Source organism: Arachis hypogaea, chromosome 7 (genome assembly GCF_003086295.3).
Source record: "Arachis hypogaea cultivar Tifrunner chromosome 7, arahy.Tifrunner.gnm2.J5K5, whole genome shotgun sequence".
Lineage (NCBI taxonomy): Eukaryota > Viridiplantae > Streptophyta > Magnoliopsida > Fabales > Fabaceae > Arachis > Arachis hypogaea.
Window position 1 is genome coordinate 50,399,542 of NC_092042.1, and position 72,089 is coordinate 50,471,630.

The 72,089-nt window shown below is 37.2% G+C and overlaps 1 protein-coding gene and 1 long non-coding RNA gene across 3 annotated transcripts; one reads left to right on the forward strand and one right to left on the reverse strand.

The window, feature by feature from the left end:
• Positions 1 to 19,663: 19,663 nt before the first annotated feature.
• Positions 19,664 to 20,926, forward strand: LOC140174229 (uncharacterized). Its single transcript, XR_011863484.1, has 3 exons — positions 19,664 to 20,391; positions 20,483 to 20,537; positions 20,626 to 20,926. It is a non-coding gene; the product is annotated as an uncharacterized lncRNA (long non-coding RNA).
• Positions 20,927 to 35,289: 14,363 nt separating this feature from the next.
• LOC112703039 (uncharacterized) lies at positions 35,290 to 39,642 on the reverse strand. Of its 2 annotated transcripts, none has more exons than XM_025754340.3 (6): positions 39,361 to 39,642; positions 38,980 to 39,216; positions 38,439 to 38,573; positions 38,305 to 38,342; positions 38,117 to 38,183; positions 35,290 to 35,812 (listed from the first exon to the last, which is right to left on the reverse strand). In XM_025754340.3, exons 2-6 carry the CDS (start codon positions 39,175 to 39,177, stop codon positions 35,387 to 35,389), a joined length of 864 nt encoding a protein of 287 aa, XP_025610125.1. In that variant the 5' UTR covers positions 39,178 to 39,216; positions 39,361 to 39,642; the 3' UTR covers positions 35,290 to 35,386. The 2 variants fall into 2 exon arrangements, with proteins under 2 accessions (XP_025610125.1, XP_025610126.1); XM_025754341.3 differs by having other exon boundaries at positions 35,290 to 37,119.
• Positions 39,643 to 72,089: the final 32,447 nt, after the last annotated feature.

The window sequence follows — 72,089 nt, forward strand, 5'->3', positions numbered from 1 at the left end:
TTATTCATGTTAATTTTTGCAACGTTAAAAATTAGGAATAGAACTAGGAAAGATTTTGAAATTGCATCCATTACAACATACATACATACATATATAGGAAATAACTTTGGTGAAAAACAACAAAAGAATTTTCAAGAATTTTGTTTCAAGGGCATTCTATTGAATTGATTTGGATAATTGTTTTTAAAACTTGCTTGAACGATTTTTTATGGAACATAGAAGAGAGATAGAACAAAGCAACCTTGTGAGTTGTTGAGCCTTAATGAGTGGTTACACATTTTAACCACTATTTTTGTTCATTGTGTGCTATGCTCCTTCTATGATTGTAATCTTGGTTTTGCTTGATTCTTTATTTCCAAAGTTTGATGTTTTGAATGCATTTAGCATGATTGAGGCCATCTTTGTATTAAACTCACTCACCCATATGGACTTACCCTTGCATCTACCTTTGTTAACCCCTTTTGAGCCTCTTAATCCCATTTGTTCTAATTGTTAGCACATCACAACCCTAAGCAAAAAACCATGAATTACCTTGAATTGCATCTTTGATTAGCTTAGGTTGAACAGTGTGTTTCATTAAAGTGTGGGGGAACTTTTGGGAAACATTGGTAGTGAATGAAGAAGATTGTATTGGGTATGTATTGAAAAAGAAAAAAAATTGGAAAATGAGTGCACATTCATGTATCATCAATTTGCTTTAACCATATGCATTTGTCTTAAATAACATTTTCATCACTTTATAGTCTTACTTGTTTATATTGCATATATAGTTCTTTTATTCCTTTATTAGTTTATTAATTGCAATTTTGCCTTGTTCTTTAATTCCTTTATTGCTTACTTCTTCATTGAAAACACCCATTGCTTTCCACAACCAAAATTGTATGCACTTGTTGTCACAAGTTCCTAGGGAGAATGACCCGAGAGTCGAAATACTCTTAGTTTACATTTGGTTTGAATTGTGACTTCTTTAGGATTATAATTTGATTGATAATCAATGGTTGGATTTGGACTATACTTGCAACGTCAACCCTATTTTTAGTGTGAAAATCCAAACCTATGCTCTTGGTCATTGTCAGTAAGTTGTGGCCACCTTATGGACAATTCCATGTTTCTTTAGTAGACCTGCAATCTCCTGTTACAGAAGTGAGTGCCTTGATCACTCACGATTGCTCGTGGTAATCCAAAGCGACAGATAATATTATATTGAACAAAGGAGACAAATGTGTTAGCATCATCAGTACGGGTAGGAATTGCTTCCACCTATTTAGAAACATAATCTACAGCTAACAATACATATAAGAAACCATTAGGGTTTGGAAATTGACCCACGAAGTCAATCCCCCAGACATAAAAAAATTTCACAAAACAACACAGGTTGTTGGGGCATCTCATCCCTCTTGGATATAGTTCCAAACCTCTGGCAGGGTGAACACGATTCACAAAAAGTAGTAGCATCCTTAAACAGTGTGGGCCACCAGAATCCACAGTCTAAAATTTTTCTAGCTGTTCTTTGAGAGCCAAAGTGTCCAACACTCTCAAAAGAGTGGCAGGCCCCTAAAATGGACTGGAATTCTTATTGAGGCACACACCTTCTAATTACCTGGTCAGCACCACATCTCTATAAATATGGGTCATGCCATATATAATATTTGGACTCGCTTTTAAGCTTGTCCTTCTGATGTTTAGTAAAATCAAGAGGGAAGGTGCGACTGACAAGGTAGTTAGCTATAGGTGCGTACCAAGGAACTACTTCAGATATTGCGTGCAAGCTATCAAATGGAAAAGCATCATTGATAGGAGTGGAGTCATCCTCAATGTGCTCTAGGTCCGCCACTAAATTCTGTGAACCACTCATATCCTTAATTTCTAAATCAAATTCTTGCAACAACAATATCCAACGTATGAGCCTTGGTTTGGACTCTTTCTTAGCTAATAGATATTTTAAAGTTGCATGGTCTGAGTACACTACCACCTTAGTACCAAGTAAGCAGGCTCAGAATTTTTCCAGAGCAAAAACAATAGCCAAAAGCTCATTTTCAGTGGTGGTGTAATTAGACTGAGCAGCGTCTAAGGTCTTGGATGCATAGGCAATAATAAAAGGGGTCCTTACCTTCGCACTGAGACAGCGCTGCTCCTACTGCGTAGTTAGAGGTGTCACACATTATCTTAAATGGTTGACTCCAGTTAAGTCCTCTCACAATAGGGGCTTGAGTCAGGGCAGTCTTCAGCTCATCAAACGCCTCCTTGCAGTCTGCATTCAGCTCGAACTCAACACCCTTCTGCAGTAGGCGGGATAAAGGCAGTGCTACCTTACTGAGGTCCTTGATAATCGCCGGTAGAAACCTGTGTGACCAAGAAATGAGCGAACTTCCCAAACGGAGGAGGGGTAAGGTAAACCCGAAATAACATCTACCTTTGCTGGATCAACTGAAATACCAGTGTTAGAAACAACATGTCCTAGAACAATACCTTGTTGGACCATAAAATGACATTTTTCAAAATTTAGTACAAGGTTTGAACTAACACACTTGTCTAATACTCTAGCTAAACTATCCAAGCAAAGGCCAAAAGAATCACCATACACACTAAAGTCATCCATAAAAACCTCCATACAGTTCTCAAGAAGATTTGAAAAAATACTTATCATGCATCTTTGGAACATTGCCGGTGCATTACATAAGCCAAAAGGCATTCTCTTATACGCATACCTTCCAAAGGGATATGTAAAAGTAGTTTTCTCCTGATCCTCAGGAGCTATATGAATCTGAAAATAGCCAGTGTAACCATCTAGAAAATAGTAGTGTGATTTACCTGATAGGTGATCAAGCATCTGATCGATAAAGGGCAGGGGATAATGATCCTTACGGGTAGCTTGGTTGAGACGCCTGTAATCAATACATACCCTCCAGGCATTCTGCACTCTAGTTGCAATGAGCTCTCCATGCTCATTCTTCACTATTGTGACTCTAGATTTCTTTGGAACCACCTGTACTGGGCTGACCTATTCACTATCCGAGATTAGATAGATGATGTCAGCTTCAAGCAGCCTGGTTACTTCCTTCTTGACCACTTTTAAGATGGTGGGGTTCAACCGTCTTTGAGGTTGACGAACAGGCCTTGCCCGCTCTTCTAAAAATATCCGGTGCTCACAGACTTGAGGGCTGATGCCTACTATATCCGCCAAGCTCCACCCAATTGCCTTCTTGTATCTTCTTAGCACACTAAGCAGTTGCTCCTCTTGTTGGAAAGTGAGTTCCCTTGCAATGATAACTGGGAGTTTCTAATTATCCTCAAGGTAAGCATACTTGAGGTGGAGTGGAAGGGGCTTTAACTCCATTTTTTGCTCGTGGCTAGGTTCTTGATCATCTGGAGCCAGTTGTGGTGGCGAGGTATCTTCAGTAAGCTCAGGGGGTATCCCCACACTTGCCTCGTGCTCCATAAGTGTCTCTTCCACCTCTTCTTGTGAACTTCAGCCACAGTCTCATCAATAATGTCACATTGGAAGATGGAATGATCTTCCGGTGGGTGCTTCATAGCTTCATCCAGGTTGAAGCTCACTATTCTGCCATCTATCTCAAAAGAGTAAGTTCCTGAGAAGGCATCCAATTTGAATCTTGAAGTCTTCAGAAATGGCCTTCCAAGCAGGATGGATGATAGTCTTCCTGATTCACTAGGGGACATCGAGGTCAATAGGAAATGTAAGCCCCTTAATGCTCACCAGTACGTCCTTAGCAATTCCAGCCACTGAGATGATGCTTTTATCTACCAAAATAAAATGTGCTGCTAACCTTTTTAAGGGAGGGAGCCTCAAAGCATCATATACAGATAATGGCATAATACTCACATACGTGCATAAATCACATATGCAGTCAGAAAATTGTACACAATTAATAACACAAGTAACCATGCATGGACCCGGATCCCCACATTTTTTCGGTATGGCACCCATTAAAGCAGAAATAGAGCTACCTAGAGGAATAGTTTCTAAGTCATTTATTTTATCTTTATGCATGCACAAATCTTTTAGAAACTTAGCATACTTAGGTACCTGGTGAATAACATCAAAAAGTGGAATGGTTACCTCAACCTTTTTGAATATTTCTACCATTTTGGGGGTCTAGCACCATCTACTTTCTGGGGTTCCAAGCAAGGTGTGAAAATGGGATGGGAATGGTGCCTCCTATAGCTTCTGTTCTTTGGTGTTTCAGTCCTTAGTGGGGCTGCTTCTTCTTCAACTGCTCCTTGTACTGCATCCTCTTCTTCAACGTCCTCTACCTCAACGATGGGGAGTTGATTGAAAGGAACCAATTGAGTTGGAAGACTTGAAAGAAAGATTGTAATTGGGTTATTGTTGGCTTGCCCTTTAGTCACTAACACCAATCCCTTTTAATTAAGTGGATTGCAACTTGTGAATGGGCAGAGCATCCCAAATTGTTTAACTTTCCCTTACCTAGTAAGAGATAACTAAATAGGATAACCTTTTATTATCAATTAATCTAGAGAGTAATCCAACAACAGTGGGACTTCCAACTAATCAACTCCCAATGAAGGCTTTTATTTACATTATTCAAATTCTCCAATTTTATTTCTTGTTTACTGAACTCAAACCTTTTTGAAAACATCTGATTAATAAAATAGTACACTTTTCTGTAACTCGTTGGGAGACGACATGGGATTCATACTCCCAGTATTTAAAATTTAAATTTTTGTGACACCTTTCTAAATTGATAAGTGGAATTCTGGTGAGTTAAGAACTATACTTGCAACGCATATATTTTAATAATTTTTAATTCACCAATTTCCGCCGCACCAATTTTTGGCGCCGTTGCCGGAGAGTTGCAACAGTGTGTTAATTTATTGATTGGTATTTATTTTTATTGCAATTTTTTTCTTTTCATTCTATCACTATGAACTGTACGTTTCTTTCGTTAAATGACGCGTTCGCTTCCTGATCCAAGCTTGCCAGCATTTGACCCTGAAATTGAAAGAACTCTTTCACATATAAGGCGAGCTAGGCGTAGGCGACTCCTCTTTGAGGACGAACCTGAACCGTCATTTAAGGAAGAAACAAATCCCCTTTCTACTGATCCAGTTCATTTACATGCAGGAGACATGGCAGCACCCAGAAGAGTCACTATCCAGGAGGAAGGAGCCCCTGATTTTACGCTCCAACCATTCCAGGCACACCACCCGGTAGTAGCTGTAGATTTTGAAATAAAGTCTTCGCTACTCAACTTGATGCCCAAATTTCATGGCTTACCTGCTCAAGAGCCTATCAAGCATCTTAGGGATTTTCAGACCGCTTGTTCTACTGTTAAGCGTGATGGCGCTAATGAAATCTCTATTCTATTGAAAGCCTTCCCGTTTTCTCTGGAGGGAAAGGCAAGAGAGTGGTACTACACTCAACCTAGAAAAACTGTTTCCAACTGGGATACACTTAGGAGAGAATTTCTGGGTAAATTCTTTCCAGCTGAAGTTGCCGATAAGCTGAGGAAGGACATGTCTATGATCGTTCAGGATGAATCTGAGACCCTCTATGAATACTTGGAACGCTTCAATACACTTCGAGATGCATGTCCCCATCATATGATTGACAAGATAGTTTTGCTCAGTTACTTTATACAGGGTTTGAGATCTCAAGATAGGACCACACTGGAAGGTGCTTGCAATGGTTCTATGAAAAAGTACAAGACTACGGACGAAGCATGGCAATTGATCAGATATTTAGCTGACTCTACTAGGAATCATAGGCAGAGACAAAGTCAGTCAAGAGCTGTTGCGGAGGTATCCACTAATACAGAGACTACTGCTATAGCCCAGAGTCTATGTGAATTAACTAACTTGCTGAAGCAGATACAACTGAATCAACAACAACTTCAGCAAGTTCAGCCTTCTCCACCGCAGCACAGCCAGCAGTTAGTTCCACAAAGAGTGTGCGGAATCTGTGCAGATTACAGTCACTATACCGATGAGTGTTCGCAGCTCCAACCAGAGACAACACTGTAGCAGCCACTCACAACTTTCATGACCGCCCCAATCAAGGGTACAATCAAGGTGGCAACTATAACCAAGGATGGCAGGATAACTCTAACCAAGGCTGGAAAGACAATTCTAACCAGGGTTGGAGGGACAATTCTAACAGAGGAGGCAGAGATAACAATGGAAATCAGAGGTGGAATAACAATAACAATTTCAAGCAGCAGAATCAGACTCAGTCCTACAGAGCACCTCATTTAAGACAACCACAAGCCTCTCAACAGACTTCTCAGACCACTTGCCCCTCTTCATCTCCTAATGATGAATTACTACAAGCCATGGATCGGAGACAACAGGCTTTGGAGAATAATATGAATGTTTTGACTTCTACTTTACAAACTCTTGTCTCACAGATTGGATCAATGAACAATTCCAACAACCAGTCCTCAAGCTCTGGTGGACTCCCCTCTCAACCATTACCCAACCCAAAGGGTGGTATTAATGCCATCACCCTAAGGTCTGGAACCACACTGCAGGAGAGAAGTCCGGAGGATCCAAGCCCACCAAAACACGCCTCAGCTGAAGAGGTAGTAGAAGTAGAAGATGTTGAAGAGGAAGAAGACATACAGGACATAACTGAGAAAGAAGAAGCTCAACCACAGGAGGAAGCACCAAAAGGTGCAAACACTGCAGAAAACACCACCCCCATGCCATTTCCACAACTTGCAAGGAAGCCCAGGAAGCAGTTGGAACCTGACTCCAAAATGGTAGAAATCTTCAAAAAGGTTGAGGTAATTGTTCCCCTTTTTGATGACATTCAACAGGTACCTAAATATGCAAAGTTTCTAAAAGATTTGTGCATACATAAAGACAAAATTAATGAATTAGAAACTATTCCCTTAGGAAGCTCTATATCTGCTTTAATGGAAAATTTACCTGAAAAATGTAGTGACCCAGGTCCTTGTATAGTTAGTTGTATTATTGGTGGTGTAGTAATTTATGACTGCATGTGTGATTTAGGAGCATGTGTTAGTATAATGCCCTTATCTGTATATGATGTTTTAAGGCTCTCTCCCTTAAAAATGTCGGCAGCTCGTTTTGTGTTGGCAGATAAAAGCATTATTACAGTAGCTGGAGTTGCTGAAGATGTTTTGGTGAATATTAAAGGGCTCACATTTCCCACTGATTTCTATATCTTGGAGATTCCCAATAATGACTCAGATAAGCCATCATCAATCCTACTTGGCAGACCATTCCTAAAGACATCAAGATTCAAATTAGATGCTTTTTCAGGAACATATTCTTTTGAAATAGATGGCCGAATAGTAATCTTCAATTTGAATAGAGTCACGAACAACCCTCCAGAAGATCATTCTATCTTCCAATGTGATATCATAGATGAAACTGTAGTTAAAATTCACCAGGAAGAGTTGGAAGAAAAGTACACAGAACAAAGTCCAAGTGTGGGGACTCTATTAACTGACAATAAAGATACTTCGGCATTTTCACAAGCTCCAGACAATCCAGAGCCTGCCCATGACCAGAAGATAGAGTTGAAACCTCTCCCTCCACATCTCAAATACGCTTATCTTGAAGATGGACAGAAGTTTCCAGTTATTATTGCACAGGACCTCACTCCTGAATAGGAAGAGCAGTTACTTAGTGTGCTGAGGAAGCACAAGAAAGCAATTGGGTAGAGTTTGGCAGACATAGTAAGCATCAACCCTCAAGTATGTGAGCATAGAATATTTTTAGAGGAAGGAGCAAGACCTGTCCGCCAACCCCAAAGAAGACTGAATCCCACTATTTTGGAAGTTGTCAAAAAGGAAGTGACCAGACTATTGGAAGCAGGTATCATCTATCCCATTTCAGACAGTGAATGGGTTAGCCCAGTACAAGTGGTGCCCAAGAAGTCTGGAGTCACTACAGTGAAGAATGAGCATGGAGAGCTCATAGCAACCAGAGTACAGAATGCTTGGAGAGTCTGCATTGATTACAGGCGTCTCAACCAAGCTACTCGCAAGGATCACTACCCACTTCCATTCATTGATCAAATGCTGGATCGCCTATCAGGTAAATCACATTACTGCTTTCTAGATGGTTACACAAGTTATTTTCAGATTCATATAGCTCCTGAAGATCAGGAAAAGACTACTTTTACATGTCCTTTTGGGACTTATGCTTACAAGAGAATGCCCTTTGGCCTGTGCAATGCACCAGCTACTTTCCAGAGGTGCATGATGAGTCTTTTCTCTGATCTTATTGAGGACTGTATGGAGGTTTTTATGGATGATTTTAGCGTTTATGGTGATTCTTTTAGCCTTTGCTTAGATGGATTATCTAGAGTATTAGATAGATGTGTCAATACAAACCTTGTATTAAATTTTGAAAAATCTCACTTTATGGTAAAACAAGGGATTGTACTGGGACATGTTGTATCTAATACTGGCATTTCTGTAGACCCAGCAAAGGTGAATGTTATTTCTACTTTACCTTACCCCTCCTCTGTGAGGGAAGTCTGTTCGTTCCTTGGCCATGTAGGTTTTTACAGGAGATTTATTAAGGACTTCAGTAAGGTAGCACTTCCCTTATCCAGATTACTGCAGAAGAATATTGAGTTCGAGTTCAGTGAGGATTGTAAGCAAGCGTTTGATAAGCTGAAGACCAACCTGACTCAAGCTCCAATTGTGAGAGGACCAGACTCGAGCCAGCCGTTTGAAATCATGTGCGATGCTTCCAACCATGCAGTAGGAGCAGCGCTGGCTCAGCGTGAAGGTAAGGATCCTTTTGTTATTGCTTATGCGTCTAAGACTTTAGACGCTGCCCAGTCCAATTATACTACTATTGAGAAAGAGCTTCTTGCTATTATTTTTGCTCTGGATAAATTCCGAGCTTATTTACTTGGTACTAGAGTAGTAGTGTATTCGGACCATGCAGCTTTAAAGTATCTATTAGCTAAAAAGGAGTCCAAACCAAGGCTCATACGTTGGATACTGCTATTACAAGAATTTGATTTAGAAATAAAGGATAGGAGTGGTAACCAGAATCTAGTGGCAGACCACTTGAGTCGCCTTGAGCATATTAAGGATGATTCTACTCCTATGGATGATAATTTCCCACTGGATAACCTGCAAGCAGTATCTGAATCAATCCCTTGGTACGCACCTGTAGCTAATTATCTAGTTAGCCGCACATTTTCTCCACACTTTTCTAAGCATCAAAGAGACAAGCTGAAAAGTGAGTCTAAATATTATATATGGGATGACCCATATTTGTTGAGATGTGGCGCTGATCAGGTAATTAGACGTTGTGTGCCTCAATCAAAATTCCAGTCCATTTTATAGGCCTGTCACTTATCTGAGAGTGGAGGACATTTTGGCCCTCAAAGAACAACTAGAAAGATCTTAGACTGTGGATTCTAGTGGCCTACTCTTTTTAGAGACACTGCTGAGTTTTGTAAATCTTGTCTTCCATGCCAAAAATTTGGTAATATATCTAGGAGGGATGAGATGCCTCAACAAATTATGCTTTTCTGTGAAATTTTTGATGTTTGGGGCATTGACTTCATGGGTCCATTCCCAAATTCTAATGGTCATTTTTATATATTGTTAGCTGTGGATTATGTTTCCAAATGGGTGGAAGAAATTCCTTCCTGCACTGATGATTCTAAGACTGTTGTTTCCTTTGTGAGAAACCATATTATTTGCCGCTTTGGATCACCACGAGCAATCGTGAGCGACCAAGGCACCCATTTTTGTAACAGGAGACTAACAGGATTGATAAAGAAGCATGGGATAATTCATAAGGTTGCAACAGCATACCATCCTCAAACCAATGGGCAAGCCGAGGTGTCAAACAGAGAGATAAAGCGTATCTTGCAGAAGATAGTCAAACCTCATAGAAAAGACTGGAGCACCAGGCTACAAGATGTACTATGGGCATATAGGACAGCATATAAAACACCCATTGGGATGAGCCCTTTCCGCTTAGTTTATGGAAAAGCTTGTCATCCCCCAGTTGAAGTAGAGCACAGAGCCTTTTGGGCAGTCAAGTAGTGCAACATGGGAATTGAGTAAGCTGGAGCTGAAAGGAAGTTGCAACTGCAAGAACTGGAGAGCCTTCGCCTAGAAGCTTATGAGAACTCAAGAATATACAAGGAGAAGATGAAGGTTGTACATGATCAGCACATCAAGAAAAAGGAGTTCCAGCCTGGGGATTTAGTTCTCCTTTACAAATCTCGACTGAGGCTTATGCCAGGCAAGTTGAGATCAAGATGGGAAGTTCCATACAGAGTAGAGAAGGCCGAACCATACAGAGTTTATCACCTCAGCCACCCTTCAAGCTCTGAACTTATCAAAGTTAATGGACAATGTCTGAAGCTGTACCATGGCGAGAAGATACAGAAAAATAAGGAACTTGAGATCTTCCTCTTGGAAGACTCCCACATGTCAGAAGATTGAGCTAATGGAGCGTCCAACTTACGGACGTTAAAGCAAAGTGCTAGGTGGGAGACAACCCACCATGGTATGATCGTTCTTTTCTTCTTAGTTTTTCCATCTAATAACTCTTCTCTTTCTCAGTACTTTCATGCATCTGCATCTGCATAAAAAAAAGCGTCGCGCGATGCGTCCCCGTCGCAAGGAGAAGTGAGAAAATAAAAAATGAACAGAGAGTTTCGCTGGTGCGTGGCTGGAGGCGTGCCAATGGCACAAATTGTCCCACGCGACCGCGTCGCTGACGCGTCCGTGTCACGTGGGATTCCTGGCCTCCCACCCGACCGCGTGCTCTGATTTCCGACGTAAAAGGGGTGCACAATGAAATATTGTGCGATAGTGGTGCTGGACGCACCACCCCTATCACGCGACTGCGTCGCTGACGCGTCCGCATCATCCCTTCTAAAGCCCACTCACGCAATCGCATGCCCCACGCAATCGCGTCACCCCAATTTTAGCAAATATATCAATTTGAACAGAGAGTTGTGCAGGCACGAGGCTGCCCTCGCGCCAGAAGCACAATATGGGTCACGCGATCGCGTGGCCGAGGCGACCGCGTCAACTGAACTAAAGCGCAATCACGCGAACGCGTGCCCCACGCGGCCGCGTCACTTGCGCCGCACAGCTCAACCACAACTGCCAAAATCTCTTATCTTTCTCTCCTCCAAATCCTAATTTTTCTTTTCCCTCCTTATTTCTTCCTTCTCCCTTTTTCCTTCTATCTCACCTTTCACTCTCTCTCTCTCACATCCATTAACAAGGTTTTATTTTCTTCTTCCCTCCTTCCTTTTCTATCATTCTTCTTATTTTCTATGTTATTTTCTTTTCTTTTCTTTTTCTTTTCATTATCCATATTTTCTTTCTTCTTCTTTCCTTTTTACATGGTGCTAGAAAATTTATTTGAGTCATCATTCCTCATTATTTGCTTGTGGATTGTTGCAAATTGTTTGGCAATTATATCTTATTTTCATAAAAAGATTGCTTACATGTTTACTTTAATACTTTCTATGACTTATTTAGCATGCATGCTATGTGTTTGTGAAAAAGCCCATATGACATCATGCACTTTTCTACATTATCCTATTCTACTACTCAATGCATGTTTTTCACAAATTTCCTTTACTATTTTATTAATTCAATTTAATTGCCAATACAAACATGTTAGTTTGTTATGAAGTGATGCTTGATCTCTGCTACTCATGCCCTTGCCAGCATGCCAATAATCATCTTGCATCTACTTACCTTTTTATGCACCTATCCTATTTCTTTTAATGATCTTTTCACATGTTGTCATGACCATGTGTTTATTTCATTCATCTTTACCGTGCACTGTTTATTTCTCACTCCATCTCCTTCCTTGCTTTGATTCTTTGGATCTAACTTACTTTCTCTTCCCTTTTTTCAGAATGGCCACCAAGAAAGGCAAAGAGAAAGCTACCCCTAAACCCACAGCAAGGAAAGGTACGAAGAGAGCATTAGTGGCAGAACCTTCTTCAACTGCAGTCAAGCCCTCAACAAAGAGAATTAAAAGGATTATCAAGGTTGATGAAAAGGAACGAGCCTTCCCAACCAAGGACACTGCACGATTCCCAAATCGCTATTGTGAGCAGATGTTCCCAATTCTGGCAGTTCGAAATTACAACAATGAACACCTTCTTATCCTTCCGCCTCGTATCGCTGAATTTGTTGAGCCACAAATTGCACAAAGACATTGGGGATTTTTACAGAGACAGCCACGATAGGTTAATCTTTCTTGGGTTGTTGAGTTCTACTCCAACTTCCACCTGCCAACTCTGCAGTCCGTCTATTTACGCCAGAAGCAAGTCCCCATTACAGAAGAGGCCATACAGCAAGCCTTAGATCTCCCACCTGCTCCAGAAGGATTGGACGCCTTTCAGAAAGCCGCAACCAAGCGCCAGGCATACACTTTTGACTAGGACATTGTTCTCAGAGTTATTGCTCACCCTGGCAGCAAATGGATCTTCGGATACCATCGTTCCGGTCCTAAGGGAATCTCGGCTTCCGCACTTACCTTAGAGGCTCATGTTTGGGCACAGATTATGTCCCATTATGTCTTCTCGATCACTCATGAGTCCTCCTTCAACGCGGACATGGCCGTCTACTATGGTGCATTCTCACAGACCAGCCTCTCAATTTACCACGACATATCCGGAATGCTGTGGAACATGTGCAGATCGCGGGCAACCTACCTTTCCCCGCATTGGTCTCTGATCTTATCTCAGCAGCCGGAGTATCCTACAGAGCTGGAGACACCAAAGCCATTCTTCCACGGGATGATCAGTATGTCCCTAATAGGAGATATCTCAGGCCACAACTTGCCACTACCAGCCAGTCCACAGAGGATGTTGCAGCTCCTCCACCATCTACTAGTCAACTGCTACATCAAATACTGAAGTGGTTGGACCAACATGAAAAGAAAGCAAAGCTCCAAGAGCGCCGCAATCAACACCGATTCAAACACCTCAGGGAGCTGCTTAGAGGAGATTGCAGAGACTCAGACACCCCGGACTCCACTTCCTTCACCAGCACAGGGAGCCATGACGGCCACGACTGTGGAGACACTGCCACCAGCCCGCCCTTGTTCCTGACAGATGGCACCGAGGACGGTGCAAAGCCTTAAGTGTGGGGAGGTCGGTCAATACCTGACTTCCGGAGGTAATTTCTCTTCCCTAGCACCAATAAATTAGGATATTTTAGTTAGATTTTCTTTCTTTTATAGAATAGAATAAATTGCATAGTAATAGGTTAGTTGCATGCATGTTCTACTTGATTGAAAAGACAATAAGTTTCTTCTAAAAAGATATCTTTGGAACAAAATTTCACTAATTTTAATCAAAACTTTTATGATAAATTTGCTTGAAGCTGTATTTGGAACATGATTTTTGAGCTAAAGAACACACAACCTGTGAAAATTTGAGCCTTTATGCATGGTTACATTATTTAACCATAATTATTTTATTCTTGTGTGTTTACTTCTCTATAATTGTAATATATATTTTGTTTCATCCTATATATCCAATAGTTATTATGTTTATATGCTTGCATGTGATTAAGGCCATTATTTGTTTAAACTCACTTATCCAAATTAAGCCTACCCTTTTTAATTACCTTTGTTAACCACTTTGAGCCTTTAAATCCCATTTGTTCTATATTTTACCACATTACTAACCTTAAGCGGAAAAATAATTGTATATCCCAAATTGAATCTTTGGTTAGCTTAAGATAGAATTGTGTATGCTAGTTAAGTATGGGAATTTGTGGGAACAAAAGTTATTAAGGGAATATGTCATGATAATACAATGGGAATTTGGATACCTACTCATGTGAAGCTATAAGAATTAAAAATCTATGTGCATTGATAAGCTATGTTTATTTTGATTTAGGATATGAAAACTACTTTTATTTTTATAAAAAAAATTAATAAATAAATAAGGGGACAAAATCACCCCAAAGCTGAATAAAAAAAAAATTCAAAGATCAATGCACATATGATAAAATTGATACATGAGTATGGAATGTAAAAGGGAATTCTGGGTAGCTATGTATAAATTCTAAAGTTATATAAAATATATAGGTTGGGTTAAAGCTGGGTTAATTAAAGATTCAATTTATAAGCTCACTTAACCATATATGTATCCCTACCCTTACCTTGGCCCCATTACAACCTTGAAAAGACCTCATGATGTCTGCATTTGCATATTAACTGTTGTTGATTGGTTAGGAGAAAACAAAAGTTAAAGAGCATGATTAGAGAAGGATAGAGTGATTACCCTATACACTAGAGAGATTAGAGCGTACATACATCATCAGTGAGGGTTCAATGCTTGAATTTCCATGTTCCCTGCTTTCATGAGCTATCTTCTTGCACTTTTATCTGTCTTACTGTATAATGATAAAATTAGTGGAATTTGATTTGTAATTGTATTGAAGAGCTTATTTACTTTTGATCAAGTGGGCAAGAATCATATAGTTTCATTCATATATATAGGTTGCATTGCATTGCATGAGTTTCTACATGTTCATACTTATTTATCTTATCTCCTTCAATTAAGCATGAGGACATGCTAATGTCTAAGTGTGGGGAGGTTGATAAACTACTATTTTATTGTTTATATTGTGTTTAATTATGTGGTTTTATCATGATCCTTACCCACTTATTCATTAATTTAGCATGCATTTATATTTCCTTCTTGAAATTATTACATGGTTGAAAACTGCTTCCTAGAGACTTTTTTATTATGCATTTTAGTTCTCCTTTATCCCATTCGATGTCGTGATCTGTGTGTTAAGTGTTTCAGGCTTTATAGGGCATGGATGAGTTGGAGATTGGAAAGGAAGCTAGCAAAAATGGAAGGAACACAAGAAATTGAGGAGATAACCAACGAGAAGTGATGCGGCCGCATGGCTCACGCGTTCGCGCGAAAGAGGAGAAATCGCAATGACGCGGCCGCATGGCTCACGCGACCGCGCGGAATGGAAAAGCACAAGTGATGCGGAGGCATGGACGACGCGAACGCGTGGTATGGAAAAACGTGAACGACGCGTCCGCATGGACGACGCGATCGCGTGACGTGCGCGATCTGCAAAATCTGCAGATTCCGTTGGGAGCAATTTTGGGCCCTATTTTGACCCAGTTCTCGGCCCAGAACAGCAGACTAGAGCCAGAGAACATACAGAAACCAGGGAGAACATTCATTCCACACAGTTTTAGTTTTAGATCTAGTTTTTACTCCTCCTCTAGGTTTTTCTCTCTACACATTGATAGTTTTTAGGATTTTATTTTTCTATCACTTTTTGCATTGGGATATTGAGAAGAGTTATTACCTCATCAAGACTTCATCATTCTAGTTCGTTTTCTTTACTTGGCTTTACTCTTCCATGTCCTTTGCTTTGTTAATTTTACCATTGGAATATTATTAGGATTTATTTAATACAAGGATTACTTTTATTTTAATTTGATTATTTTGATTTTATTTACAATGTCTTTCTTTAATTCCTTTTCATATGTTATGAATTTTACATTCACAATGAGCGAGTAGTTCCCTAACTTGATGGGGAGTTGATTGAAAGGAACCAATTGAGTTGGAAGGCTTGAAAGAAAGATTGTAATTGGGTTATTGTTGGCTTGCCCTCTAGTCACTAACACCAATCCCTTTTAATTAAGTAGATTGCAACTTGTGAACGGGAAGAGCATCCCAACTTGTTTAACTTTCCCTTATCTAGTAAGAGATAACTAAACAAGATAACCTTTTATTATCAATTAATCTAGATAGTAATCCAACAACAGAGGGACTTCCAACTAATCAACTCCAAATCAAGGCTTTTATTTACATTATTCAAATTCTCCAATTTTATTTCCTGTTTACTCAACTCAAATTTTTTGAAAACATCTGATTAATAAAATAGCACACTTTTCTGCAACTCGTTGGGAGACGATCTGGGATTCATACTCCCAGTATTTAAAATTTAAATTTCTGTGACACCTTTCTAAATTGATAAGTGGAATTCTGGTGAGTTAAGAACTATACTTGTAATGCATATATTTTAATAATTTTTAATTCACCAATTTCCGCCGCATCATGGAGTTTCTACATACCAAAGATTAAGGGTGTGGAGCTTTGCTGTACCTCAAGTTTCAATGCAATTACAACTATCTTCTATCCAATTTGATTTATTCCTGTTCTAAGATATTCGTTGCACTTCAACTTGATGAATGTGATGATCCGTGACACTCATCATCATTCTCACCTATGAACGCGCATGATTGACAACCAGTTCCATTCTACCTTAGACCGGGCGCATATCTCTTGGATTCCTTAATCAGAATCTTCGTGGTATAAGCTAGAATTGATGGCGACATTCATGGGAATCCGGAAAGTCTAACCTTGTCTGTGGTATTTCGAGTAGGATTCTGGGATTGAATGACTATGACGAGCTTCAAACTCCTGAAGGCTGGGCGTTAGTGATAGACGCAAAAGAATCACTGGATTCTATTCCAACCTGATTGAGAACCGACAGATGATTAGCCGTTCTGTGACAGAGCATTTGGACCTTTTTCACTGAGAGGATGGGATATAGCCATTGACAACAGTGATGCCCTATATACAGCTTGCCATAGAAAATAATGATGAAAAACTAGAAGGAAGAAGTAGGGAAGCAGAGATTCAGAAGGAACACAGCACCTCCATACACCTATCCGAAATTCCCACCATTGGATTACATGAGTAACTTTATCTTTATTTTATGTTTATTTATTATTATTTGATTTTCAAAATTCCATAATCAATTATTATCCGCTTGACTGAGATTTACAAGGTGACCATAGCTTGTTTCATACCAACAATTTCTGTGGGATCGACCCTTACTCACGTAAGGTTTATTACTTGGACGACCCAGTACACTTGCTGGTTAGTTGAGCGAAGTTGTGGAAAGAAAGTGCTGAGTTAACAGATGCACATACCAAAGAGCCATTATTGATGATCACATACACAGCATAGGTGCATACACTTAGAACCCAATTTTGCTACCTTTACTACAAAATCTGCAGAATTTAATTTTAACCACCAAAATTCAAAACATCATAACTTTTAGTACGAAATTCTTTTTGACTCCGTTCTTTGAAACAATAAAATAGACATCCCCAATTTTATTTCGACACAAGTTTCATTAATTTCCAAGTTTTGAGCGCCAAGTTATGCTCCGTCGAAGTTGACCAAAACTTCCTAATTACACATTTTTTGCAACATTTAAAATTGGCACTTCTTAAAAACCTTTTCTTTTCAAATCAATACCCAAATCCTCATCCATACTCACATTTCTCTCTACAACTCATCAAACACTCAATTTTATCTCATTCTTAAAGCTTATCTTCATACAAGTATCCAAACAAACAACAATCAGTCTTCCTAAATTTAATTTCACATATTTATCATAAATAACTTTAATTTTCAATAAATTGAACATAACACCAATATATACTAAACAAGAGGAACTCAATCATTCAAGGTCTCCTGCCATTTTCTTTCAACATCCAATATTATACAAAATCATACATTCATACTAAATTATCATCATCATCAACATCAATTTAACAATATCTTAAGATCAACTAGCCTAGGTTTTCATATAGCATTATATAGTGATTACCGAAAATCAAAATCCGTACCTTAGTTAAGGGCGGTTCCAACTTCTTGAACCTTTCTCTATGCTAACCTAATCCTCAATCAATTCTTACCAATCCAAGTTTCACTCAATTCCTCACTAATCCAAGCTTTAACCAACTATACTCAATCTAATTTCATTCAAATTTCACATTATTCATACTAGGATTTCATACAAATTAGAAAAAAAATAGGAGAACAGAGTTTTCTTACCTTATTCCATATGAACATGGGTTAAAATCCCGCTAGAATTTAAGCTCGAATTTTTCCTAAAACATCAAAATCATAAACTCAAAACCTCACCACCCAAAAACATAAAAATCGTGGAAAAAAGAAAAATATAGCGAGTTCTCACAATTATTTATCGCATAAGTGGGATAGAAACGTAGAGGGATATGAGAGGAACGTGTAGCCACAAACGGATCGTCAATCAAAACTCTGATTTGTGAGAAAAATGGATTTGAAGTTCAAGGTGAATAGTATTTTGGTTTGGAATTTCTCTTCTCTCTCTCACTCTCATGCCCTTTCTTTCTTGGGTGGAAAATGAGTAAAATGAAGAATGGAATCACGTTTTGGTCAAGGTAAATGAGGGGCATTTTTGTCTTTTTGCTCATTGGTCCTACCTAGGACCAAAATTTTAAAGATAAGTGTTTTAGTTTGTGTTTTAAATATTTTGTTGTTACTTTTACATTTCTATTACTCTCATACGTAGTACTGGACAAACCTAAACGTGTACAATTAATTATAACGTCAGTACGCATTTTTTTATAATTAATTATGTTTTTGTATTTCAAGTAATTTTTTAAGTTCAATTTTTATTTGTACATTTTAAATTTTAAATTTTAAATTTTTAACCTGGCTCAGCGTTCTCAAATCTTCTTAATTCAATTTTTAATTATATAATTGGCTAGTAAATTTTCTGAATCTTACAAAACTTATTTAAAAAGAAGATGATATGAATTTCCATGGATTCTACAAATTTAATTTGGCCAAACTATTTTTCTTAGTTGTCATTATGAAAATAATTCTAATGTATATGTATTTAAAGTTTAAAATTGAATACCACAGATATTATTTAAATAACTTAATGCTAATATTAGGATTGGATTAGTTTATTAGTTTTAAAAAATTTAAAAGTTATTCTCATTTTATTAGTTAAGTATATTTAATTTAGATATGTAATTTATTAATTTTTAATTTTATTTTTTACTATTGTTTATAAATCTATTTTATTAGTAATATATCCAAATAATTTAGTAAAAAAGACTACTAATCTGATAATATGTCATATACTTTTGATATAATTTAATTTTACTCCATCAATAATTTAAAATTAAATTATTTAAAATAATAATATTTTTTTGCCAATAATAATAAACATGTATAAGAAAAATAATATATTTAAATGCGTGTTCTACATAATACTTTACGTATATTAATATATTGTATAATATTAATAATAACTAATATTGTTTAATGAATGTAGATATTAATATATTATTATGAGAAAGATAATATTTATATATTATTAAAATCAAAATGTATGTATTAATGTTTTGAATCAATTAATAGTAAGAATTTATATGATTATATTATTAAAAAAATAATATTTAATTTAATATTAATTATACTAAATGTAAATTATATAAATTATATTATAATTATACATAATTATTTTCACTTAAACTTTTGAAATTTTATTTTCTGACGTATTAAGTGTGATTTTATTTTCTCTAAATAAAGTATACAATTTTGCCTAAGTTAGGTTGACGAGAATTAGTTCACAATTGCTTAAGTTGGTGTTGATGATAAATGTGATAGTTTTATTAAATTGCACACTCTATACAAATTAATTATATAACATAATCTTATAAATTTTCATGAAGATCTTTAAAATATTTCTCAGACATCTGCTGTATGATTTTTTGGAAGAGTTTGTTCTTTTATAAAAAATGAAAAAGATGTTATGAATCTCATATACATTTTAGTTAACATCTTTATTATTAGAATGTTATTAGAATGTCATACTTTTAGTTACATCACTCTCATAACAAGACTATTATAATAACTTATCTATATATAACTATAATATGTAGGAGTCTTTAAAAACGAAACTTAAAATAGAAGAAAATTTTTTATACATCATACAAAAATATATTTGCATCATCATAATATTTTTTATTTACAAAAAGAGTTTATACTAGTAATATACAAGTATATATTTTATAATTACAACTCCTATCCCTCTTTACAAAAACCTAACAATAACAAATGTGTGGGAACATCTAAGAAAACAAATCCAAAACATCTTTCTCCTGTCTATCCTGTAAATTCTGCTAAAATCAGTAAAATAATTAGTTAATAAACTGAATTTTAATTTGAAAAATTAAAAATATAAATTTAATATCAAAATAGGATAGAACTCTTTAAAATGAGAATTTTAGCACTAATTTCAAAAAATTTGGCCAAAAATTAGACCAAATGGGTCGAACTGATTAAACCAGGCCCAAAACCAAGCCCGTGGGTCCAACCGGACCAATAACTTAAAAGTTGCAGAGCCATCTTCTTCCCCATTCAGCTAAGGAGCATGCTGAATACAGCAAGGGGAAGAGGAGGCCTCCAAACCCTCATCAACCCTTTAATCCACCATAACTTTTCCGTTTGAACTCCGATCGCCGCACCGTTTGTGGCCACGCGTCCAGCGCGTCGAGCTCTACATTTTCATCGGATCAGTTTCACAGGTAAGCCTCAGATCTATTCAAATTCTCAACCCCCTTTCTATTTGTGAAATTGAGCCCTTGTGATGAGACTTTGCCTAATTTGATGTTTTAGGTTTGTTTTAGCTTGCGGAGCTTATCGGGTTTAAGTTGCTCTGTGCGTGGGTAAGGTAAAAAGACCGAAACCCTATCTAAGAATCTGAATTGGTGTATTAGATATTAAATTGGGTATATGTATGTGTTGTATATTTGTATTAGGTGGTGTGTTGTAATTGGAACTTGGCATTGTGGACACTTAAAGGCTTGGTGGATAATCGGTGCTAAGATTTTGGTTGATTTTTCAAGTTTGAGGGACTGTGTATGTGACTAGTGTGGCTGTCTTGGACCAAACATAGTAATCAGCCAATGTATAGTTTAAGTTTTGCGCATTTAATATGTAAGGCTCTGTGAATACTTAGGCTAGGGAATTATAGGATAAGCTGAAATAGTGAAATGTGTTAAATGATTAGTTTATGTGATGTTGATGAATAATTTGGTGTTGGGCACTTGACAATGTGGATGTTGGTGTTGAAATTAATGAATATAAGTTATTAGAATTAATGAATATGAATTATTGGAATTAATGAATATGAGTTGTTGGAATTAATGATGGTGAGTTGAAGATGTTGTTGATACATGATAATGAAATTTTGTGGTTTGTTGCTTGTTGATTGGTTAATGGTGATTGATAGTTTGTTATTAATGAATTAAGGATTTGAGTTAATGAATTTTTAAGTTGTAGCTTATGGTTGGAATGGTGGATTTTGGAATAATGTATGAGTTTTGTGGGTTGGTATGAGCATTAATATGTTGGTAGTTGGTGTTAATGAAAAGGGATTTATTATGTTGCAAATGTGCAGGTTTTGTGGGTAATGGTATGTGAATTTGGTAAAAATGGGGGTTTGGTATAATTTGGTTAAAACTGATTTTTGATGAACTTTGGTAGTCCATAACTTGCTCCTCAAATTTTGGATGGAAATGCGGTTTGTTTCAAATGAAAGAATGTTTTATAAGCTTGAAAATGATATAAGGTTTGTGGAAAACCAAATTCTGTAGAGGAAGTTATGGACGCCGAAAATCTGGTGCTAAAAACTGAAATTCTGATAGTTGCAGCAGAACCAGAAATTCTGGTGTGTGCCCATGCACACACCCAACAGTAGCAAAAGGCTATTTGTGCGTACGCACGCCTTTGTGTGCACGCACACCTGATGTTTTTCAGAAAATGTGCGGACACACGCCCCTGTGCACATGCACACACCAGAACATGCTTTCTGTTGGTGTGCGCACGCACGCATCCATGCGCACGCACACATGTGTGCGTACACACACACTTTGTTTTCTAGCACATATGTTTTTATGATCTAAACATGGTTTTGAACCCCTAAAACCCTATTTTTGCCCTGTTAACCTTAGATTTTACTAGTAAGCTTAGTAATTAGCAGAAGATAGGAATTTAAGGTAACTTGGGGATGAAGTAAGAGGTAAAAATGATGCGTTATACGAAGGAGATATAGATGTTAAATGAAGATATGATGCCATGGCTTTGATGAATGATTATATAATGATTATGAATATTGAATGGCTTATGAATTCATGATATCTGAGATACGAGTTTTCCTAGGTAACAGAACCGTGGCTTGCTACCACGTGTTCCAGGTTGAAACTCGACACTCTGTTGACCCTACATCATAAGGGTGACCGCGCACGTATAAATTCTCGGGAATGGATATCCCCCATCGAATGATTTATGAATGAATGATTAAATGATGAATGAATATGAAATCTATGTATAGATTCATGGGGATGCGCGATGAGGGACAGTCTAAAGTTTTTGAACTTGTTGGGTTGGCTGGATAACCGACAGATGAGCCTCATCAGCCACAGGATAGGCATGCATCATATGCATCTTGTTTGTTTGTCTGCTGTGCATTACTTGGGATTGCCTAACTGAACATATATCCTGCTACTTGTTATACTTGTTATCTGTACTATCTGCTTCCTACTTGTGCATGAAATTGTTTGGTTGTTTGTCTCTGCTGAATCCTTGAATGGAGGTGTGGAGGATAGTGTGGAATGGTTAGGTGTTAGGCTTAAGGTAAGTAAGTTTAGGATATCTAGGTCATCTACCCCTTTTTATGGCTTCTGCTTAGAGTTTAAGTTTTATAATTGTATGTTGGAGTTCTAGGATTGTCTATGGCATTCCCAAAACCTTATATATTATATGCGTGGCATCTTTACCATGCTGAGAATCTCCGGTTCTCACCCCCACACTGTGTTGTTATTTTCATATGCAGGTCGAGAGGTTCCTCGCTAGGTGTCTGGATTCCCTGAAGCGGAGTAGTCCCTGGGTTATTTTGTTTCTCAGTTTGTATATATATGTGTACTTAACTTGCTCTCCAAGAAACTTGATTATTTTGTTCCTCATAGAGGTTATAGGAGAGCTAGGGTCCTATTTCTGTATTTTGGGTATTTGGGATACTTATGTATATATGTAAATATTCTCTGGATAGCCTTGGCTTCGCAGGCTGAGTTAGTAGCTAGTTTCACTGTATTCTTGGTGCTCTTATGACTCTTTCGCTTATTCTTATCCTTAACTTTTAGGTTTCTTAGCACGCAAGTAATTCTATTTCTTGAGCATTGCGCTTTCTATTTTGCGATTTTGTTTTACCCATTTTTCAAAGCTCCTAGTATATTAAATCTTTCCACTATTATATGTAAATATTTTATGATTAGAGGTCCATAACACCACACTACCTCTGTTCTACGACTTAAGCGTAAAACTCTATGTAGTAGGATGTTACATATCCTCTGAAAAATACTGGATATATGGAGAGAACCAAACCACATGGTCCTCAATAAGAAAAAAAATGCCACAAAAGTAAAAGAAACAAGTATACGTGGTTAACGCCCGTTTCAAAAAAATTTACCTTTATAAAAGCTTGTGTTATTTATTACTTTATTTTTAAATAATTTTCACTTTTATACAATTGCATATCCAAATGCTTCTTAGTCATGTATGTATTCTTCTTCATCTATCTACAAAGGCACAATATCTTTTTGTTACTCTCCTGAGTAATAAGACACTTTCTAAAGAAGCAAAAACTTTCACTTGTGCTCTTTCTATCAAGTAGATCTTTAGCAAAGTTGGCAAAAAAGTAACCAATTGCAACAATTACTGAGTTTTTCTCATACCACAGACCAAGATTGGTAGTACAAGTACTTTAGAATCTTTTTTATAAGAGACTACTTAGGATTAAATTGAAATCTTGAATAGATATCAACACTAATTTTGATATACGATCCAATCATTCCTTTGTATATGGTCTCAGAGTCACTTTCTCCACTCTCATAAGAATCAATCATCTGAGAAAGATGTAAGGGAGTTATGATAGACTTAATATCTTACATACTGAACTTCTTCAGAAGTTTCTTACAGTACTTCTATTGATAAGTGTATATTCCTTTCTCAGTTTGTTTAAACTGAAGTCTAAGAAAGAATTTCAATTCTCCCATCATGTTTAGCTCAAATTCACTTTTCATGATCAACACAGTGTTTACGTAATTAATTCTGAGTTACTCAAAAGATGATGCCATCAATGTAGATTAAGACAACTAGAAGTTTATTATCTTTAAAAATAGTGAATAAAATTGTGTCATGAATGCCTCTCTCTAAGTTGTTCTAAGTTTAGAAGGAACTCAGACGATCATAGAAAGCTCTTAGAACTTATTTGAGACTATTTAGTACTTTTATCAGTTTTAGCACATGATTTGGAGACTTCCTGTCTTTAAATATGAAGTTACTTAAGAAGGTTGGCTTCACATAATTAACCCCTTATTTTGGATCATAGCTTTTGAGTACTAATCTTGCCTATTTTTGACAATCTTCTCGGCTTCATTAAGCTTGTTCTTGAACTTCTACTTAATTCCAATGACGAATTTTTCTTTGAGTCTACAAACTAGGTGTTAAACTTGATTTTTCTCAAAATGCTCAAGTTTTTCTTCCATCACTATAATTCAATATGGTTCCTTGAGAGCTTTAGAAACATGTTTCTAAAGGAGGATCTAGTTTGAACTCCTTCATATGTCTCTCCAAGGAGTAAATTCCTTTACATAGCTTTAAAATCTAGCACATCCTTATAGTTCTAGGTCTCTTAAGTTCTTTTATTTCCTCTTTTTTTTTTCTTTCTCAGTTACTTGAGTTGAAGAGCTTGTAAGATTTTGAGGTGAAGAGTCCTTCTAAGGTTTGTCAATGTAGAATTTAGATAATAGAGCTGCAATGGTTCTAAAATTCTTACATTGTTTAGTTCATTTTTAATCTCACTCAAATTTTTTTAAGGTCTTTTTTGAGCTTATTAAACTTCTGTAACATCCCAAATTTTTAAAAATTAAATAATTAGTTATTTATGAGTGTTAAAAATAAGAGACTGGGAGAGTAATCTGAAAAGTGTATTATTGAGTGTGATCAAAGTTACAATATACAAGAGGTATTTATAGGTGCTAGATGAATCAAAGTAATAAAGGCATAGAGTCCTACAATTAATATACAGATCTACTATATAAATATAGATGATACTAATTGATCTAAATTGATTCTAATAATTCTCTAACATCTCCCCCCTTAAACTCAAGTGGGAGCTAAGGATACCAACTTGAGTTTGGATAACAAAGTCCAGAAACAAGTCGGGTGATGAGTTTTCGTGAAGATATCAGCAATCTGCTCCAGTGTTCCAACAGCAATGAGACGAACAGCATCAATGATGAGCGGATAATTTGTACGCTTTTTGGCATTATTTTTAGTATGTTTTTAGTATGTTCTAGTTAGTTTTTAGTATATTTTTATTAGTTTTTAGTTAAAATTCACTTTTCTGGACTTTACTATGAGTTTGTGTGTTTTTCTGTGATTTCAAGTATTTTCTGGCTGAAATTGAGGGACCTGAGCAAAAATCTGATTCAGAGACTGAAAAGGACTGCAGATGCTGTTGGATTCTGACCTCCCTGCACTCGAAGTGGATTTTCTGGAGCTACAGAGACCCAATTGGCGCGCTCTCAACAGCGTTGGAAAGTAGACATCCTGGGCCTTCCAGCAATATATGATAGTCCATACTTTGCCCAAGATTTGATGGCCCAAACCGGCGTTCAAAGTCACCATCAGAATTCCCAGCGTTAAACGCCCAAACTGGCACCAAAGCTGGCGTTTAACTCCAAGAAGAGTCTCTACACGAAAATGCTTCAATGCTCAGCCCAAGCACACACCAAGTGGGCCCGGAAGTGGATTTTTATGTCATTTACTCATCTTTGTAAACCCTAGGCTACTAGTTCTCTATAAGTAGGACCTTTTACTATTCTATTTTCATCTTTTGATCATGTTTTTATGATTGAACCCTCTTTGGGAGGCTGGCCATTTGGCCATGCCTAGACCTTGTTCTTATGTATTTTCAACGGTGGAGTTTCTACACACCATAGATTAAGGTGTGGAGCTCTGCTGTACCTCGAGTATTAATGCAATTACTATTGTTCTTCTATTCAATTCCGCTTGTTCTTGTTCTAAGATATCACTTGTTCTTCAACTTGATGAATGTGATGATCCGTGATACTCATCATCATTCTCACCTACGAACGCGTGCCTGACAACCACCTCCGTTCTACCTTAGATTGGGTGGATATCTCTTGGATTCTTTAACCGGAATCTTCGTGGTATATGCTAGAACTGATGGCGGCATTCAAGAGAATCCGGAAGGTCTAAACCTTGTCTGTGATATTCTGAGTAGGATTCAATGATTGAATGACTGTGACGAGCTTCAAACTCCTGAAGGCTGGGCGTTAGTGACAGACGCAAAAGAATCACTGGATTCTATTCCGACCTGATTGAGAACTGACAGATGAATAGCCGTGCCGTGACAGGGTGCGTTGAACATTTTCACTGAGAGGATGGGAGGTAGCCACTGACAACGGTGAAACCCTTGCATACAGCTTGCCATGGAAAGGAGTAAGAAGGATTGGATGAAGACAGTAGGAAAGTAGAGAGACGGAAGGGACCAAGCATCTTCATACGCTTATCTGAAATTCCTACCAATGAATTACATAAGTATCTCTATCTTTATCTTTATGTTTTATCCATCATCCATAACCATTTGAGTTTGCCTGACTAAGATTTACAAGGTGACCATAGCTTGCTTCATACCAACAATCTCTGTGGGATCGACCCTTACTCGCGTAAGGTTTATTACTTGGACGACCCAGTACACTTGCTGGTTAGTTGTGTGAAGTTGTAGTGATCACAATTTCGTCCACCAATCAATAAGGATACGTTGCCGAACAAAGTGACAATCAATCTCAATATGTTTGGTGCGTTCATGAAACACATCATTATGGGCAATCTGAATATCACTGCGGTTATCACAAAAAACATCGGTAGGGGACGACTGAGGAGCACCTAGATCTTCGAGAAGCCAACGAATCGAGATAACCTTAGCAGTGGTGTCAGCGAGGGCACGGTACTCAGCTTCTGTGCTTGAACGAGCAGTGAATGTTTGCTTCTTAGCTCACCAAGAAATGAGAGCGTCGCCAAGGAACAAACAGTAACCAGTAGTAGAATGACGATTAGTGGGATCACCAGCCCAATCAGCATCAGAGTATGCCTGAAGGGTCAAAGAGGAATGGACAAAAAAACAAAGACCATGAAATAGAGTGCCTTTGACGTAGCAAAGAATGCGAAGAAATGCCGCATAGTGAGTAGTACGAGAAACTGACAAGAATTGGCTGAGGACATGAACTGAATAAGCAATGTCTGGTCGGGTGACAGTCAGGTAGATGAGACCTCCAACTAACTGTCGATAGAGAATCAGATTATCCAAAACAGTGCCATCCATAGGGGTAAATCGAACATTAGGCTCAATAGGAGTAGACTCAGTGCGACTATCTGTAATCCCAGCGCGAGCAAGAAGATCTGAAGCATACTTAGCCTGAGAGAGATAGATGCCATCATCTGTGGAGATGATCTCGAGACCAAGAAAATAGCTGAGAGAACCAAGATCTTTCATCTCAAAGGTACGGTAAAGTGAGGCCTTGAGATCAGAGATACCATCAACATCATCTCCAGTAATGATCATGTCATCAACATACAAAAGTAAAAGAACAACTCCACGTTCGCTTTTACGAATGAAAAGGGCATTCTCATGAGGACTAGAAGTAAAACAAAGACTGCATATAGTAGTGCTGAACTTGTCAAACCATTCACGAGGAGCTTGCTTAAGTCTATAAAGTGCCTTGCAAAGGAGACAAACCTTACTAGAAGGACAAGGATATCCCGGAGGTGGTTTCATATAGACTTTCTTTTTCAAATCCCATTAAGAAATGCATTCTTCACATCCATCTGACTGAGAGACTATTTTTTAACCGCGACAAGGAGAGCCTGAAATAGAGGAATTATTATTAAAGGATAAGGCAGGTTGTTTTGCAGTGCGACAAGAAACACCCGTAGATATAAGAGGACGTAATTTTCCTAAGGAGTTATGGGCAAGACGACGGTGCCACAAGTGAAGAGTAGATGGAGAGGAAGCAGCACAGAGATTTGTAGAGGGAACATGAAGGTTCTCAAGCTCAAATAAGTGTCTGACCTTACAGCCAGTCCCGATGATCTTTCCCATCTGACAATCCTGCACACGACAACCAGATATAGAAAAAGTGACATCAAAACTGAGTTCAACAAGTTGACCGACGGAGATAAGATTAAAATTCAATTTTGGAATAAAATAAGCATCAGAAAGATGAATATTGGACTGTGAAATAATCCCGTGATGTGTTGCATGCAAGAGGGAACCATTAGCAGTGTTGACATAAGGTGCATTTGTAGTGGGAGACAATGACGGAAAAAGATGATGCAAAGGAGACATGTGATTGAAACAACCAGAATCAAAATACCATTTAGAATTACCTGGAGGGGTGGAAAGAGTAGTGGGGGTATTACCAGAAAAAGAGAGAAGTTGCTTAAGAAGGGATTCAATATCTGATGGAGAGACAGAAGGTGTGTTGAGAGATGTAGAAGAGGTGGACTCAGTAGCAGCAGCAGCAGTAGCGGTAGGTACATGCGGAGAGTTGTTGGGACGAGGTTGATACTTGTTCTGATCTGAACGTGGTGGTCGAGTAGGACAGGTAGCAATCCAGTGACCTGAGAGCTTACAATAATGGCAGAACAGTTTCGGGAAAATGGAGCCAATGTGGCCTTTTTGTTTGCACTTACGACATTCAATAGAAGAACAGTCGGAGAAGGAATGCCCAGGCCGGTTACAGTTTCGACAGATTTTTCCTTTCTATCGGTAGCAGCAAAGATAGTTTCACTTTTAGAATGAAGCAATCCCAAGCGCGTTTCTTCAAACTTAAGACGAGGAAGAGCATCTTCAAGACTAGGCAAGGGATTCTGATGAAGAAGAGAAGCCCTGACCGGCTCAAAGTCATCAGTAAGTGCCATGAGAAACTAGATGAGACGTGTCTGATTCCGATAATCCTCATATGCCTTAGCATCAGTGAGATCTTTAAGAACAGGCTCACAAGAGGTCAACGGATCCGAAATAATCTCCATCTGAGCAAGAAAATCAGAAACTGCTTGGTCACATTCTTGCTTAAGGCTATGAAGTTTCTTAAGCAGTTGGTACTGATGAGAGAGATCAGAAATAGTGGAACATTTTGCCAAATGATCCCATACCTCTCTAGAAGTTTCAAAACGCCCAAACTGTAAATGAATGCCAGGAGTAGAAGTGGTTCAGAACCAAGTGATAATCTGATGATTTTTACTATCCCAATCTTCTGATTTCTCTACATAATCCTTCTCAGCATCCTCCTTGGATTTGGAGGCACCATCTTTGGATTTGTCAGTCACAGTTGGCTTAACAGGACAGGCAATATCACCAGTCACATATCGCCATAATTTTCGCCCTTTAAGAAATCTTCGTATAGCTTCAACCCAATGTGCATAGTTGGAGCCATTAAGGATAATAGGGATAGGTTGAAAGACATCCGATTTTTCCATAGTAATAGAAAGAATAGCAAAAAGGAGAAGAAACTGCAAATTCGGGGCAGAAAATGAGAAAATAGGGTACGGAATCAGAAAGAGTTCACTAAAAAACCTTAGGGAGAGTCTCGCTTGTCTGCCACGTCAGCAGTTACGTCATCGCCACGTCAGCGAGACGATGACACGTGGTGGCACCTGAGAGGAGCGAGAGAGACACGCATGCGCGGGTCGGTGGATACCAAGAATGGCTTCGTTGCGACATGTGGCAGCACCAGGAGCGTGTGATCGGCACCAAGATCAACGGTTGCTGAAGCTTCTGGAATGAAACAATAGAGGTGGGTAGCAAAGTTCCGGCGGCGCGTGAGGGCGCGTCCGGGGGTTTCTGGCGGCGATCTCGGCGGCGTTGAAAAGCTGATGAAACGAAGAACACGATGATGCCGGAGGTGACGAACAAAAGCGTCGAAAACAGATCGAAAATCAAGAGCGAAGAGGCATTGTCGGAAGAGAAAAACAAGGAGGTTATGAACAGAATTTCATTGAAAAAAAAACTTTAGGCTCTTGATGCCATGTTAGAAACAAGAGATTGAGAGAGTAATCTGAAAAGTGTATTATTGAGTGTGATCAAAGGTACAATATACAAGGGGTATTTATAGGTGCTAGATAAATCAAAGTGATAAAGACATAGAATCCTATAATTAATATACAGATATACTATATAAATATAGACGATACTAATTGATCTAAACTGATTCTAATGATTTTCTAACAATGAGTAATAATATTATATTGAGATTTTGTTTTTAAGAAATTTATTTTTAAAAAAAATAATTAAATAAAATTTTATGATTATTAAAATTTAAATTATTTAAGATTATTATATATGTAATTTTATTAAATGTGATATTTTGATAATTAAAATTAGAGTTTTGGTATATATAAATAGTAAAATTTATCTCTGAATGTAATAAAAGTAATCGTATTTTTTTTTTGGTGTCTGATAAACAAGAAATAAAGAGCAAATAAGATGGAGATGTCATCTTCTTTCTAATGATCTGATCAATAACACTACAATTGTATGAATATTATATAATAAGGGTACGTAATTTTTAAATATTATAATAATAAAAAATATAATTCCTTTTATATTAAATAAAGTATATATCTAGTATTATAATATTAATATTATAATACTATATGATTGTGGTTCCTCAAGTTAATGTTATATATATATATATATATATATATATATATATATATATATATATATATATATATATATTTGTGTGTGTGTGATTGAAACGTGGTTATATATAGCCAAAGGAAAACAAATTGAAAACATGGCATGAATACAAATGTATATATATACAACTAACATGACACCTGTGAACTTTCTTAATCACTATCATCATCTTTCGTTAATGAACCACCGAATCCAAAGAAGAAAGAAAAGAAAGATCGCCAAGAGAGAGAGATAACGAGAAACCATGGAACTTCTAATTTTCGGTGTTCGGTTTCTTGTGATTCGGAACTCCAATAAAAAATTTTAATTTGACGTATTTTTTTTTTTACATATTAGTGTTATTTTTGTTCAGTAGAAGTTGGCGGTGACGTAACTCCTTCTTTCTTTGAGTTCGGCCAATTGAAATTTTAGGAGACACAGATGATTTGAGTTCGGCTAATTGGAGTTTTAGGAGGTACAAACGATTTCTGACGTTTTCTTCTTCAACAGCTCGATAAAAATACTTTTTCGAAGTTTTCGTTATTTTGATTTTATACAGAAGTAGGGTTTTGGTAACTTTATAATAATTAAATGTGAATTTGATAAGTGAATGTTGATTTGGTTGATTATTGTTTGAGTTTGAATGAGTTTATGTTGAATCATTATTGTTACTTGTGATTTGTTAGTTCAGCTGTGATTCTTTTAATGATTTTGGGATTGTTGTGATATGATATTTTTTGAGGAAATTCATGAGATTTGGTAGTTGAAAGATTAAATTAAAAACTAAGAAAAATCGGTAATCGAAAGACTCAAAAATAGATTAAATTACGATTAATATTTTGAAAGAAAAGGGTTAAGAATTTCAGTTTTGGTATATAAAAAAGATTAGTAATTACATTTTATTTTTGAAGGGTAATATTGTATTTGTATATAAAAAAATCGAGGTACAGTTTATAATTATATAAGATTCTGGGTATTTTGAATAATAAATAAAATACGAGGGTAAAAATAGATATTTTATAAAAATTCAAGATTATTTTTATAAATATGAAAATAAGTAAGGGTTTCAAAAATAATTTTATAAAATATTAAGTTTAAAAAAATAGAATATTAAAAAGTTCGTGATTTAGAAAGTAATTAATAAATGTTTAAAAATAAGATTTTATAAACTAAGTTTTAAGAAAATATTCATATTACTTATTTATCATTTAAATTATTAAATTTATATTATTGTTAATATTTTATTACGAATATTAATTAGTAGAGATATTATTAGTATTATTATAAGTCAGAAAAGAGTAAATAGAGTGATCTTAAAAGTTTTAGAAAATGCAAACTTAATTAAAGTACTTTATAATTCTTTTCTATAAGACACTTAGGGAAAGGCGAGAGAATAATATGAACATAAATTATATTGTGAAATGATAAGAAAGAAAAGAAAAAAAAAAGAAATAACGAAAATAAAATGAGATAAGTAAAGATATGGTGGTGAGCCCATTGAGATTTGCTTTCCAGAGATACATCTGCCACTTCAGGGGATGGTCGCACCTGTAAGACAGAGGTTGCTTACAAAGGTTATCAATACATACATCGGCTCAAGAGAGTCGCACCTGTAAGACAGATGTTGCTTACAGAGGTTAAGACACTGGAAGCCAAACTCAGACAAAGGTCGCTGAGTTAAGTGAAAATATAATTTAATAAATAACCAAGAACAAAAGAATTAAAAGAATCTAAAGAACCTCTACCACATGAGAGCAGAGAGTAGGAATGAAAGAATGTATTAATTAAAGGATTCTCTACCGCAGTAGAGTAGAGAGCAAAGATTGAAAAAAAATTGAATGTTGTTTGGACCTTAATGCCAAATGTCTAATGGGGACAACGATACATAACGCTCACTTGACACTATAAGGACGACTCAGTGAGGACGGCGATGCGTAACGCTCACTGGAGACCAAAAGGAAGGCTCTCCCATGAGGACGGTGATGCATAACGCTCATGGAGGGGACGTTGGCTGAGATAAGGACGGCGGTACAAAACGCTTATCTCAGGACTAGTGTCGAGAATCGGGCAACAAACTGGCACATGAGCTTATGGCCGGTATAGGACTAGACATGCATCATACTTGTTTTCACATACTTGTTGTGACTATGTTTTTATGATTGTGTGTGCTTGTGATGGATTCTATGTTCTGTAATTGCCTTCTGATTTGTGTTTGTCTTGCATTGTTTGTGCCTATGATTGATTCTGTTTTGTGATTGAGTTTTGATTGTGATTCGTGTTGGTTTGGGCCGTAGGCCGAGTTGATTTAATTTGGACCAGAAACCGAGTTGATTTGATTTGGGGCAAAAGCCGTGATTGGAAGGACCAGCAGTAGGCTTTAGTTAAAATGGTTTCTTAATAAGCGGTGAAATATATGAAATGTCATTTTGCGTGAAATTTTTATAAGGAAAATAAGAGTTTTAAATTTGGATAATGAACTTAACTTCTAACCCCGACCCTACTAAGAACTCCCCAGTTCTTACCCCTTATTTCCACCCTTTTCAGCTACAGGTATGAATGTTTATTGTGAAGCTGCAGGAGCACAGAGGAATATGTTTACGAGTTGAGTTGTTAGAATTTATTTTCTCCTCAACTTGCTAGTTAGAGTTTTAGGGGTAGGTTCTGTAATTGCTTTTGTATGTAATACTACAATATATTATCAATATTAAGTACGTAGATATGTGGTTGTTTGTTCTTGTTAGAGAAGTTATAAATTTTAGTAAAACCATCGATAGATTTACGCGTAAAGGCTCAATATTAAATAGATAATAAAAGGAATTAGATTAGTAACGCCTTACTTTTGTTACGATCATGAGGTGCTAAAAGTTAAGGTATTATAACTTCAGATATATCGTGTCTTCTATGTACAAAATTTTCTCATTGTATACTCTGTATACCTTGCAAACCTGTGAATAACCTGAGAATACCTTATTGTCGAATTTGGGATCAAACCTTGTGAGCTTGTCCCCTTTGTTAATGATAAAACAACGTTATCCGAATATATGGAAAGAAGAAATGTTGGGTTTAAGTTTCAGGATAGGTCTTATAAAGACTCTATTTGAATATGGCAAGTTGTATTTATTGCCTCACCCCTAGAATGTTTTTGGTAAATCAGATCCTAAAAGCATTGTTCTTGTTATTTCTTGTAAACTTCTATTTATCCTTTCGACTATCATATTTTGTTGAGAAATTTTGAGAATAGAGATGCTCGGATATATAAATGCCAAGCTATTTACAAAGTTTTTCAAAATTCGAGTTTACAAACTTACCACCATGATCAAATTTAATGGCAAAGATTGTAAGCACATGGTGATTATAGGCTTTCTTAGCAAATTGAACAAATTTTTCAAAAGTCTCATCTTTATGAACTAAGAAAATAACCCATGTAAATCTAGAATAATAAAAATTAATTACAAAGGCATATCTTCTACCATTTAGATTTGTTGTTCAGGTAGCACCGAATACATCAAGATGAATAGCTCAATAGCCTAGACGTATTCACAGTATTAATATTCTTAAAAGAGATCTTGGTCTTTTTTTTTTTTTTTTCACAATAATCACATGTGGAATCTTTTTCTTTTGATATCTTGGGATGACTTCTCATAAATTTTTTCTGGGATAACTCAAAATGCAACTGCGTCTAAAGTCTCAAACATCCAAAAGGCAAAAGTGATTCATGGATAGGAAATATTTGAGGCACATAACTAGAGAAAAGAAGTACTTTAATAATCTCAGACCGAAAAACAGTGGCTTGGTGAAGTTTTCCAACAAAACCCAAACAAAAATTTCTAGTATTGGTAATGTGGGTAAGAATAATTTTTGCCTTATCTCCAATGTGCTTTTAGTGAATGATTTAATTCACAGACTAATAAGGATTAGTCAATTTTATTATCAAAGTTATAGAAGCTTTTAGTGAATGATTTAACTCAAAGACTAATAAGGATTAGTCGATGTTATTATCAAAGTTATAGAATTCTTTTTTACGCTAACCAATGTGTGGCCATCAACAAAACAAATGACTCTATCATTCTAATTTTTCAGAAGATTGATAACACTTGTTTTTCATTTTTTTAGTCAAGAGAACCCAAACCAAGGTGTTTTTAGACCAACATCATAACTCTTGTATCAAGTACAATGAAAAATAAGCGCAACTCTAAACTTTTGTTTTTTATTTAGAACTAGTGTCTCAAATATTTTCAACTTATTTTAAAATAGATCAACTTCAATAAAGTAATTGAAGAAACAATTACAACTAAAGAAATTAAATAATGGATAAAGTTTCGCCAATAAAAATGGTGGTGAAGGTTGGACGGGGGATGAAATACGGTGGTGGGGGTTGGATGGGGGATGAGATAGGGTGAAGCTGGGTGCTAGGGTGGAGTGAATTTTTTTAATTGGGTCATTATTATTTTTATCATAGATAAATTCATCTAAAAATTAACATTTGTTAATAGAAGCATTATTCTAAAAATTTATTATAACATTAAAGACAATTTAAAAAACACGTTGAAAGATTTTTCCTTTCAACAAAAATATTGAAAACTAGAATAGTTCTTGACCCGTAATTTTGGGACCAAACCAAATATGCTCTAAATAAAAACTTCAAAAGGCTGACTCATCTATCAAAGTCATTCTGATTTTTCAATTTCAATTTAATCTATTTGATGTAACATAATATAATATATATGAAATATAATTCACAAAATATCAATAGTTTACATGAAATTATAAACAGCCAAACCAACTATAATCCCTAGCAATGCACCAGCTATGACTTCAACCTCAGTATGGCCAACGGATTCTTTCAATGGGAATAAGCCATCAGAAACCAACAATTTTCTGATTTCTTCTGTTTCTGTTGAGGATAGTTTCTCACCTTCAGTTTGCCATGTTTTGCTTCCTTGCTTAACTAATAGGCTTAAATTATTATTATTATTATTATTATTATTATTATTATTATTATTTCTCTGTTTTGAGTCGAAGGAAGTGGCATCTTGGGATAAAATGGGCTTTTCAAAACCTGGTTTGAAGTTGATTAAACCATCATTATTATCTTTGGAACGTATAGAGTTGTTAATGTGAATGTAGCGCAGTAGTTTGTTAAGTGTCCTTGCATGAATTCCAACTTCTCTTCTTACACCCTACAAAATCATATAAGCCACATACCATATTGTAAGTTATAAGGGTCAATAAATGAAACAAAATCAACCAAGGAAGGATTTTGCAGATTATAAAATTTCACATGTAACAGCAGTTAAATTTAGGTCAACACTACATAGTATACATAGGGAGGAAATGAGTGAGGAATCATGTGGGTCCCACCACTTTTTTTTTAAACAAAACATATCATCATCAAATAGCCTTTGATATGTATGCTATGTATATACTTTGAAAATGTATGAGTATTGGCCTAAATTCATTATACAGGATCCAACGACAGTAATGTATAGACTGTTCACAGAACATATTTTGTTGTGGAGACACGATCAGACACAAACTTTTTGTCCCAAATGAGAAAATTTTTGTATTTTCTATAGCTCCTAATACTGAAGTCGAAAAATATCCAAGACTTATTATTATTATTATTATTATTATTATTATTATTATTTAAAATTAAAAAAAAAGCTCACGCAGTCAAGTATTACAGGACATGCCTAGAAATATAACTTAAAGGTACAGTTCAGACTAATGTTCTGTCCATCAAATCGTTTTAAGATAATTACTGAAAAATCACTCTTTGATTGCAATGGATGGTTGTGATATGAGCAAATGGAATGGAAAATACTTGTCTACCCAGAGCATAACAAGTGAGATTTTGAAGTATGCGTTTTAGCAATCTTCTTTATAATGTCTTACCACAATTTTCTCAGTGGAAAAATCCTTTGCTCTCTTTCTTAGAACCTACTGAAACTAAAATTTCATTTCATTGCCCAGGCTGAATCAGGTGAAGTAAATAAAACAGGTAACTGAAGAATTATGATGAAGGCATGCACATTGAACTCCAACTAGCTCAAGCCAAGTTAGCTTGCTGTTGAGTTAGAATTTTCTAAGCACCAGTGTCTACATTCACAAGACTTGAACTTGAGACTATTTAAACCAATAACTGCTTAAGCAATATAATCAACTGAATGTTGGAAAGTGTTAGGGACTCAGGTATTATGGGTGCTCAAAGTCCCACCTCGAGTAGTATGGGATGCTTGATGTTGTATATAAGGAGAGTGGTTCTTCCCCCTTAACAGCTAGCTTTTAAGGTGTAGTTTCCCACTTTCCTTAGATACTTAACAGAAAGAAAATGGAAATCTAATGACACTTTATTAACAGTGTCCAGCTAATAGGCTCATTGTTGTAAGGGAGGCAAGATCAATGTCATATTTGGAAGAGTGCCGACCCCACTTAGTGGGACAAGGCTTTGTTGTTGTTGTTGTTGCTGAGTGTCACATGACCAACCCTGCAAAGAGCAGTGTATACTATTACAAATCGATATTGTCCTGTATGATATTGCCTAACCATCGCAGATGATGGTATTGTAAGTTACTCTAAAAAGAAAGATATTCTAGTTCCTTCTGATGTGGTCATGATTCAAGTCCCAGCCTCCAAAACTGCATCTATTTGGGTACTACTATATTATTCACTTGCATACCCAAATAATCACCTTTCACAGACAACTATTCAAAAGAGTTAGTTTTTCCCTAGCCGCAGGGTTATAACCTCTACAAACTAGATTGAGAAGCCTAGTAATCGGACATCTAGTACTACTAGAAAGTTCCATTATTTTTACTACACATTCCAAATTTAGCAAACAAGTTTCAACCCGAAAGGCAAATTCATAGATTAGCAGTGATAGTAGGAAACTCTCAAATCTATAATTTGATAGATAAGCTGACTCCACCTAGTGCGATGAAGCCTTGTTGTTGTTGTATAATTTGATAGATACAAGAAAGATAAAATGTTAATTGATCAAAGTATTCTAACTATAAGTGCATATTTGACCCTTTTTTTCTCTGTTCAATTGTTGACAAAATAACTTAGGTCTACATGTTAAATTCCTTGTTGTTTCTCTTCCTTTATTTTCCCATCCCTAAGCTTGTTATGAGACAAAACCATCATATGTTATTACTAAAACACTATCTATAAGTAGAAATTCAAATTTGATTTGTTCCTATTGAACACTATGATAATGGGTAAACTTCATTAGAGACAATCCTGCAGCAACGGAACTTAACATATTTAGATCTCATTGGTCAATCCTGTCTAAGACTCCTCATTAATCTTGTGAGAGTTTATAGACCACCAATCCCCATGGAATTTGTCGAATAAACGTGCACTTAAGTGTGATCTAATTCAAAGTTTCAAACTTGGTTAAAACTTCAAAAGGACTTAAAAACAATACATTTACATGATAGAAACACTCAGACTGAAGAAAATAACATAAAATAGTATCGTACCTGAGCATCATACATAATGAGACCAGCATACACAACTGTGAAACCAAAAATGGGATCAGAGAATCCTCTGCATTTGGAAATAACACAAGATGAATTATTCCAATATAACAAACCTTGTACTTAAAGAGGTTACATAGAGAATTTAAAATTGACTTGAACCAAATTGCTATATATATATATATAATTACCTCTCAAGGCCAAGGAATGTTGCACAAGCCATTGTTGCCTATCCACAGGAAAATGCAAACAACATTTTGAGAAACAGAATCTCAAAGGTGGAAACAGGTTTAACTGATTTTACGGGATTTTACAAAGTCCATACAGAAGAGTGCGATGATGGGAATCCTCCAGCCTGAATAATAGCCTTGATATCAAAGTCCTTGCCATACAGCAACACAGAACTAAATGGCTTAGAAAGCTGCCCAATCATCACTGAAGCACCAGCTGCAATCAGAACCTTAGCCCCCCCAAAAAAAAAAAAAGAAAAACCAATTTAGCAACAAAGAAGTGGGGTTGCTTAAAAACTACTCCCTCCTCACTTTAGAAAAAGATTATATATAGTTCAATATATTTCTAGTTCTCGTGTCTCTTATGTCAAATTTGTTGACTATTTTCTCTTTTACCCTTCGCATAATGGTCAGAATAATAAACAATACACATTTACGCTATAAACTAGTCAGGGTTATTAAATAAGGACAATGTAATAAACAATTCGGTAAACCTTTCTTGATTTTGGATTCTTTAACCGATGTATAAATGACTAACGTGACAAATATCATGAATCTCATAGAGTATCAAGAGAAAATCATGATTAGCATTTATGAGGCAAAAATATAAAGAATAAATCAGGAAAATGGAGGAACCTTGTTTTGAGCAATCTCAGCAATGTCCTGGAAGAATGGAGCAGTGCCAATTGAAGAGATTCTGAACGTGAAGAGGGTATTGGACTTTGGGAAGTGTTGGTGGTGGTGGTGCTGGTGGTGTTGCAAAAGTGGGTTTCTGTGTTTGGTGACTGGTGGATTAATGGGAGAGAAAATGGAGTAGTGCTGCAACGTCATCATTATATCTATCTGTTTTTGTTCTACTGGACTGCACTCTCACTGCGCAATCAATCAATTATAAATAATTTGAGTTTAGTTTATGTTTTAACATAACAAATAAATAATAAAAATTTAACACGGAAAAAAAAAACTGAAGAAGCACTGCAGCAGCAAGGAGTGAGCAAGGAACCGAGAAGAGCTTACGAGAGAGATGGTGAGGGGCGGCGAGGTGAGCAGAGATCGGAGAGAAGCAAGCAGTGGGGGATGGCGAGGTGAGCAGAGACCGGAGACCAGAGAGGCGAGTCCGCGAGGTGAGGGACGGCTAGGAGAGAATGGAGAGGGAGGTGAGCAGCGTGAGTAAGCGAGCTTGGTGAGCGACCACGGCTGTGATTTTCAAACACTAGAACTAGACCACAAAAAATGCGGCTGAATTAATTTTTAGCCAATAAAAATGTTCCAAAATTTCATTATGGATAAAAATATTCTACCTTTACGAAAAATAGTGATACAATAAATAGAACTTCTTTTGGTGTCTGTGACAAGTGAGTTACTTCATATTTTTTATTAATTTTTTATTTTCTTTTTTTACAATTGAGTATTTTTTTGTATTTTTTTAAATTATTTAAAAATATTTTTATCAATAATAAAATTTAAAAATATTTTTATAAATAAGATAAAAACATTACTATTTTTATTAATAATAAAAATATCTTTAAAATAATTTAAAATACGATAAAAATATTCAACGATAAATACATTTTAAAAATATCTTAAAAATTAAATTTTGATATGAATTTTTATAAACATAATTAAAAAATGAGATATTTTATTATTAAAAAATTTGATGATTTTACGTCAAATATATATTTTTTTAGGATTTATTTTTGTTAATACTAATAGCCAAGAAAAAAATAAAAATAAATTTAAAGATCGAATTTTTATTTGATTTTTTATATATTTTTAAATAATTATCTGAATATTCTAATAAAATTTGATTCAAATTTATAAGTAGTTGTCAAATATAAAATTATTTGTCTTTTATAAAAGATAATATTTTTTTATTATTTTTATCAAATTTGATAATATTTTAAAAATATTTTTATTGTTATCAAAGATGTTAGCCTCTTAAAAAATTGGAGATAATTTTAGCAATTTACCTTTTAAAATTATAAAATCTACATCATTATATATCTATTTTATCTATTTTGACGACAAACCCTTTAATTTATATTTGCAAAATAGCCAAATATTTTATTAATAAGTTCCTAAATAATTAATTTTTTATTTATGTAATCACATATTAAAATAAAAAATGGTTTAGAAACTTGTTAATAAAATGTTTGATTATTTTGCAAATATAAACAAAAAAAAAGTTTGTCTGTTAAATAGAAATATAACGATATAAGCTTTGTAATTCTAACTAAAAAATATTTAACTAAAATTGTGAATTGACATTAAAAGTTAATTTTTCTAATTGTGAATTATCTCCAACATGACATTAAAATTTAGGAAGAATTAGCAATAAAGACCAATAAGGACCACTAATAAAGGGTTAATTAAAAAGAGGGGCAAAATATATTTAAATTTTTAATAAAGATCATAATAAATTTTATTTAAAAAGAAGAATCATGTTATTCTTTAATGTTATATTTTTTTATCTATATTTTACCTTTTTGTAAATAAAGTTCTCAAATTCACAATAGCACTACCTATCATATTTGGCGGCGACCGACTATAATAAATTTTATTTAAGGAGAAGAACCATGTTATTTTCATTAAGTAATAATGTTATTCTTTAATATTATATTCTCTTCTAATTTATATTTTACTTTTCCTAAATTAAAGTTCCTAAATTTACAGTAGCATTACCTATTGTAGTTGGCAGCGACTTCGAGTTAAAAAAGTCAAACTGTGGTTTGGGAACCACCAAAGATTGTGTGCCACTGGTAGAAAATGATAGAATTAATTAGAGAATCTAGGTACATGAAAGTACAAGAAATTACAAGAAGAAATGGTCTATTATATTAGTTAGAGTAACTTATTAGTTAATTTTTAGTTAGTTTACATGTTAGTAAGTTTATAAATTGATTAAGATGTAAGGTAGACAATTAGTTTGAATTTGTCTTCATAGGGTCATAGGGATCCATCATCGGATTCCTGATAGCAGAACCCTCATGACTTTTATCATTATCTTATATCATGTCAGCATTAGAAAGGACTAGAAGGTCAACGTTTGATCCCTCTTAGCTACCTTCAGGTGGCATATTTAGATTAACTATCGTCCTTATAATATTTCTTCTAACAGCTCCACTTAACAGACTATCATCCACATTATCTGCAGATGATCCTCGTCCACCTAACCAACTAGAAACAGAAATAATTCCAATAGATGGACATTTGTCCATCGGTTGTGCCATGACCTTATTAGACGTATATCCTCATTATCACGTAACTGATACCTTATTTAAAACAACAACAAAAAAAATTTCAAAACTATGGTCTAATAAAAACAATAACTAAATAACAAAGACAACTGTAATATACCTTTTATAAAACAAAGTGTCGTCTACATTGGTCAAATATCTTTAGTAAATTTCACTCTTTTGGTGTGTTGTTGTCCAATGGAATGCAATATCAAATTCTTCAACATTGTTAGATTGTTGATTTTTAGTGCCATGTACGTAATTATTGGTTGTCTAGACTTAAAAGCCATACACTATTTCACCATCATAATGAATGGATAACAACGGATTTGTAGACATTCTAGAGAAACAATAACAATATGAGAACCAATGAGAAGAATGAAATATTGGTATTGAGCTCGATTTTCCTCCAGCCATGCTTTTATTTGGCGAATTTAAGGTGAAGTTCGCTGGGGTGCGGTGAACTTCAAATAAATTATGAAGTTCACCAGGAGGTACGACGAACTCTATAAAAATAATGGAATTCGCCAACAGTGTGGCGAACTTGCCTAAAATTACAAGAAAAAAAAACATATCCTGGTATTAAAAGTTAAAATAATTTGTATTTGAAAATAATATTTTTTATTTTAGAAAAAAAATTCCTAGTTTTATTGTTATTTTTTTATTTTGGTTGTTGAACTTTTCCTTTAAAAACATGAAGAAAATAAAAGAATCGATCAAGTTCTCGTTTCTATTATTTTAGAGCCATATGTATATTTGTTCAAAGAACCATAATAGAATAATGCATATCTTCTTCTATTACAACTATGAAGGGAGTGAGATATGAGATCTTCGACGTGATGAAAGATATTATTCCGTGCCTGGGCTCCGGACCGGGTGGCCCAACAATGGGCGGACCCCAAACTCGCTTATCAAGGACCCGCGCGATGATACGACCTGTTTTGAAAATTCTGCTTGTGCTATAATGCGTGAGCATCTTGTACCCTTTTTCTTATCATTCTCTAGTTATTTTTAGTTAGATTTTATTTAGTTTTACTTGATTTTAGTGCAAAAAAATCTTCTTTGGATGCTATTTTGAGTTGTTTTGGTATTTTTATGATTTCAGCCGAAATTCGGAGCAATTTGGTAGAGTTTGAAGCAAAAAGAAAAAAAGCTGGCAGCACCCCCTCCCCCTAGGCGCTAAATGCCCTACTGGCGTTTAACGCCAGTAAGGGACATAAGCCAGCAACGTGCTGCCCCTCTAGGGCACTAAACGCCTAGCCAACGTTTAGCGCCAGCAAGCTTGACCGAATTTCCCCTCTTTTGGCATCTCAAGTGGATTGATCATTTATTAGTTATATTTCATTTTCTTTTTGTAATTTTTATTTACAAACAATATCTTTTATTTTTAGGTTTTATTATTTTATTTTGTTTCCAAATCAAATTAGGTTAGTATAAAAGGAAAAAGATCATCTCGGATCCTCTCTCTTTCACACGTTTTACTTTTCAGAACCCTAGTTTCTCTGTAAGTCATGAGTAACTAAACCTCTTTTATTAAGGTTAGGAGTTCTATTTATTTCTATGGATTAGAACTAATGCTTTTCTATTTTAATTAATGTATTGATTCAATTTTAAGGATTGTTTTCGTTCTTAATCTTATGAATCTGGGTGGAACGAGAGTATGAACCTTTTTGTACATGAGTTCTTGTGATTCTCGAGAGAGTTATCTAGCTTGAAAATAAATTTCTCCTAAATTGCTAATTACATGAACTAATTGGGATATGTGACATATAATCCTGTTAGCTTGGGTCATTAGGATTTTTGTAGCCATAAACTAGTTTTGAACTTAACCCTCTAATTGGAATCAAGTGACCATGAGAGTGGCAGCTAATAAAGGTTAGAAGAGGCTAAATCACTAAGAGATTAGGGTTTAGTCAATTACAGTTTGCCATGGAATGAATCATGTATTGTGAAATAGTTGGTAAAAACTTTTAATTCGGGAAAGTAAACATATCCAAAGCCTTAACTATTTTCTCTCATAGTTTTCACACCAAACCTTTTAATTGCTTTCTTTATTTTCTTGTCTACTGTTGATTGTGTACTAAAAATATAAACATTTTTTTGTACATAATTAATTTTTATAATGACCTACAAACATGGTCAAAAAAGAGTTAAGTTCCTCCTAAAGGTATTGGACTAAAAGGATGGAACCCAAAACAACACCTTGAGGAGTTGAATTTTTCTTCAGTGGGAACTATATTGGTGGAAGTGGATTTGTTGGATTTAGAGTGTAAAGGTGTCATCTAGTTAAAAGAAAACCAAACTAGATGTCCCTTCACTAATGTCACATGTCAGGAGCTTTGGTTTAACGTGTGGGAATCAACTTCCTACCTTTTCAGTTGACAAGACTTGAGGTGACAGGAACACCTAAAGATATTTTGGAAAATGCAAGTAAACCAAATATCAGATTAAAAACCATTGGACAATAGATTTCTTCTTCATCATGATTTTACACTATAAAAAGGACCTCAAGCCACCTCTGTAAAGCATCATTACCATTACGATCATCTTCTTCTCCACTTTCACTACTTTTCACTTTCACCTTCACCTTCTTCTAGATCTTTCTGACTTCTAAAGCTGATAAGCTAAAAAATCCATCTTTTCCTCTACCCAAAATTTTCTTTCATTGTTCTTCATTTCATTCACCACCTTCACGAGTAAAAACTGGCGTTCTGGTGTTCCCCCAAAACACTTGACAACCATTAACCAACCCCTGTCCACTTTAAACAAAGTTCATTCATCCTCGTGTGACATTAGTGGAGGTCTCAACACTTGTTCTCCACCTCTATTTCTCATCATTAGTTCTTGTATTGCTTATCTGCCATTAATAGAAGTGTTTTTTCTCACAGATTTACTCACCCCGAATCTCTCATCTTAACCATTATTTTTCACTTAATCTATTTTCACGAAACCCACCTGAATCAACTATTTTATGCGCTTTCAACCATCAACAACCCTTTTTTGTTCGTCTGACTAAGTCGATTGGATAACCATTGTTGCTTAGTCCGACAATCCTCGTGGGATCGACCCTCACTCACCTGAGGTATTACTTGGATGACACAGTGCACTTGCCGGTTAAGCTGTGGGAATTCTAAATCCCACACCACGCTACCTCCGGCCCTTAATGTCACGGATACTGATGAGCGGATAATTTATACACTTTTTAGCATTATTTTTAGATAGTTTTTAGTAGGATCTAGCTATTTTTTGGTATATTTTTATTAGTTTTTAAGAAAAATTCACATTTTTGGACTTTACTATGAGTTTGTGTGTTTTTCTATAATTTCAGGTATTTTCTGGCTGAAATTGAGGGACCTGAGCAAAAATCTGATTCAGAGGCTGAAAAAGGACTGCTGATGCTGTTGGATTCTGACCTCCCTGCACTCAAAATAAATTTTTTGGAGCTAAATAAATTCAAATGGTGCGCTCTTAATTGCGTTGGAAACTAGACATCCAGGGCTTTCCAGCAATATATAATAGTCTATACTTTGCTCGAGTTTTGACGATGCAAACTGGCGTTCAAACGCTAACTTCCTGCCCTATTCTGGAGTTAAACGCCAGAAACAGGATAGAAGCTGGAGTTAAACGCCCAAACTGGCATAAAAACTGGCATTTAACTCCAAGAAAAGTCTCTACATATGAAAGCTTCAATGCTCAGCCCAAGCACACACCAAGTGGGCCCGGAAGTGGATTTCTGCATCATTTACTCATTTCTGTAACCCTAGTAACTAGTTTAGTATAAATAGGACTTCTTACTATTGTAATGATATGATAGATCTTCTGGAACATCTTTGGATGTTTAGTCCTTAGACCTTGGTCTTGGTTATTCTGGTTCCCCTTCTGGGGCCGAAGCCAATGAACATCATTATCACTTATGTGTTTTCAACGGAGGAGTTTCTACATACCATAGATTAAGGTGTGGAACTCTATTGTTCCTCGAGTATTAATACAAAGTACTATTGTTCTTCTATTCAATTCAAGCTTATTCTTATTCTAAGATATTCATTCGTACTCAAGAACATGATGAATATGATGATTATGTGACGCTCATCACAATTCTCAACCTATGAACGCGTGCCTAACAACCACTCCATTCTACATGAAAACAAGCTTGAATGTATATCTCTTGGATTCCTGATGCATGCGTTCGATTGCCTCTCATGACAACAGAGCTTTCAATTCCTTGAGATCAGAGTCTTCGTGGAATAAGCTAGAATCAATTGGCAGCATTCTTAAGATCTGGAAAGTCTAAACCTTGTCTGTGGTATTCCGAGTAGGATCTGGGATGGGATGACTGTGACGAGCTTTAAACTCATGACTGTTGGGCATAGTGACAGACGCAAAAGGATCAATGGATCCTATTCCAACACGAGTGAGAACCGACAGATGATTAGCCCTACATAACCCGTAGCTGGACCATTTTCACTAAGAGGATGGACGGTAGCCATTGACAATGGTGATCCCCCTATATATAGCTTGCCATGGAAAGAAGTATGAATGATTGAATAAAGACAGTAGGAAAGCAGAGATTTAGAAGGAATAATGCATCTCCATACGCTTATCTGAAATTTCCACCAATGAATTACATAAGTATCTCTATCTTTATTTTATGTTTCTTTATCTTTTAATTATCAAAACTCTATAACCATTTGAATCCACCTGACTGAGATTTACAAGATGACCATAACTTGCTTCAAGCCGACAATCTCCGTGGGATCGACCCTTACTCATGTAAGGTTTATTACTTGGACGACCTAGTGCACTTGCTGGTTAGTTGTGCGAAGTTGTGAAAAAGAGTTGAGATTACAATTGTGCGTACCAAGTTGTTGGCACCATTGAGATCACAATTTCATGCACCAAGTTTTTGGCGCCGTTTCCGGGGATTGTTCGAGTTTGGACAACTGACGGTTCATCTTGTTGCTCAAATTTGGTAATTTTCTTCTTATTTCAATCTTTATTTTGTTTTCAAAAAGTTTTCAAAAATCTTTCAAAATTTTTCTTCTTTTTCGTTTTTCCAAAATTAATTTTTGAAAAATCCAAAAAAAAATATATTTAATAAAATCATAAAAAACAAAAATATTTTGTGTTTCTTGTTTGAATCTAGTGTCAATTTTTAAGTTTGGTGTCAATTGCATGTTTTTAAAATTTGTGCATTTTTCGAAAAATTCATGCATTGCATTCTTCATGATCTTCAAGTTGTTCTTGACAAGTCTTCTTGTTTGATCTTCATATTTTCTTGTTTTGTGTCTTTTGTTATTTTTCATATGCATTTTTAAATTCATAGTGTCTAAACATGAAATATATCTAAGTTTGGTGTCTTGCATGTTTTTCTTTTCTTGAAAATTTTTCAAAAATAAGTTATTGATGTTCATCATGATCTTCAAAGTGTTCTTGGTGTTCATCATGACATTCATAGTGTTCTTGCATGCATCATTTATTTTAATCCAAAATTTTTATGTCTTGAGTCATTTTGTTATTTTTCTCTTTCCACATTAAAATTCAAAAATAAAAATATATTTTCCTTATTTCACTCATAAATTTCGAAATCTTTGGGTTGACTTAGTCAAAAAATTTTAAAATAAGTTGTTTCTTTTTAGTCAAGTCAAGAGTTCAATTTCAAAAATCCTATCTTTTCAAAACTTTTTCAAAAATCAAACCTTTTTCATCTTTTCTTTCATGTTTTTCGAAAATTTTAAAAATTGTTTTTCAAAATCTTTTTCTTAATTTCATTTTAAATTTCCAAAAAACTTTACTAACAATTAATGTGATTGATTCAAAATTTTCAAGTTTGTTACTTTCTTGTTAAGAAAGCTTCACCCTTTAAATTCTAGAATCATATCTTTTAGTTTCTTGTTATTCAAGTCATTAACTTTAATTTTCAAAATCAAATCTTTCTAAATTTCCTTTTCAAATCTTTTTCAAAATAAATTTCAATCATATCTTTTTAATCATATCTTTTCAAACATATCTTTTTCAAATCATATCTTTTTCAATTTCAAAATCTTTTCTAACTTCTTATCTTTCCAAAATTAATTTTCAAATCTTTTTCAATTAACTACTTAACTTTTTGTTTGATTTTAAAATTATTATCTTTTTCAAAACCACCTAACTACTTTTCTCTCTCTCATTTTTTAAAATCATTAACTTCTTTTTCAAAATTCTTTTTAACTAACTAATTATTTTAACTTTTAATTTTATTCCTTTTCTTAATTTTCGAACTCTAACAAAATTTTAAAATAAAAACAAAAATATTTTCCTTTTCTTTTTAATTATTTTCGAAAACTCTCTCTCTCATCTCTTTCTATTTATTTATTTAATCACTAACACTCTTCTCTTCTTCTTATAATTTGAACCCTCTCTCCCTCTCTGTGTTCGAATTCTTCATCTCTTCTCTTTACATCATTCTTCTATTCTTTTCTTCTTCAACTCACATAAAGGAATCTCTATACTGTGATATAGAGGATTCTTCTTCTTTTCTGTCCTCTTCTTTTTTATATGAGCAGGAGCAAGGACAAGGACATTCTTGTTGAAGCTGACCCTGAACCTAAAGAAGAAGCTAAGAGAGGCTAAAGTATAACAATCCAGAGAAAACCTTACAGAGAATCTCGAAAAAGAAGTAATGGCCGAACCCAACAACAATTCAAGGAAGATGCTTGATGACTTCACTGCACCAAATTCTAACCTCTATGGAAGAAGCATCTCAATCCCTACCATTGGAGCAAACAATTTTGAGCTAAATCCTCAATTAGTTTCTCTGATGCAACAGAATTGCAAGTTTCATGGACTTCCATCAGAAGATCCTTTTCAGTTCTTAACTGAATTCTTGCAGAACTGTGATACTGTTAAGACCAATGGAGTTGATCCCGAGGTCTACAAGCTTATGCTTTTCCCTTTTGCTGTAAGAGACAGAGCTAGAATATGGTTGGACTCTCAGCCTAGAGATAGCCTGAACTCTTGGGATAAGCTGGTCACGACTTTCTTAGCCAAATTCTTTCCTCCTCAAAAGCTGAGCAAGCTTAGAGTGGATGTTCAAACCTTCAGGCAGAAATAAGGTGAATCCCTCTATGAAGCTTGGGAAAGATACAAGTAACTGACCAAAAAGTGTCCTTCTAACATGCTCTCAGAATGGACCATCCTGGATATATTCTATGATGGTCTGTCTGAATTATCTAAGATGTCATTGGACCATTCTGCAGGTGGATCTATTCACCTGAAGAAAACACCTGCAAAAGCTTAGGAACTCATTGAAATGGTTGTAAATAACCAGTTCATGTACATCTCTGAAAGGAATCTTGTGAGTAATGGGACGCCTCAGAGGAAGAGAGTTCTTGAAATTGATGCTCTGAATGCCATATTGGCTCAGAACAAAATGTTGACTTAGCAAGTCAATATGATTTCTCAGAGTCCGAATGGTTTGCAAAATGCATCCAACAGTACTAAAGAAGCATCTTCTGAAGAGGAAGCTTATGATCCTGAGAACCCTGCAATGGCAGAGGTGAATTACATGGGTAAACCCTATGGAAACACCTATAATCCCTCATGGAGAAATCATCCAAATTTCTCATGGAAGGATCAACAAAAGCCTCAACAAGGGCTTTAATAATGGTGGAAGAAACAGGTTTAGCAATAGCAAGCCTTTTCCATTATCTTCTCAGCAACAGACAGAGAATTCTGAGCAGAGCTCTTCTAGCTTAGCAAACATAGTCTCTGATCTATCTAAGGCCACTCTAAGTTTCATGAATGAAACAAGGTCCTCCATTAGAAATTTATAGGCACAAGTGGGCCAGCTGAGTAAAAGAGTCACTGAAACTCCTCCTAGTACTCTCCCAAGCAATACAGAATAGAATCCAAAAAGAGAGTGCAAGGCCATAACCTTACTTGGTGTGGCCAAACCTAGAGAGGAGGAGGAGGACGTGAATCCCAGTGAGGAAGACCTCATGGGACGTCCTCTGGACAAAAAGGAGTTCCCATTTGAAGAACCTAAGGAATTTGAGGCTCATCTAGAGACCATAGAGATTCCATTGAACCTACTTCTGCCATTCATGAGCTCTGATGAGTATTTCGCCTTTGAAGAGGATAAAGATATTACTGAAGAGCAAGTTGCTAAGTACCTTGGAGCAATCATGAAGCTGAATGTCAAGTTATTTGGTAATGAGACTTGGGAGGATGAATCCCCCTTGCTCACCAATGAATTGAATAACTTGATTAGGCAGACATTACCTCAAAAGAAAGAGGATCCCGGAAGGTTCTTAATACCTTGTACCATAGGCACCATAACCTTTGAGAAGGCTCAGTGTGACTTGGGTTCAGGCATAAACCTCATGCCACTCTCTATTATGGAGAAACTGGGAATCTTTGAGGTTCAAGCTGTAAGAATCTCACTAGAGATAGCAGACAAATCCATGAAAAAGGCTTATGGACTAGTAGAGGACGTGCTAGTGAAGGTTGAAGGTCTTTACATCCCTACTGATTTCACAATCCTAGACACTGGAAAGGATGAGGATGAATCCATCATCCTTGGCAAACCTTTCCTAGCCACACCAAAAGCTGTGATTGATGTTGACAGAGGAGATTTGGTCCTTCAATTGAATGAGGACTACCTTGTATTCAAGACTCAAGGTTCTCCTTCTATACACATGGAGAGGAAGCATGAAAAGCTTCTCTCAATATAGAGTCAAACAAAGCCCCACATTCAAACTCTAAGTTTGGTGTTGGGAGGCCACAACTAAACTCTAAGTTTGGTGTTGAGAGGCCACAACCAAACTCTATGTTTGGTGTTGAGAGGCCACAACCATGCTTTGATTATCTGTGAGGCTCCATGAGAGCCCACTGTCAAGCTATTGACATTAAAAAAGAGCTTATTGGGAGGCAACCCAATTTTTATTTATCTATGTTATTTCAAAAAAATTTTTAGGTTGATGATCATGTGGAGTCACAAAAATAACTGCAAAAATCAAAGTAAATTCAAAGACATCATTAAAAATAGCACACCTTGGAGGATAAGCTTACTGGCGTTTAAACGCCAGTAAGAGTAGCAGAATGGGCGTTAAACGCCCAGTCTAGCACCATTCTGGGCGTTTAACGCCAGAAATGGGCACCAGACTGGCGTTTAGTGCCAGAACAGAGCACCAAGTTGGCGTTAAACGCCAGAAACAAGCAACAGCTTGACGTTAAACACCAGGAAAGGTATAAAAGCTGGCGTTTAATGCCAGAAATAGACAGTAGTCTGGTGTTAAACGCCAGAATTGCACTCTAAGGGCATTTTTGCATGCCTAAATGGAGCAAGGATGAGAAGTCCTTGACCCCTCAGGATCTGTGGGCCCCACAAGATCCCCACCTACCCCACCTCTCTCTCTCCCCTTCACACATCTCTATAACACTCTACCCCAAACACCAATCACCTATCAAATCCTATTCTCTTCCCTATATTCTCTTCACCAGTCACCTCCATCCCTCTTCCCTAAAAACACCACCTACCTCACTTTTCAAATTCAAACAATTTTTCCTCCCAAACCCACCCAATTCCATTCGGCCACTCTCTCTTTCCCTATAAATACCCCTCTTCACTCCTTCATTTTCACACATCACAAACCTTCTCTTACCCCCTTGGCCGAACCTATCTCTCCCTCCATCTCCTCCATTTTCTTCTTCTTCTCCTTCTTTCTTTCTTCTTTTGCTTGAGGACGAGCAAACCTTTTAAGTTTGGTGTGGTAAAAGCATTGCTTTTTGTTTTTCCATAACCATTTATGGCACTTAAGGCCGGAAAAATCTCTAGAAAGAGGAAAGGGAAGGCAAAAGCTTTTACCTCCGAGTCATGGGAGATGGAGAGATTCATCTCAAAGGTCCATCAAGACTACTACTATGAAGTTGTGGCCAAGAAGAAAGTAATCCCTGAGGTTCCTTTCATGCTCAAGAAGAATAAGTATCCGGAGATCCGACATGAAATCCGAAGAAGAGGTTGGGAAGTTCTCACCAACCCCATTCAACAAGTCAGAATCTTAATGGTTCAAGAGTTCTATGCCAATGCATGGATCACTAGGAACCATGATCAAAGTGTGAACCCGAATCCAAAGAATTGGCTTACAATAGTTCGGGGGAAATACTTAGATTTCAGTCCAGAAAATGTAAGGTTGGCGTTCAACTTGCCAATGATGAAAGAAAATGCACGCCCCTACACTAGAAGGGTCAACTTTGATCAAAGGTTGGACCAAGTCCTCATGGACATATGTGTAGAAGGAGCTCAATGGAAAAGAGACTCAAGAGGCAAGCCGGTTCAATTGAGAAAACCGGACCTTAAACCCGTGGCTAGAGGATGGTTGGAGTTCATCCAACGCTCTATCATTCCTACTAGCAACCGATCCGAAGTAACTGTGGATCGGGCCATCATGATCCATGGTATCATGATTTGGGAGGAAGTGGAAGTTCATGAGATCATACCTCTAGATCTCTACAAGGTGGCAGATAAGTCCTCCACATTAACAAGGTTAGCCTTTCCTCATCTCATTTGTCACCTATACAATTCAGCTGGGATTGACATAGAAGGAGACATCCTTATTGAAGAGGACAATCCCATCTCTAAGAAAAGGATGGAGCAAACAAGAGAGCCCACTCATGGACCTCAACAAGAGCATGAGGAAATTCCTCATCAAGAAATCCCTGAGATGCCTCAAGCGATGCATTTTCCTCCACATAATTATTGGGAGCAACTCAACACTTCTTTGGAAAGCTTGAGTTACAACATAGACTAACTAAGGGTGGAGCACCAAGAGCACTCCATCATTCTCTAGGAGATTAGAGAAGATCAAAGAGCTATGAGGGAGGAGCAACAAAGGCAAGGAAGAGATATAGAGGAGCTCAGGCATTCCATTGGATCTTCAAGAGGAAGAACTAGCCGCCATCACTAAGGTGGGCCCGTTCTTTAATTTCCTTGTTCTTATTTTTCTGTTTTTCGAATTTGATGCTTTATGTTTGTCTATGTTTGTGTCTTCATTACATGATCATTAGTGTCTAGTGTCTATGTCTTAAAGTTATGAATAATTCCATGAATCCTTCACCTCTCTTAAATGAAAAATGTGCCTAATTACAAAAGAACAAGAAGTACTTGGATTTCAAATTTTATCTTGAAATTAGTTTAATTATTTTGATGTGGTGGCAATACTTTTTGTTTTTCTAAATGAATGCTTGAACAATGCATATTTTTTATAGTAAAGTTTATGAATGTTGAAATTGTTGGCTCTTGAAAGAATGATGAACAAAGAGAAATGTTATTGATAATATGAAAAATCATGAAATTGATTCTTGAAGCAAGAAAAAGCAGTGAATAACAAAGGTTGCGAAAAAAAGAAAGAAAAAATGGCGAAAAAGAAAAAGAAAGAAAAAGAAAAAGCAAGCAGAAAAATCCAATAACCTTTTAAACCAAAAGGCAAGGGTAAAGAGGATCCAAGGCTTTGAGCATTAATGGATAGGAGGGCCTAAAGAAATAAAATCCTGGCCTAAGCGGGTAAATCAAGCTGTCCCTAATCATGTGCTTGTGGCATGAAGGTCCAAGTGAAAAGCTTGAGACTGAGTGGTTAAAGTTGTGATCCAAAGCAAAAAGAGTGTGCTTAAAAACTCTGGACACCTCTAACTGGGGACTTTAGCAAAGCTGAGTCACAATCTGAAAAGGTTCACCCAGTTATATGTCTGTGGCATTTATGTATCCGGTGGTAATACTAGAAAATAAAGTGCTTAGGGCCACGACCAAGACTCATAAAGTAGCTGTGTTCAAGAATCAACAAACTGAACTAGGAGAATCAATAACACTATCTAAAATTCTGAGTTCCTATAGATGCCAATCATTTTAAATTTTAAAGGATAAAGTGAGACGCTAAAACTGTTCAGAAGCAAAAAGCTACTAGCCCCACTCATCTAATTGGGACTAAGTTTCACTGATATTGTGAGATTCATTGTATATTCTCTTCTTTTTATCCTATTTGCTTTCAGTTGCTTGGGGACAAGTAACAATTTAAGTTTGGTGGTGTGATGAGAGGATAATTTATACGTTTTTTGGCATTGTTTTTAGATAGTTTTTAGTAGGATCTAGCTAATTTTTGATATATTTTTATTAGTTTTTAAACAAAATTCACATTTCTGGACTTTACTATGAGTTTGTGTGTTTTTCTGTGATTTTAGGTATTTTCTGGCTGAAATTGAGGGACCTGAGCAAAAATCTGATTCAGAGGTTGAAAAACGACTGCTGATGCTGTTGGATTCTGACCTCTCTGCACTCAAAATGGATTTTTTAGAGCTACAAAAACCCAAATGGCGCTCTCTCAATTGCGGATAAAACTAGACATTCAGGGATTTCCAGCAATATATAATAATCCATACTTTTCTCGAGTTTTGACGATGCAAACTTGCGTTCAAATGCCAACTTCCTGCCCTATTCTGGAGTTAAACGCCAGAAACAGGATAGAAGCTGGAGTTAAACGCCCAAACTGGCATAAAAACTGGCGTTTAACTCCAAGAAAAGTCTCTACACATGAAAGCTTCAATGCTCAGCCCAAGCACACACCAAGTGGGCCCGGAAGTGCATTTCTGCATCATTTACTTATTTCTGTAACCCTAGTAACTAGTTTAGTATAAATAGGACTTTTTACTATTGTATTGATATGATAGATCTTTTGGAACATCTTTGGACGTTTAGTCCTTAGACCTTGGTCTTGGTTATTCTGGTTCCCCCTCTGGGGCCGAAGCCAATGAACATCATTATCACTTATGTGTTTTCAACGGTGGAGTTTCTAGACACCATAGATTAAGGTGTGGAGCTCTGCTGTTCCTCGAGTATTAATACAAAGTACTATTGTTCTTCTATTTAATTCAAGCTTATTCTTATTCTAAGATATTCATTCGTACCCAAGAACATGTTGAATGTGATGATTATGTGACACTCATCATAATTCTCAACCTATGAACGCGTGCCTGACAACCACTTCGTTCTACATGAAAACAAGCTTGAATGTATATCTCTTGGATTCCTGATCCATGTGTTCGATTGCCTCTCCTGACAACAGAGCTTTCAATTTCTTGAGATCAGAGTCTTCGTGGTATAAGCTAGAATCAATTAGCAGCATTCTTGAGATCCGAAAAGTCTAAACCTTGTCTGTGGTATTCCAAGTAGGATCTGTGATGGGATGACTATGACGAGTTTCAAACTCATGACTAGTGACAGATGCAAAAGGATCAATGGATCCTATTCCAACACGAGTGAGAATCGATAGATGATTAGCCCTACGTAACCCGTAGCTGGACCATTTTCACTGAGAGGATGGACGGTAGCCATTGACAACGGTGATCCCACCAATGAATTACATAAGTATCTCTATCTTTATTTTATGTTTATTTATCTTTTTATTATCAAAACTCTATAACCATTTGAATCCGCCTGACTGAGATTTACAAGATGACCATAGCTTGCTTCAAGCCGACAATCTCCGTGGGATCGACCCTTACTCACGTAAGGTTTATTACTTGGACGACCCAGTGCTCTTGCTGGTTAGTTGTGCGAAGTTGTGAAAAAGACTTGAGATTATAATTGTGCGTAGCAAGTTGTTGGCGCTATTGAGATCACAACCAAAACTTTTCCACGAAAGGATTCTTTGTGGGTTTAGAAGCTATACTTCCAACGAGAGCTTATTTGTGAAATTCTAGACCGCGTAAGAAACCGATCGTCAAAATGGCGCCGTTGCTGGGGAATTGCAAACGTGTGCCTTATTATTGGTTATTGTAAATAATTGCTTTTTGCTTATTTGTTTGTTTTTGTTTTTAAAATTTTTATTAGCTACTATGAATTCTCACCCCTGTCGCTATGAGTTTGGTTCCAATGTTGTTGTAGGGAATGGAAGCTATAATAAGAACGTACATCAAGGTTGGGACAATCAAAGATGGGAGGAGCCACAAGAATTTGATCAACCCTCTTGGAAACAACCCCCTCCAATGCGCTATAACCAACAACCATTCCGTGATGCATACCAAGACAATAGTTATGGTCGACCCCCTTGTAGTTACCAACAAGCCCCACCATATTCCTATGAAGCCCCTCCTCAACATAGCTTTGAACTACCATACTCACAAGCCCCTTTCCACCATTCACCTCCATATGACCCGAATCCTTATCCACCACACTAACCACCATATGAACCACACCCAGAACCACCACCTCAATATTCACCATCTCCATATCCTTATCAAGAAGAACCACCTCCGTACTATGAGCTCTTTCTCCCAACAAACAAATCCTCCTATCCATCCCAACCTCCATTGGATAACAACACACGCATCTCCAATATCATTGGTCTCATCTCTACATTCCAAAATCTTATATCCCGCATGAACCAACCCTCTACCTCCAATATTCAACCCTCAAGCTTTAGCACACCACCACCCTCTATGGAAGAGCACCCACATCCATCAATCCAAGAGCACGATGATCCCAATTATACTATGGACATGGAACAAGAGAAAAGGGATCATCTTAGGGACGCAATCGCAATAGATCGGATACATGCGGCCTTATTTCCAGGGGAGTGATGAGTGGATATTTTATACGCTTTTTGGGGGTAATTTCATATAGTTTTTAGTATGTTTTAGTTACTTTTTAGTATAATTTTATTCGTTTTTAGGCAAAATTCATATTTCTGGACTTTACTATGAGTTTGTGTATTTTTCTGTGATTTCAGGTATTTTCTGGTTGAAATTGAGAGAGCTGAGCAAAAATCTGATTCAGGCTGAAAAAGGACTGCTGATGTTGTTAGATTCTGACCTCTCTACACTCGGAATAGATTTTTTGGAGCTACAGGTAATCAATTAGCGTACTCTCAATTGGGTTGGAAAGTAGACATCCAGGGCTTTCCAGCAATATATAATAATCCATGCTTTGCTCGAGGATAAACGACGTAAACTGGCATTTAACACTAGTTTCATGTTGCATTCTGGCGTTAAATGCTAGAAACAGGTTGCAAATTGGAGTTAAACGCCCAAAACAGGTTACAACCTGACGTTTAACTCCAGAAACAGCCCAGGCACGTGAAAAGCTCAAGTCTCAGCCCCAACACACACCAAGTGGGCCCCAGAAGTGGATTTTTGCACTATCTATCTCAGTTTACTCATTTTCTGTAAACCTAGGTTACTAGCTTAGTATTTAAACAACTTTTAGAGATTTATTTTGTACCTCATGACATTTTAGATCTGAACTTTGTACTTTTTGACGGCATGAGTCTCTAAACTCCATTGTTGGGGGTGAGGAGCTCTGCAACGTCTCGATGAATTAATGCAATTATTTCTGTTTTCTATTCAAACACGCTTGTTTCTCTCTAAGATGTTCATTCGTACTTAACCATGATGAAGGTGATGATCCATGACACTCATCACCATTCTCAATCTATGAACGCGTGCCTGACAACCACCTCTATTCTACCTTCGATTGATTGAGTATCTCTTGGATTCCTTAATTAGAGTCTTCATGGTATAAGCTAGAATCCACTGGCAGCATCCTTGAGAATCTGGAAAGTCTAAACCTTGTATGTGGTATTATGAGTAGGATTTAGGGATTGGATGACTGTGATGAGCTTCAAACTCACGAGTGTTGGGCGTAGTGACAGACACAAAATGATCAAGGGATCCTATTCTGCATGATTGAGAACTGACAGATGATTAGCCGTGTGGTAATAGCGCATTTAGACCATTTTCATTGAGAGGACGGATGGTAGCTATTAACAATGGTGATCCACCAACACACAGCTTGCCATAGGAGGAACCTTACGTGCGTGAAAAAGAAGACAGGGGAAAGCAGAAATTCAGAAGACAAAGCATCTCCAAAACTCCAACACATTCTCCATTACTGCGTAACAATTACTCATTTCATGCTCTTTCACTTTTTACAATTGAAACTAAAGAACCCTATTGGTATCCTGACTAAGAATAATAAGATAACCATAGCTTGCTTCAAGCCAACAATCTCCGTGGGATCGACCTTTACTTACGTAAGGTATTACTTGGACGATCCAGTGCACTTGTTGGTTAGTTGTGCGGAATTACATAGTGTGGGTGTAATTTTTGTGTACCAAGTTTTGGCGCCGTTGCCGGGGATTGTTTGAGTTTGAACAACTGACGGTGAATCTTGTTGCTTAGATTAGGAAAATTTTGTCTTTTGGGTGAGAGTTTTTTATTTTCTTTTCAAAAATTTTTTTCAAAAATATTATTTTTTTATTTTTAGTTTTTCTGTGAGTTTAGTGTCATGTTTTAAGTTTGGTGTCAATTGCATGCTTTTCTTTGTCTTTCAATTTTCGAATTGCATGTTCTTTGTTTTTTCTTGATCTTCAAATTATTCTTGTTTGATCTTTGGTTTGTCTTGTTTTGTGTCTTTTCTTATTTTTCTTGTGCTTTTTCAAATTTTTAGTTTTCAAAAAATTTTTATTTATTAAATACCTTTTTAAAACACGTTGAATTTATAGCTCAGTTGGCTAGAGCGTTGGCTTATGTTCTTGGCAATTGGGTATCTTCCTTTTAAAACTTTTTCAAAAATATTTTTTCTTTGATTAAATCTTGTGCCAAACTTTAAGTTTGGTGTTCTCTTGTTAATTTTCTTTAATTTTCGAAAATTTATTTTGGTTTTCCAAAAATTTTAAGTTTGGTGTTCTTTCTTTTGTTCTTATTGTTCCTGTGAGTCTTCAAGGTGTTCTTAAGTCTTCTTCGTGTTTTGATCTTAAAATTTTTAAGTTTTGTGTGCCTTGGTGTTTTCCCTCCAAAATTTTCAAAAACAAGGAGCATTAGATTTAAAAATTTTAAGTCTTGTGTCTTTTGTGTGTTTCTCTCTTTCATAATAAAATTCAAAAATAAAAAATATCTTTTCTAACTATTTTTTAGTAAATATTTCGAAAATTTTCATAAAAATTCAGATTTCAATTTCAAAAATTTTTCAAAATCTTATCCTTTTAAGATTTTAAAAAAAATCACATCTTTTTCAAAAATATCCTAACCACTTTCTCTCTCCTCACTTTTTCGAAAATCTTCATAAAATATTTTCAAAATCTTTTTTTTATTTTAGTTTTTATTTTATTTTATTTTATTATTTCAAAAATTATTTTTCTTATATAATAAAATAAATAAAATAAATCCACATCATTTCCCTTTCTCCATTATGGACCTAAGTAGAAATGAACAGTCCAGAAGGACTCTAGGGTCATATGCTAACCCCACTACTGCTTCATATGGGAGTAGTATATGTATACCCTTCATCGGAGTTAGTAGTTTTGAGTTGAATCCTCAGCTTATTATCATGGTGCAGCAAAGTTGCCAGTATTTCGGTCTTCCACAGGAAGAACCTACAGAGTTTCTGGCACAGTTTTTACAAATTGCTGACACAGTACATGATAAAGAAGTAGATCAGGATGTCTACAGATTATTACTATTTCCATTTGCTGTGAAAGACCAAGCTAAGAGGTGGTTAAATAACCAACCTAAGGCTAGCATAAGGACATGGAAACAGCTGTCAGAAAAATTCCTGAATCAATACTTCCCTCCAAAACGGATGACACAACTAAGGCTGAACATCCAAGGCTTTAAACAAGGAGATGATGAATCTCTTTATGATGCCTGGGAGAGATACAGAGAGATGCTAAGAAAATACCCCTCTGAAATGTTTTCGGAGTGGGTGCAGTTAGACATCTTCTATTATGGGCTTACAGAGAAAGCTCAGATTTCTCTATACCACTCAGCTGGTGGATCTATACACAAGAGAAAGACAATTGAAGAAGCTCAAGAGCTCATTGATACAGTTGCCAGAAATTAGCATCTGTACCTAAGTAGTGAACCTTCCATGAAAGAAGAGGCTAAAACAGTAACTACTGAACTCAGTCCTGCAGAACAAGTTACTGAATTCAATCATCAATTAGATTTTCTAACAAAACAGCTAGCCGAATTCAAGGAAATATTGCAAGACACAAGACTGGCTAATATGAATATCAAAGTACAGTTGAAGCAAACAGAACATCAGTTATCAAAATAAATAACAGAAGAATGCCAAGCAGTTCAATTAAGAAGTGGGAAGACATTAAATACCTCACTTCAAGGCAGCAAGAAGCCAAGAAATGAACAAACTGCTACCCAAAATCCCTCTGAAGATAGTAAGAGCCCAGAGAGGAATAACTCTGGCACTCAAACGCCAGAAAAGGGTGGAGAATTGGCGTCAAATGCCCAACCCATACTCAGTTCTAGCGTTCAAACGCCAGAAACAGGCAAGGAATTGGCATTGAACACCTAAAGGAAGCTCAGTTCTGGCGTTCAGACGCCAGAAACAGGTAAGGAGTTGGCGTCTAATGCCACTCCAACTTCCACCCTTGGCATTCAAACGCCAGTGGGGGATCAGACACATACAAGTGCTGATAGCAACCCTTCTAAGAAGGCTTTCCCAACCACCTCTGTAGAAAATAAACCTGCATCAACTAAGGTTGAGGAATACAAAGCCAAGATGCCTTATCCTCAAAAACTCCGCCAAGCGGAGTAGGATAAGTAATTTGCCCGCTTTGCAGACTATCTCAAGACTCTTGAAATAAAGATTCTATTTGCAGAGGCACATGAGCAAATATCCTGTTATGCTAGGTTCATGAAAGAGATCTTGAGTCATAAGAAGGACTGGAGAGAAACTGAAAAAGTTTTGCTTACTGAAGAATGCAGTGCAGTCATTCTAAAAAGCTTACCAAAAAAGCTTAAAGATCTTGGAAGCTTTATGATACCATGCACATTAGAGGGTACTTGTACCAAGAAAGCTCTATGTGATCCTGAGGCAAGTATCAACCTAATACCTGCATCTACTATCAGAAAGCTTGGTTTGACTGAAGAAGTCAAACCAACCCGGATATGTCTCCAACTTGCTGATGGCTCCATTAAATACCCATTAGGCGTGACTGAAGATATGATTGTCAAGGTTGGGTCATTTGCCTTTCCCACTGACTTTGTGGTGCTGGAAATGGAGGAGCACAAGAGTGCAACTCTCATTCTAGGAAGACCTTTCCTAGCAACTGGATGAACCCTCATTGACATCCAAGAAGGGGAATTAACCGTGAGAGTCAATGAGGATGAGTTTAAGTTGAATGTTGTCAAAGCTATGCAGCATCCAGACATCCCAGACGACTGCATGAGCGTTGATATTATTGACTCTCTGGTGGAAGAAGTCAATATGGCTGAGAGTATCGAGTCAGAGCTAGAGGCTATCTTTAAAGATGTTTAGCCTGATCTGGAGGAACTAGAGAGAATAATAGAACCTCTGAAAATCCCTCAGGAAGAGGAGAAACCTCCTAAACCTGAGCTCAAACCATTACCACCATCCCTGAAATATACATTTCTGGGAGAAGGTGACACTTTTCCTGTAATTATAAGCTCTACCTTAGAGCCACAGAAAGAGGAAGCACTAATTCAAGTGCTGAGGACACACAAGACAACTCTTGGGTGGTCCATCAGTGATCTTAGGGGCATTAGACCAGCCAGATGCATGCACAAGATCCTATTGGAGGATGACACTAAGCCAGTGGTTCAACCACAGAGGCGGCTGAATCCAGCCGTAAAGGAGGTGGTGCAGAAGAAGGTCACTAAATTACTAGAGGCTGGGATTATTTATCTTATTTCTGATAGCCCCTGGGTGAGCCCTGTCCAAGTCGTCCCTAAGAAGGGTGGCATGACAGTGGTTCATAATGAAAAAAATGAACTGGTTCCCACAAGAACAGTTATAGGGTGGCGTATGTGTATTGATTACAGAAGGCTCAATACAGCTACCAGAAAGGATCATTTTCCTTTACCATTCATAGACCAGATGCTAGAAAGACTAGCAGGTCATGAATACTACTACTTCCTGGATGGATATTCAGGTTATAATCAAATTGCAGTAGATCACCAGGATCAAGAGAAAAAAGCATTCACATCTTCATCCGGAGTATTTGCATAAAGAAGGATGTCATTTGGTCTGTGTAATACACCTGCAACCTTTCAAAGGTGCATGCTCTCTATTTTCTCTGATATGGTGGAAAAATTTTTGGAAGTCTTCATGGATGACTTTTCAATATTTGGAGACTCATTCAGCTCCTGTCTTGACCATCTAGCACTTGTTCTAAAGAGGTGCCAAGAGACTAACCTAATTTTAAACTGGGAAAAATGTCACTTTATGGTGACTGAAGGAATTGTCCTTGGGCACAAAATTTCGAACAAGGGAATAGAGGTGGATCAAGCTAAGGTAGAGGTAATTGAAAAATTACCACCACCTGCCAATGTTAAGGCAATCAGAAGCTTTCTGGGGCATGCAGGATTCTATAGGAGGTTTATAAAAGATTTTTCAAAAATCACTAAACCTTTGAGTAATCTGCTAGCTGCTGACACGCCATTTATCTTTGATAAGGAGTGTCTGCAGACATTTGAGACTCTGAAAGCTAAGCTGGTCACAACACTAGTCATCTCTGTACCAGACTGGACATTACCATTTGAATTAATGTGTGATGCCAGTGACCATGCCATTGGTGCAGTGTTGGGACAAAGGCATGACAAGCTTCTACACGTCTGGTGCACGAAATTGCAATCACACCTTTGCAACTCCGCACAACTAACCAGCAAGTGCACTGGGTCGTCCAAGTAATACCTTGCGTGAGCAAGGGTCGATCCCACGGAGATTGTCGGCTTGAAGCAAGCTATGGTTATCTTGTAAATCTTAGTTAGGATATCAGAAATTATCAGGATTGATTGTGAAAAGCAAAAGAACATGAAATGGTTACTTGTTTTGCAGTAATGGGGAATAGGTTGAGGTTTTGGAGATGCTCCATCTTCTGAATCTCTGCTTTCCTACTGTCTTCTTCTTCAAACACGCAAGGCTCCTTCCATGGCAAGCTGTATGTAGGGTTTCACCGTTGTCAATGGCTACCTCCCATCCTCTCAGTGAAAATGTTCCTATGCTCTGTCACAGCATGGCTAATCATCTGTCGGTTCTCGTTCAGGCCGGAATAGAATCCAATGATTCTTTTGCGTCTGTCACTAACGCCCCGCCTGCTAGGAGTTTGAAGCACGTCACAGTCATCCAGTCATTGAATCCTACTCAGAATACCACAGACAAGGTTTAGACCTTCCGGATTCTCTTGAATGCCGCCATCAGTTCTAGCTTATACCACGAAGATTCCGGTTAAAGAATCCAAGAGATAACTACTTAATCTAAGGTAGAACGGAGGTGGTTGTCAGGCACACGTTCATAGTTGAGAATGATGATGATTGTCACAGATCATCGCATTCATCCGGGTTAAGAACAAGTATTATCTTAGAATGGAAGCAAGCATGATTGAATGAGAAACAGTAGTAATTGCATTAATTCATCAAGACACAGCAGAGCTCCTCACCCCCAATCATGGGGTTTAGAGACTCATGCCGTGGAAGATACACAAAGAAAACGTGTAAAGTATCATGAGGTCCAGATACAATGTCAAAAGATCCTATAAATACTAAACTAGTAACCTAGGGTATACAGAAATGAGTAAATGACGTAAAAATCCACTTCTGGGTCCACTTGGTGTGTGCTTGGGCTGAGCAATGAAGCATTTTCGTGTAGAGACCTTTTCTGGAGTTAAACGCCAGCTTTTATGCCAGTTTAGGCGTTTAACTCCAAGTTTTATGCCAGTTCCAGCGTTAAACGCTGGAATTTCTGAGGCTGATTTGCCACGCCGGTTTGGGCCATCAAATCTTGGGCAAAGTATGGACTATCATATATTGCTGGAAAGCCCAGGATGTCTAATTTCCAACGCCGTTGAGAGCGCGCCAATTGGGCTTTTGTAGCTCCAGAAAATCCACTTCGAGTGCAGGGAGGTCAGAATCCAACAGCATCTGCAGTCCTTTTCAGTCTCTGAATTAGATTTTTGCTCAGAACCCTCAATTTCAGCCAGAAAATACCTGAAATAACAGAAAAACACACAAACTCATAGTAAAGTCCAGAAAAGTGAATTTTAACTAAAAACTAATAAAAATATACTAAAAACTAACTAGATTATACCAAAAACATACTAAAAACAATGCCAAAAAGCGTATAAATTATCCGCTCATCACAACACCAAACTTAAATTGTTGCTTGTCCCCAAGCAACTGAAAATCAAAATAGGATAAAAAGAAGAGAATATACTATAGACTTCAAAATATCAAAGAAACATAGCTCCAATTAGATGAGCGGGACTAGTAGCTTTTTGCCTCCGAACAGTTTTGGCACCTCACTCTATCCCTTGAAGTTCAGAATGATTGGCATCTATAAGAACTCAGAACTCAGATAGTGTTATTGATTCTCTTAGTTGAGTATAATGATTCTTGAACATAGCCAGTGTATGAGTCTTGGCTGTGGCCCAAAGCACTCTGTCTTCCAGTATTACCACCGGATACATACATGCCACAGACACATAATTGGGTGAACCTTTTCAGATTGTGACCCAGCTTTGCTAGAGTCCCCAATTGGAGGTGTCCAGGGTTCTTAAGCACACTCTTCTTTGCCTTGGATCACAACTTTTTTTTTCTTTCTTTCTCTCTCTTTTTTTTTTGTATCCACTGCTTTTTCTTGCTTCAAGAATCAATCTAATGATTTTTTAGATCCTCAATAACAGCTCTCTTTTTCCTCATTCTTTCAAGAGCCAACAATTTTAACATTCTCAAAACAACAAATTCAAAAGACATATGCACTGTTCAAGCATTCATTCAGAAAACAAAAAGTATTATCACCACATCAAGCTAATTCAACTAGTTTCAAGGATAAATTTCGAAATCCTGCACTTCTTGTTCTTTTGTGATTAAAGCATTTTTCATTTAAGAGAGGTGATGGATTCATAGGACATTCATATCTTTAAGGCATAAAATTTCACTTTCATTAACTATGAATCAAGAACAAGACTCAAAGATCAATATAAGATGAGACTAGAAAATAAATAAAAATAGAAAACAAAACAAAAGAAAAAGAAAACGCAAAAACATAGGCTCCTAATGATAGAGGTTTTCACAGAGTTAGGACTCAACAACCTTGATTTTGAGAAGTGGATGCTCCCTCAGCTTGAGAGGAGAGCTTTTGGCATTTCAACTCTTGGAGTTCACGCCCCTGCTTCTCTTGTTCCTTCAGCAATTTGCAGAGCATGCAGTTCTGATTCTGCTGTTCTTCCTTCAGTTGCTCCATAGTCTCTTGCAACTTGGTGATAGATGCTTCTAGGCTGGTCCAGTAGTCAATTCTTGGGAATTCAGGGAGGAATTCCTGCGCCCTCCTCTTGATAGAGTTGTCTTGCATTTGTCCTTCCATTGACTTCTTGGTGATTGGGTGTTCAATGGGTATGAACTCATCTACTCCCATCTTCACCCCAGCCTCTTTACAGAGCAAGGAGATCAAGCTTGGGTAAGCCAATTTGGCTTCAGTGGAATTCTTATTTGCAATTGTGTAGATCTCACAAGCAATCACATGATGAACCTCCACTTCTTTTCCAAGCATAATGCAATGAATCATCACTGCTCTCTTGATGGTAACCTCAGAACGGTTGCTAGTGGGCAATATGGAACGCCCAATAAAGTCTAGCCAACCTCTTGCAATTGGTTTGAGGTCTCCCCTCTTGAGTTGGTTTGGGACACCCTTTGAATTGGTTATCCACTTAGTTCCAGGGAGGCATATGTCCTCTAGAACTTGATCCAATCCTTTATCTGCTCTCACCATCCTCCTATTAAAGGATTCAGGATCATCTTGCAGTTGAGGTAGTTTGAAGATTTCTCTTATTTTGTCCAGATGGAAGTACATAACTTTCCCTCTGACCATAGTTCTGTAGGTATGGTAAGCAGTTCCAGTCATTCTCTACTTATCTGTTAACCACAGATTTGAGTAGAATTCCTGAACCATGTTCCTTCCAACCTTTATTTCAGGATTGGTTAGAACTTCCCATCCTCTGTTTCGAATTTGCTCTTGGATCCCCGGATATTCATCTTCTTCAGATCAAATTTAACTTCCGGGATCACTGACCTCAGACCCATTATCTTGTGATAATGGTCTTCATGTTCTTTGGTTAAGAACTTCTCTTGATTCCAAAGATTCTTTGGATTGTTCTCTTTCTTTCCTCTTAAATTGGTTTGTTTTCCCTTAGGAGCCATGATTTTGATGACTCTTGGCTTAATGGTGCGCGAAATTGTGAACAATACTTTTCACAACTCTCATAATCCCCGGTCATGAACCCCAAAAACTTGGTAGCTCAGTACCATGGCATTACACAACTTCGCACAACTAACCAGCAAGTGCACTGGGTCGTCCAAGTAATAAACCTTACGCGAGTAAGGGTCGATCCCACGGAGATTGTTAGTATGAAGCAAGCTATGGTCATCTTGTAAATCTTAGTCAGGCAAACTCAAATGGATATGGTGATGAACGAAAATAAACAATAAGATAAAGATAGAGGTACTTATGTAATTCATTGGTAGGAACTTCAAATAAGCGCATGAAGATGCCTTCCCTTCCGTCTCTCTGCTTTCCTACTGTCTTCATCCAATCCTTCTTACTCCTTTCCATGGCAAGCTTATGTAGGGTTTCACCGTTGTCAATGGCTACCTCCCATCCTCTCAGTGAAAACGTTTGCCTATGCTCTGTCACAGCATGGGGTAATCAGCTGTCGGTTCTCGGTCAGGCCGGAATAGAATCCATCGATTCTTTTGCGTCTGTCACTAACGCCCCGCCTGCTAGGAGTTTGAAGCACGTCACAGTCATTCAATCATTGAATCCTACTCAGAATACCACAGACAAGGTTAGACCTTCCGGATTCTCTTGAATGCCGCCATCAGTTCTAGCCTATACCACGAAGACTCTGATCTCACGGAATGGTTGGCTCGGTTGTCAGGCGAGCACTCGGTTGTCAGGCGATCAACCATGCATCGTGCAATCAGGAATCCAAGAGATATTCACCCAATCGAAGGTAGAACGGAGGTGGTTGTCAGTCACACGTTCATAGGTGAGAATGATGATGAGTGTCACGGATCATCACATTCATCAAGTTGAAGAACAAGTGATATCTTAGAACAAGAACAAGCGGAATTGAATGGAAGAACAATAGTAATTGCATTAATACTCGAGGTACAGCAGAGCTCCACACCTTAATCTATGGTGTGTAGAAGCTCCACCGTTGAAAATACATAAGAACAAGAGTGATCATTGGTTTCGGCCCCAGAGAGGGAGCCAGAAGAACCAAGATCTGATCTAAGAACTAGATGTCCGAAGATGAAAATACAATAGTAAAAGGTCCTACTTATAGAGAACTAGTAGCCTAAGGTTTACAGAAATGAGTAAATGACATAAAAATCCACTTCCGGGCCCACTTGGTGTGTGCTTGGGCTGAGCAATGAAGCATTTTTCGTGTAGAGACTCTTCTTGGAGTTAAACGCCAGCTTTTATGCCAGTTTGGGCGTTTAACTCCCATTTTGGTGCCAGTTCCGGCGTTTAACGCTGGGAATTCTGAGGGTGACTTTGAACGCCGGTTTGGGCCATCAAATCTTGGGCAAAGTATGGACTATCATATATTGCTGGAAAGCCCAGGATGTATACTTTCCAACGCCGTTGAGAGCGCGCCAATTGGGCTTCTGTAGCTCCAGAAAATCCACTTCGAGTGCAGGGAGGTCAGAATCCAACAGCATCTGCAGTCCTTTTCAGTCTCTGAATCAGATTTTTGCTCAGGTCCCTCAATTTCAGCCAGAAAATACCTGAAATCACAGAAAAACACACAAACTCATAGTAAAATCTAGAAAAGTGAATTTTAACTAAAAACTAATAAAAATATACTAAAAACTAACTAGATCATACTAAAAACATACTAAAAACAATGCCAAAAAGCGTATAAATTATCCGCTTATCACTTAGTGATCACGGAAAAGCACACCAAACTTAGAGGTTTGCTTGTCCTCAAGCAAAAAAAAAAAGAAAGAAGAGAGAGAGAGGAAGAGAAAATTCGAATGGTGTGGTGGAAAGAGGGATCCAAACGTGTATTTATAAGGTGGGGAGGGGAGTTTTCAAAAAAAGAGAAATTTGAAAGGAGATTTGAGAAGATATGGGAAGAAATTGAATAAAGGGTGATTTTTTTGAACAAAATTTGAGAATGATTTGAGAGATTTGAAGAGTGATTTTAGATTTTTGAAAATTTGAAAGTGAATGATGAGAGATTGAAATGTGTTTTTGTAGAAAAATATGGGTGAGAAAAGGAAAGTTTGAAAAAATTTGATTTGAAAACAAAATTGTGGTCCCCCCACCTTTCTGGCGTTAAACGCCCAGAATGGCACCCATTCTGGCGTTTAACGCCCATTTGATGCCCCTTTTGGGCGTTTAACGCCCAGCCAGGTGCCCTGGCTGGCGTTAAACGCCAGAATTCCTTCCTCACTGGGCGTTTTTCTGAACGCCCAAGATGCTGCACACCTGGCGTTAAACGCCCAGAATGGTGCCCATTCTGGCGTTTAACGCCCAAAATGGTACCATTCCTGGCATTAAACGCCCAGAATGGTACCCATTCTGGCGTTTAACGCCCAAAGTGCCCCTTACTGGCGTTTTTTCGCCAGTAAGCTCTTTTTCTCTGCTTTTTGAGCTGAATCCTTCTGTAACTCTGTGAATTCCTTCATTTTTGATGCTTGCCTCTGTAAGAACAATTCATACAACTTCCTAATGACTGGGTTGCCTCCCAGCAAGCGCTTCTTTACTGTCTTTAGCTGGACCTTCACTGAGAATCACTCAAGTCTCAGTTTTGAGCATTCCTGCTCAAAATTGCCTTCAAGATAATGTTTGATTCTCTGTCCATTAACAATGAACTTTTTGTCAGAATCAATATCCTGAAGCTCAACATATCCATATGGTGAAACTCCTGTAATCACATACGGACCCCTCCACCGGGATTTGAGTTTTCCTGGAAACAGTCTGAGCCTGGAGTTGAAGAGCAGAACTTTTTGTCCTGGCTCAAAGACTCTGGTTGACAACTTCTTGTCATGCCACTTCTTTGCCTTTTCCTTATAAATTTTTGCATTTTCAAAGGCATTGAGTCTGAACTCCTCTAGCTCATTTAGCTGGAGTAATCTTTTTTCACCAGCTAACTGTGCATCCATGTTTAGGAATCTGGTTGCCCAGTAGGCTTTATGTTCCAGTTCCACGGGCAGATGACAAGCCTTCCCATACACCAGTTGGTATGGAGAGGTTCCTATAGGGGTCTTGAATGCTGTTCTGTATGCCCACAGAGCATCATCCAAGCTCTTTGCCCAATCCTTTCTTCGGGCTATCACAGTCCGTTCCAGGATTCTTTTTAGCTCTCTGTTAGAGACCTCAGCTTGCCCATTTGTCTGTGGATGATACGGAGTTGCCACTTTGTGGCTAATTCCATATCTAACCATAGCAGAGTATAGCTGTCTATTGCAGAAATGGGTGCCCCCGTCACTGATTAGTACTCTGGGAACACCAAACCTGCTGAAGATGTGTTTCTGGAGGAATTTTAGCACGGTCTTGGTATCATTAGTGGGTGTAGCAATTGCTTCTACCCACTTAGATACATAGTCCACTGCCACCAGAATATAAGTGTTTGAGTATGATGGTGGGAATGGTCCCATGAAGTCAATGCCCCATACATCAAACAACTCTATCTCTAATATCCCTTGTTGAGGCATGGCATATCCGTGAGGCAAGTTACCAGCTCTCTGGCAACTGTCACAGTTACGCACAAACTCTCGGGAATCTTTATAGAGAGTAGGCCAGTAGAAGCCACATTGGAGGACTTTAGTGGCTGTTCGCTCACTTCCAAAATGTCCTCCATATTGTGATCCATGGCAATGCCATAGGATCCTTTGTGCTTCTTCTCTGGGTACACATTTGCGGATCACTCCGTCAGCACATCTCTTAAAGAGATATGGTTCATCCCAGAGGTAGTACTTGGCATCTGAAATTAATTTCTTTCTTTGCACGCTGCTGTACTCCTTGGGTATGAACCTCACAGCTTTATAATTTGCAATATCTGCAAACCATGGAGCTTCCTGAATGGCAAAGAGTTGCTCATCTGGGAAAGTCTCAGAGATCTCAGTAGAAGGGAGGGACGCCCCAGCTACTGGTTCTATCCGGGACAGATGGTCAGCTACTTGGTTCTCTGTCCCTTTTTTGTCCCTTATTTCTATATCAAACTCTTGCAGAAGCAACACCCATCTGATAAGCCTGGGTTTTGAATCCTGCTTTGTGAGTAAGTATTTAAGAGCAGCATGGTCAGTGTACACAACCACCTTGGATCCCACTAGATAGGATCTAAACTTGTCAATGGCATAAACCACTGCAAGTAACTCTTTTTCTGTGGTTGTGTAGTTCTTCTGTGCGTCATTTAGAACACGGCTAGCATAATAAATGACGTGTAGAAGCTTGTTATGCCTCTGTCCCAACACTGCACCAATGGCATGGTCACTGGCATCACACATTAATTCAAATGGCAATGTCCAATCTGGTGCAGAGATGACTGGTGCTGTGACCAGCTTAGTTTTCAGGGTCTCAAATGCCTGCAGACACTGTGTGTCAAACACAAATGGTGTGTCAGCAGCTAACAGGTTACTCAGAGGTTTTGCAATTTTCGAAAAATCCTTTATAAACCTTCTGTAGAATCCTGCATGCCCCAGAAAGCTTCTGATTGCCTTAACATTGGCAGGTGGTGGTAATTTTTCAATTACCTCTACCTTTGCCTTATCCACCTCTATTCCCTTGCTTGAAATTTTGTGCCCAAGGACAATTCCTTCAGTCACGATAAAGTGACATTTCTCCCAGTTTAAAACCAGGTTAGTCTCTTGGCATCTTTTCAGGACAAGTGCTAGGTGATTAAGACAGGAGCTAAATGAATCTCCATATACTGAAAAGTCATCCATGAAGACTTCCAGAAATTTCTCTACCATATCTGAGAAGATAGAGAGCATGCACCTCTGAAAGGTTGCAGGTGCATTGCACAGACCAAAAGGCATCCTCCTGTAGGCAAACACGCCAGAAGGGCAAGTGAATGCTGTTTTCTCTTGGTCCTGAGGATCTACTGCAATTTGGTTGTAGCCTGAATAGCCATCCAAAAAGCAGTAATAGTCATGACCAGCTAGTCTTTCTAGCATTTGGTCTATGAACGGTAAAGGAAAATGATCCTTTCTGGTGGCTGTATTGAGCCTTCTATAGTCAATACACATACGCCACCCTGTGACTGTTCTTGTAGGAACCAGTTCATTTTTTTCATTATGAACCACTGTCATGCCTCCCTTTTTGGGGACAACTTGGACAGGGCTCACCCAGGGGCTATCAGAAATAGGATAAATAATCCCAGCCTCTAGTAATTTAGTGACCTCTTTCTGCACCACCTCCTTCATGGCTGGATTTAGCCTCCTCTGTGGTTGGACCACTGGTTTGGCATTATCCTCCAACAGGATTTTGTGCATGCATCTAGCTGGGCTAATGCCCTTGAGATCACTTATGGACCACCCAAGAGCTGTCTTGTGTGTCCTTAGCACTTGAATCAGTTCTTCCTCCTCCTGTGGATTTAAAGCAGAGCTTATAATCACTGGAAAAGTGTCACCCTCTCCCAGAAACGCATACTTCAGGGATGGTGGTAGTGGTTTGAGTTCAGGTTTGGGAGGCTTATCCCCCTCCTGAGGAATTTTCGAAAATTCCTTTGTTTCCACTGATTCTTCTTGATCAGGTTGAGCATCTTTGAAGATGTCCTCAAGCTCTGATTCTAGGCTTTCAGTCATATTGATCTCTTCTACCAGAGAGTCAATAATGTCAGCGCCCATGCAGTCATTTGGTGTGTCTGGATGCTGCATAGCTTTTACAACATTCAACTTGAACTCATCCTCATTGACTCTCAGGGTCACTTCCCCTTTTTGTACATCAATGAGAGTTCGTCCAGTTGCCAGGAAAGGTCTTCCTAGAATGAGAGTTGCACTCTTGTGCTCCTCCATTTCTAGCACCACAAAGTCAGTTGGAAAGGCGAATGGCCCAACCTTGACAATCATATCCTCTATTATGCCTGATGGATATTTAATGGAGCCATCAGCAAGTTGGAGGCATATCCGGGTTGGTTTGACTTCTCCAGTCAACCCAAGCTTTCTGATAGTGGATGCAGGTATTAGATTGATGCTTGCTCCAAGATCACATAGGGCTGTCTTGGTGCAAGCACCTTCTAATGTGCATGGTATCATAAAGCTTCCTGGATCTTGAAGCTTTTCTGGTAAGCTTTTTAAAATGACTGCACTGCATTCTTCAGTGAGAAATACTTTTTCAGTTTCTCTCCAATCCTTCTTATGACTTAAGATTTCTTTCATGAACTTAGCATAAGAAGGTATTTGCTCAAGTGCCTCTGCAAACGGAATCTTTATTTCAAGAGTCCTTAGATAGTCTGCAAAGCGGGCAAATTGCTTATCCTGTTCCGCTTGGCGGAGTTT

Coding starts and splice junctions, on each gene's coding strand:
- LOC112703039 (XM_025754340.3), bottom strand. CDS start 39,177: ATGATGACGTTGCAGCACTACTCCATTTTCTCTCCCATTAATCCACCA. Junction 38,343..38,438: donor TCCCATCATCGCACTCTTCT/GTATGGACTTTG, acceptor TCCTGTGGATAG/GCAACAATGGCTTGTGCAAC. Junction 35,813..38,116: donor TCATTATGTATGATGCTCAG/GTACGATACTAT, acceptor ATGATTTTGTAG/GGTGTAAGAAGAGAAGTTGG.